A 72089-nucleotide genomic window follows, 5' to 3' on the forward strand; every position below is an offset into this window, starting at 1 on the left:
CCGCCCGCCGCAAAATGTAAATAGAGAGAGAGAGAGAGAGAGAGAGAGAGAGAGAGAGAGAGAAAGGAGCGAAGAGCATCGGGCTTGTTAAAAACAGCAAACTGGGATATGTTAATACGAAATTCATAAGGGGAAAACTACGCACTATGAAAACACTGATATGCAGATACGAACAAAACCACACACAAACGTGGAGTGTTCTCACAATTAGGCAACTGTCTCGCTGTCGTCACCATACAGCTCAGTCAGAAATACTGTAACAATGCTCAGTTGTGGTCTGTAGTATCGAAATACTCATCTAGCCGTATTTTGAATGTGTCTATAGTTTTTGCACTAACCACTGTTGCTGATAGCTTATTTTATTGTTACAATACTCGAATACAAAAGTATTTTTACCTGTACTAGTGTTGTACCACTTGCCTTTGCGATATGAAAAGAAAGAACGATGAAAAGACTGGAAGAGAGAAGATGAGAGCTAGGAAAAAAAAAATGTAAAAAAAAGAAAGTGAACGAAAATATAAGGCGTATTACAGGAAGAATGTCTCCTCAGGTAGAGCTGGGTCTCCGAGCCCCCCCCCCCCCAGTTTGTTAGGTAAACTACCTTCTAAACACCCGGGAACCCTGTACCCCCCAATAGCTGCCTGACTTTTTGTACCCATGTAAGGGGTGAAAGGGCAATTTCGAACTCTTCTCCGTTTCCGGTGTAGGGGGGGGGGGTCTCAGAGACCCGGCTCTACCTGAGCAGGGTGCTTTATTTTGTTCCCTGATTGCAAATAAGGTCGCAGCTTCAGGCACCCCAACATCACACCATGAAGCTCCATGATGCTACTGCCAGTTGCACCACACAAAGTTACAATCAGATGTTGTTTTCATTTTTTCCCTGAATATTTAAAAAAGGACCTTTTTTAATTTTTTTTTTAATTGGTAAAAATATATATAATGAATTAAAAAATTTAGTTTCTTTACATGGCTGTATTGCATATACATTGAAGAATGTCATACCATGTTTGGATCTGTCATAAATAAAACAAAAGTGTGTATTCTGACTTTGTTTCTGACCTGGGTCTGGTAGATCCAGGTCTACCTGAGGCGAAAGGGTGGACAAAGATCTACCTGAGGAGGGTTAAGGAGAAGAGTAGAGAGAAAGTGGGAAGTAGGAAGGAAGGAAGCATGAATGCAGCAGGAGAACTTGAGGAGGATGGAAGGAAAGAAGGATACTTAATACCAAGAAATAGTTTGACAACGACGATGAAGAAATTGATAATAATCATAATTATTACGAAAGTGTAAAGGAATCATTGACCTCAGCTATGTATATAATTTGGTACTGGGATGCAGAAAAGTGATAGTGAAAAATGGAGCAGGGTTGATGTTGATGATGATGACGACGATGATGATGGTGGTGATGATAATGGTTAACAAAATGCGGGTGGGAGGAAAGCCGGTGGCCGAAAGCGTATTTTATTTTTGTTCCCTTGTGATTAACCAAAACGAAGTTGGAGGTGCTAATGTGGGCTATGCATGGTTCATGATAAGCTGAACCGCTTGTGTATGTCTGCAGTTAGGACACAGTTAGCACAGACAAAAGGAGTGGAGAGAGAGAGAGAGAGAGAGAGAGCGGATATGAGACGATACTGTGCGAGTGCCAATATTTTCTTGCTTTCTCTCCCACTTGTCGCCTATTATCTCTCTCTCTCTCTCTCTCTCTCTCTCTCTGTATAATCTGTGCACATCACGTTATGGATAACATCTACAGTACATAATTATTGCTTCTATGTACCGTTAAGCTAGTGCATCAGTATTTGTGTGTGTACGTATGAGAATGCAAATGTTTATGCGCAAGCCTGTGTACGGATTTGGTGTGTATGAAATTATATGTATAAAGTTTGTTTGGATGTGTATGTCAATGCATATTTATTTTTGAATTTGTGTATGTGCTTGTTCTTTGAATGTAAATCCTCCAACCGTTGTCAGGTTGTATAATTCCCAATCAGGTATTACGTGCTGGTTGAACTTTTCTGATTTTATTCGTTCGAGTAAACCACACAAAACTAAAGGATTACCCAGGGATGGCCCTACCGGGGGGTCGGGGGGTCACCCCCAATGTGTGTTCTGAGTTGGTCAAAAAATTACTGAGTTGGTTAAAAACGAAGAGTGGAGACTTTTTTGTACATAAAAGGAGAGGTCTCCAAGAGGACAAAATATTATTTTTACATACGTTTTTCTTTACACACACATTATATATATATATATATATATATATATATATATATATATATATATATATATATATATATATATTTAAGGGACAAATACAAAATACTCTAGTTTCCTTCCTGTCTGGGGAATAATCTAAGCCAAAATCAAGTACAGTACAGTAATTAATCAAGGTGACTGCACCTGGACTCCCTTCACCCATGGAGCAGTGGCAAGGAGGGGGAGGGGGAATCATAAATTTGATTTGTTTATTTAGCTGGTCAAACCGTAACGCCAAACAGATCAAGTTGGTCAAAATTGTCCTTACCCCCTCCCCTCCCAATCACATACTCCTCAGGCCATCCCTGGGATTACCTCTGGAATAAAAACATTATCATGTTTTCTTTAAACTAGCATGAAAAGATTTTATAATGCTTAGGGGAAACTTAAGATAAAACAATTTTTAAACTTATTACAATGAACATTTTGAGGAGAAGAATGAACTTCAAATTTCATTTCAGCATTTATCGGACTCTGTTAATGAACTCAGAAAAATTAACGAAAGTGAGAGGATTAAACCCGTGTCAGTTATTGTAAATACTCATTACTTAACCCGCCCCGTCCCGTCGACGTATGGGTACGTTCAACGATTTGCATTTGCCAGTCCCGGCGACGTATCAGTACGTCGTGCAATTGCAAGGTCCCTAATTTGCAAAATTTTCAATTTTCGCGCGTGATTTTTCATATGTATACACGGGACACCTTCCTCTATTCCTCTACAAGATGCCAAGCAGGGACAATGCCTTACACCGCATAACCTCCCCCCTCCCCCCCTCACGCCATTGTCTTGGCAAAGGACCTGTTACCAGTGACCTGGCTAGTAAAGATATTCAGGGCCAGAGTGATTCCCCAATCGATGACAATGTGGAGGACAATGTTTACATAGCATTAGAAGAAGAAACAGCCAGAAATAATGATCAGGTAATGTGGCAAAAAAAAAAGGTCAGGTATGGTGATTAGTTAGTGAGTGAAACAATGCTTATAATGCCTTTATTACTGCTTGAAAACCAATATACTTTCATACTACATATACATTCGTACCAAGTAAATAAATAAATACCGTTTATGAGTGGATAAAATAGTTACCCTCCCATAGAACTCGTTTTCTTTGGTGCCAGCATGTTAGAAAACCCAGTCAGGTAAGGAGGAACTCCTACCTGGATTGGGTATTTTAAACCTCAGGTGAGTGATTTCTCTATGAATTTCCGATGTTTTTCACCAAAAGCGAAGGTTTTAGCCAAAAAAAAAATTTTCGAAAATACCTCGGGACTGGGGGATGTCGGAGGTGCGGAAAACCTCGGGACGTGACGGGTTAAATCCTTCATTCCCAGAGGTAAAGCCTTGGGATCCCCTCCCCAAGTGACGTCTCCGGCACTTCATTGAAGGGGTGACCTCGTTTTTATCTCAAGCAGAAAGTTTGGATACAATATTCATTCATATTTTAGATTCTTTTTCACTTTGACTGATTTCATTCGATCGCCAGACAAAATTATTCACATTGTGGGTAACAATACTGTTTCTCTCTAGTCTGGCCAAGATTTGCGTCATTTTGCAGTCAATTTCTTGTAGCTTAGCGGCAAAATAAAAAAATGCTATGAATCTACACGTTGTAGCACTTCCCCATCACTTGTATTATCTTCTAATGTTAATCTACTGTCAGAACTCAGTAACCAAGATGGGGAGATGGCAGTTATAGGTCAAGTTAAAGTAAAAGCAATACAGCAATGCAGAGGTTAGGGCAGATCAACAGGAAGTCTGAACTATCTAAGATTCTGCCTGGAATACAGCCAGATTTACGCCTACCAGATGATACAGTCATATGCTTACATGAAGGAGACTTTTCCTATCCAACACCTTGCTCCAACATTATCGCTATTTTTATCTGTCGATATTATTATCATTATTATTATTATTATTATTACTACTACTACTACTGTTGCTACTACTACTACTACTACTACTACTGTTGCTGCTACTACTGCTACCACTACTACTACTACTACTTCTACTACTATTACTACTGTTGTTGTTGTTGTTGCTGCTGCTGCTGCTGCTGCTGCTGCTGTTGCTGTTATTATTACCTCAGCTATGGAGGCTATGTTTTACAAAGTTGGTTTGTTAGTAGGACTGTTAGCATTAATACTCAAACAGTAAGGAACGGATATTGATGAAATTTTGTCGAAGAGTGGACCATAGACCAAGGAAGGAATTATTAAATTTTGAGGTGTATCCGAGTCCTGATCCGGAGTATCCCGCACAATATCTCCAAAAGTTCTCAGTGAATTTCAATGAAATTTGTGGAAAGGTGGGCCATGGACTAAGAAAGAACTGATACCGGATCTGGTTCCGCATCTGGATCGATGTATCCACTGATCCAGGATTACTGAAAAAGTTATGAACGGATTTTGTTGTAATTTTATGGAAGGGTGGGCCTTGGGCCAAGAAAGAAACAATTAAATTTGGGGGAGGGCCCGGAGTATCCTGCACAATATTTACAAAAGTTCTTAAAGAAATTCAATGCAAGAATGAAGTGATTAAATATTGGGGCGAATCCGGATCCGGATCTGGATCATTTTTTAATGGCAATGCTTTGGCGGTGGTATGCTCTCTCTAAGTTTTCTAGTTATTATTATTATTATTATTATTATTAATTGTTATTATTGTTATTATTATTATTATTTTATGGTAGGTGGGGGCGCTCACCATCCACTCACTCGATGTAGTGCTGCTGTCGGGTGTCTGCCATTTCCTCTCCTCCATCCTTCTTTCCTCTCATCCTCGTCTGTCTTCTTTTCCTTCATTCTTTCATTGCCCTTCTGCCTATGGGTAACTTTGCACTCCCTCTTCTGTCTTTCTTTACTTCATTCTTTCCTCTTCCTTCTACCTGTGGGTGACTTTACACTGAGTGACAAGCCAAATGGTTTCCTGTACACCAGGAAACCATTTACTACGCTGGGTGGTAACCATATAACCAAATTTTGGCGCCTGGTGGTTTAGTGGGTAACTATTGCGCTCCAATTGGATTGAGCCAGTGAAGGTTTATATCCAAGGGATGGTTGGGATTGATTGCTCATTTAATGCCACTCAGCGATGAGTGAGGCTGGTCACTCTCATCTTAAATGTCGGGACCAACTTCCTAGCCCCGGGCTCCCACGCATCTCATGGGGAAATGTAGGATTGGATGATGGATGGATGGATGGATGGATTATTATTATTATTATTATTTTTTTTTTTTATTATTATTGTTGTTGTAATAATGATGATGATTATTATTATTACCTCCGCCAAGAAGGTTATGTTTTTACCGGCGTTGGTTTGTTTGTTCTTCTGCTTGTCAGTTAGCAGGATTACTCAAAAAGCTATGAACGGATTTTGCTAAAGTTTGTTGAACGGGTACGGTATGACCCAAGAAACAATCCGTTAGATTTTGGTTGTGATCCAGATCATTGTCTGGATCCAGGAACTTTTAAAAGGATTCTCTACCATTGCGGAATAGTAGCAATTTCAACTTTTTTGGTTCTAACCCAATATATAATGCCTATAATGCTTGTATAAAATTTACAAGATAGCATCTCCATAAGATCTACGACACAGCTGTATTAAGACATCAAAACACACATGGGAATATCCAGTGTAATGCTAGACACTAAGAAAGCAATGCCTAAACAACAAAAGTCCACAAAAAATCAAAGAAGTCGACGGTTGCAGTATTTTTAACCCTCTCAGGAGTTCAAAAAGAGTTTGAGACAGTAAGAGGAATGGGTGACTCAGTTCACAAAGAAAAAAGTTTCTTTCAATTTCAATATTACCCCAGATAATGGTTATATTGGTATAAGTTGTATACCACCATCTTCTCTGGTGTTTATACTGTAAGATAAGCTGATAAGACCACACAAAACTGATGAGTAAAAGCACAAAAAGGCAGTGAGACCAAACTGGTTGAAGAGCAAAAAATACCTTCAGATAACTTCCTAACACCCTAGCGCAAAATTTGGCCCCCACCATGCAAAACCTTAGCATATGTCTAGATGCAGAATTTCATGAGCTTTCTCGTGGTCATTTTCGAATTTCAGTACGACCAATAGTATTCAAATAAAGAGCAAAAAGCTAAAAAAAAACACACACACACGCAGGGATGGTAGGCGACACGAGGGTGGGGGAGGACCGTGGGAGAGGGAGGGACTTAAGCTGGCCAGCTGTGACCATGGGGAGGGATGGAGGAGGGACTGGGGAAGGAGAAGCGAGGGATGCCATGGGACTTTCACCTTTCTGTGTGGAGGCGAACTGGTGCTTTTGCCCTGCTGGTGGTTTAGGCTCTTGTGTTACTACACCAAGGGTGGTACTTCCCATTGATGCATCTGGCTGGGGAACTTCCACCATTCTGTAAGGACCCATACAGCCATTCTCACTCACCTTGTGATTTATGTCTGCATTCCTTGCATGAGGCCAGTATGTTTTCATTGATCGGGGTGGCCGGATGCTGGGATCTGTACACCCATTCTTGCTCACATTGTGGGTTTGGGACTATTAACTGCTTGTTGACACAGAAGCCTGTGAGCCATGGAACAAATTTTTTATACTTTGTCGGTGACTGTCCGGCCACTGAAGCCAGAGCCTTTATGATCGATTAAGGACAAATAAATCCGGTTACGGTTATACTATAGCCAAGCCTAATGAATAGATACAGAGAATGAATGGATACAGGCTGTATAGATAATTGAGGGATACCTGTATTATTATTATTGTTATCATTATTATTATTATTATTATTATTATTATTATTATTCATCTTTGATTTTCATCATACTATTTAAGGATGTACAGTACAGCATCATGACCTTAATATACTGACCCATTTACACTGACCTTAACCTGCTTATGAAGGTCACCGGTCCAAAAATGCCAAAAAATCATGAATTTTCAACCTCATTTTACTCCAACGCTATTATAGATACTTGAACATGGAAGGTAATCCCATCATAAAATGATTTTCGAAACGCTTGTATGGAAAAAGTCTTAAGGTCATTCACGTATGACATTACGATATTTCAGAAACCCCACATTTCAGCAATTTTCAATTGCTCTTCCATACAGGGAAAAAAAAAAAAAAAAAAAAAAAAAAAGAGGCAATTCCTGACAATATACGTTTGGCCTGGCCCTGGACCAGGTCTGTATATTTTAGGCGGCAGTTTGACCAACGATTGTTGGGTTATTACAAAAACCATCCTAATCTGAGGCTTCTTGTTTGTATTTTTAGTTAGGTGTTTTCCGGGACGGGACACTAACCCTCCACCAACACACTTGTTGACACGTAGGGAGCATGTGTTGGTTGGTTATAGGTTACCACCCAGAGTATTTAAAAATTTCATGGTTTACAGGAAATAGTTTGGCTTGGCACTCAGTGTAGAGTTACCCGAAACAGAGTATCACTACACTGTTCAGTCTATATGAATGAGGTTATAAATGAGATGCAAGGTAGAGCAGTGGATGTTGAAGTGGCCCTAATGAGAGAAGGGAGCGTTTGGAAACTACCTGTATTGTTGTTTGCGGATGATACTGTATTGTTAAGTGAAGACGAAGGGGAACTGCTAGGCTAGGTGAATGAGTTTGGCAGAGTGTGTCAGAAACGCAATCTAAACGTGAATGTTGGGAAGAGTAAAGTTATGGTCGTCGACATAAATGGAGTCATTGAATGTATAATGAGGTTTGATGATGAGAAAATGGAAAACGTGAGTGCATTTAGGTACTTGGATAGTGTGATGAGGAGGGATGGAAGTTTGGAGGATGAAGAGCTTGAAAGGGTACAACAAGGATGGAAGGTTGCTGGTTCTTTGAAAGCATGGATAAGAAATAGGGATGTGAACATGGAAGTAAGAAAGTCGCTACATGATAGTAGTGTGACATGAAATGGAGCGTGTGGACCAAAGCTCGGACCTTGCTGGGACGGCACAAGCCAAGAGTCAAAGCAGTGGAAATGAGCTATTTGAGAGGAGCATGTGGAGTTACATGAAGAGACAGACTGACAAATGAGGAAGTGAAGGAACATTGTGGTGTGGATATGGATGTGAGAAAAAGCATTAGGAGAAATACCCTGAGGTACTTTGGTCATGTGGAGAGGATGAAGAGCGAGAGACTAACAACGACTATGTATGCGAGTGAGGTTGAGAAGAGAAAGAGGGAGGAGGAGGCCGAGGGTAAGGTGGAGGGATGGAGTGAAGAGGTATATGAAAGAGGAGGGTATGAGCTGGGATGAGAGTAGTGAAATGGCTGGGGACTGGGAAACATAGAGGGGATTTGTTTGTGGCCACCCCTTCGGGATTAAGGCTTCCGGCAATAGACAAATAGATAGACAAAAACAGTAAGTTCAGCAATATTCTCATAAGTGGAGATCAGTAACAATCTCTGATAGTCACAGTCGTCAAATTATTGACGTCCACCTATTATGATAGGCGAAGATCTTTGTATCCTCCAGTATTTTCTGTTATCACAATTCCGTCAGTTTTCGTCTCCAATTTCCATAATACTTAATGGGGATGTACATCACCATGACCCTGTTACACCAACCCAGTTCCAGTGACCATTACCTACTTTTCAAGGTCACTAGGTCGAAAATGTAAAAAATCATGAAATTTCACCCTCAGTTTACTCGAAGCCTATTATCGATAGATGAGCATGGAGGGAATTCCCATGATATAATTATTTTCCAAACATTTGTATGGAAAAAATTTTAAGGTTATCCATGTGTGACATTACGACATTTCGGAAACCCCAATTTTGATTTACTCATAAATACTATAAATAAATAAATAAATGAGGACCTTTTTTGCCCTATAAAAATTGTCTAGTCCTGGAACAGGTCTATGTATGTTTTGGTAAGAGTTTGACCAACGGCTTTTGAGTTATTACAAAAAACAAGTTTCAGTGACCTTCATATACTTTTCAAGGTCACAGGTCCAAAAATGTCCAGAAATCATGACCTTCAATCTCAGTTTACTTCAGAACTATTATATGTAAATATGGAAGAAAATCCCGTGATGAAATTATATTCCAAACATTTGTATGGAAAAAAAAATCGACGGTCATTCTTGCGTGACATTACGATGTTTCAGAAACACCAGTTTTCAATTGCTCTTCCGCACACGACACAGCAAAACAAGACTGAGGCATTTCTTGGCCCTAGACGATTTGTCCAACTCTGAGCCCGATCTGTATACATTTTGGTGGCAGTTTGACCAACGATTTTTGAGTTGTTACAAAAAAACATTATTGTCATAGGTGGAGGTCAGTAGCTGTCACTGTCAGGCTTCTGGTTATTATTATTATTATTATTGATGTTCTTATTCTTATTATTTTGTTTATTCTCCTTCCTCCTCCTCCTCCTCCTCTTCTTCTTCTTCTTCTTCTTCTCCTTCTTCTTTATTATTATTATTATTATCATTGCCATTTAGTAGCAGGATTTGTATTAACAGTATAATTGTTGCTTTATTTTTTTGCACCCTCAAACGATAGTGCGCCTGCTTTAAAATTTTGCCTGGCGAGCACACAAGTACGGTATATGTGTGTGTGTGAACACAGCTCAATTTTTATTCAGTCAATGTCAAACTTGATGAAAAAGTTGAGGATCAGCCTTGGAAGATTCGTACTATTTTTGAGAAAGATAATTCATAGGCAAAGGTTATACATAAAGGTCAAATCAGTTTCGATCCGATTAAGCCAAACTTGGTAAAAAGACTGAGAGTAAGGCAAAGATGAACATACTCGTATTCAATTTTGACATCAATCATTAAAAGGTCAAGGTCATAGGACAAAGCTACATGCTGAACCGTATATATCGAACAGCGTCGATTCGACCTGGACCAAACTATGTTGAAGAGGAAAGTTAGAATAAAAAATTCAATTCAGTGAACAGTAAGTTAAGTGTCCCGGTCACAAGGCAAGGTCAGCTCAGATACTGTTCATCGGATCCGGACTAAACCATGTGGCATGGTTAAGGGAAACGCCTGGATCAAGAAAGTCGACTTTGATAGCAATCTGATTAAAGTCAAGGTTACAGTGGAAACCAAATGTTTTATTAAACTTGTTTTGGGCGCGAGTGTTGCAACCTCTGAGTGCTCCTTCATGTATTTATTATTATTACACCCACGATTGAAAAGCAGGAGAGGGTGTTATGTTTTAATCAACGCGCACGTGTGTGTGTGTGTGTGTGTGTGTGTGTGTGTGTGTGTGTGTGTGTGTGTGTGTGTGTGTGTGTGTGTGCTTTTTAAGGAAAAATATTATACAGTGTCAGTCTTGATCCGATTTTAGCTAAATATGATGGAAAGGTTGTGGGTCAGCCACGGATAAGAATTATTATTTTTATAACAAGGTCACGGACCATAGCCAATGAAATCCTTTTCCATCCTTCTTAAATTAAATTTATGAAATGACTGAGGATAAGGCAAGAATAAAAGGCCTCAGTTATCAAAACAATGAAAGGCCAAGGTCACAGGAAATTCAAAGGTTAACGTCAAAGGACAAGGCAAAGTTAAACGCGCTTTTCTCTGAGTGAACCAAACTTAGAGAAAGGGTTAAAGGTCAGCCATCGACGAAGGGTCAATTTTAGAAAAAAAAAATCAAAGGTCATGGATACAGGGCAAGGTCAAATTTCGATTGATGTGTCTGTGTGTGAACAAAATAACTAAAATAGTGATGATCTGAATGAACATGGTGAGTGAAATGAGGATACCCAAAGAGACTTACCTATTGTTTTCTAGAACAGTAGACCAAATGTCTAGGTCACATGGCAAAGTCAACGTGAAAATTTTTTATTTCATGTAGGCTGACCCTTTGTGGAAGGGATCTTGTTCAGCCAAAGGAAAAGAGATTCACTTCTGAGAACAATTAATCAGTGATCAAGGTCACAGGGAATGATCAAATATCAATATTTTGCTGACAAAAAAAAAAAAGTTTTGCAGAAGATCGAGGACTGGGTAAGAATAGAGTGATTCAACTCAGAGTAATCTACAGAAGGACAAGATAACAGGGGGTTCTAAGACCAGTTGACAGGAGAAGGAATTGCACTCTCAGAGTTCTATTGCATTTTTAGTTTTTGTACTTCATCTTTTTATAATACTGAAATATTATCTTAATCTTTAGTCATTAACATAACTTTGATCTTACTAATGTCTGCATGATGCACATTTTCTTTCGACTACTTCCTCTTTTTGTTAGCAATTCCTCAGGAAACAACAAAGTAAGTATCTGATTTTTTTTCCCGATAAGTAGAAGTAAGACCACAGAGAAACAGAGACATAACAAGGGAAGTCGATTTCTATTATTCTTGTTTGAACTTTTCTTTTTCATTATGTTTTCCATCCCATTTTTTAAGACTGTGAATTATTGATGCTACAGGGGGTGGTGTGCCGCAGGTTGATGTGGTGCCCATGCCTTTGTTGGTGCAACGCGTCTACCGAGTTGGAACAGCTGAATCACAGTGGTCACCACATCGCTTCATCATCTGTCTAGTAATAGTGCTACTACTCATTTAACTGGTGGCTGAATAAATTATGTATAATGTCAGTGCAAGAAACACCTCTTTACTACAATGGTTTTGGGAAGGATATGTGTTGGGTGGCAGGGACATGCAACTCGAAGTCCGAATCGAAATTAAATTTAATGAACTTTTTGGCTTCCCACATCAACTTTCATTTTCTCCTCTCCCACCTTTTTTCTCATCTTCCCTTTTTTTCTCCCACTTCTCTCCTCGTTTCTTTTCTTCACTTCTGGCACTTCTTTCCTCTACTCTACTTTCTTCTCTGTTCAAGCCCCTCCCACTGCCCCTGTATATAGGGCTGACCACCTCCACCCGCTCTTCCATCACCAGGAGTAGTGTGATGATCGTGGTGAGCTTTGGCAGTTGGTGGTGGCTGAGTCAGGAGGTATGGGTGTGGAGTTAATGGTTATGGGCAGAGAGAGAGAGAGAGAGAGAGAGAGAGAGAGAGAGAGAGAGAGAGAGAGAGAGAGAGAGAGAGAGAGAGAGAGAGAGAGAGGAAATGAAGGGAGGAGGAAGTTGTGTAACGGAAAGCCAATACAGAAAGAATGCAAGAGACTGAGCATACTAAACACACCGTAAAAGATAGAGGAGGGAATGACTGGGAAAGAAGAGGAACCGGATGAAGCACTCTGAAAGGAAAAGTGAGAACGAAGGCCATAGGGGTAGAGACAGAAAAAGATAGTATAGCGGAGAAGTCTGGATAATTGTTTACCCTCTTGAATAACGTGATGTATTCATCTCTGTTAATGTTTGTTACCTCCCGACGATTTAATCCAAGCTAGACAAGACACTTTGAAGTGAAGCGGTTAGTGATGTCTGTATGTGACTCCTCTTGTTCGAAAACCTCTCCTATAATAAAAAAAATATATATATACATGGAGATAGCATAAATGACAAAAAACGCCATCGTACTTAAGAGATTAAAGCTTCATAGGAGAAAATGGGAGCGTAGCCTGCCATCTGAGAGAAGTTTGTCTTCTATTCCTCTGCTGGTATTGCACACTTAGGGTATGTCTGTCACTTTCTTCCTTGACACTTATTATCAAGAGAATCATCTGCGGGTTGAGAAGCAGAGCAAGACTCTCAGATTCATAATATGAGTCAGCAGTAGAGAATGAGAAAAATACAGGGTGTCCCGGGAGTTAAGTCAAAAACTTTGAGAAATGACAGATGAGAGAATTCTAAGCAAAAAATGTTATATGAACATATGTCCAAATCTCAACCGTTACGGAGCTACAATTACTGATGACCTTATGGGAGAAAATGGTCTCCTTCATAATTCGCCCATAAGGTCATCAGTAACTGTAGCTCCGTAACTTGGACACATGTTCATATAACATTTTTTCCTTAGAATTCCCTCCTCTATCATTTCCCAAAGTTTTTTACTTAACTCCCGGGACACCCTGTATGTGAAAAATTAGGTGAAATAAAGTTTTTTACTGTACGTGGAGGTAGAGAGGTGGTTGTGTGTTGAGTTTAAGGTGGTGTATGGTTGGAAGGAAAAAGAGGATGATATTGGAAAAATAAAGAAAAAAAAATAAAAACAGAAGAAAATATGGGTGGTGACAAGGATGGAGAAGAGGGAGTGGAGGGTAATGGTATGATAGGAAGAAGAGTGAAATTAAGAAAAGAAGGAGTGTCTGATGACGGTTGGGGTGGGAAGCACGGAAAGGAGAGAGACTGTTGCAGAGACAACAGAGGATGATGATGAAGAGGAAAGGTCAGAGAATGATTAAGGGAATGGAGGGTGACGGTAGGATAAAAAAAAGAAAAATGAAAATGAAAAGGTAATGGCGTGAAAGGAAAAGTGGTTGTCGGAAAGGAAAAGAACAAAATGGGAGTGGTACTAGGAAATAAAAAAAAAAATGGGAAAAAAAGAAGATGTGACGGTAAGAAACAACAAGAGGAAAGGGAAGGTAATGGTACGAAAAGAATAAAGGAAAAATAGGAAATGATTAGAGTGAAGAGAGGGTGACGGGAGATGAGGAATATACGAAGTGATGTGTTATGCTGCAAAAAAAATAAAAAATAAAAAAAGAGGGAAGTAGATGTGTTCTGGGTAGGGACATAAAATCCTAATGGCACCATAGAATAGGGTACTTTAGGAAGACCTTGGAAGTTAGAGATGGGGAAACGTGGTAAGCTGGAAATTTAGACTGAAGGTTGAATGGGGAGTGAGAGAGAGAGAGAGAGAGAGAGAGAGAGAGAGAGAGAGAATGAATTTTCAATGAATTTGAACCTATAGAACGAAGGCTCAAAAATGAGAGGTGAGGTCTCATATCTGGTAGAAAAGGAACTTGACAGTAGTTGAAAAAAATATGAGAGATGGAAGTGGTTGACGGCTCCTGTTATATGTTAAGATTATCACATGGACTGTTAAACTCTGAATTACTCAACCTAGGTCCTTTAAGTGAAGATTTAACAGGAAAGTGTGGTTATTTCCTATTTGGTAGAAACGGAGTGTGATAATGGATGGAAGGTTGTAAGAACTGCTGAAACCAGTGCTTGTAAGTGGGGATATGAAATGAGATGATGAGCTTGTGATGACTGAAGCTGAATTTCTAAACTAAAAGTTGAACAAAAAGGTGTGTGTGTGTGTGTGTGTGTGTGTGTGTGTGTGTTTACGACATTAGCCGCACGATATACTCAGTTTAGAAGAGTTATCGAACTGTGTGGTTTAGAGGTATCATTCATTAATCACTTCTCTACTAGAGCTCCTCAATTTGAATAAAACCACCTAAAGAGAGCAAGAATCAAGTAAAAATACATAATATAAATGAAGAGGTTAATGGATTGAATAACTATATGAAATGGGATAAAATGCTTGAAGAAAAATGACATATCCTGATGACTCCTGGCGCTTGTTACTGGGAAGATAGGATTGGATGTTGAGCTTTAGACGGATGATACTTAAACCATTATTTCCTAGGGTAGTTACATTGAGACAGATGATGAATGAAGTAGGAGGAGAATTGAAGTGGTAATGCTCTGTGGAAGTAAAACAGTGCCTGTGTGTGTGTGTGTGTGTGTGTGTGTGTGTGTGTGAAGGAAGGAGGGATGCTGAAAAGTAAGAGATGATCATTTTTTTTTATTTTTTACGGGTCGTGCTTCTGATCCAATAGGGTAATTGCTTTATCGCTAAATCTGTGGTGATATGAGTGAAAGAGAGGAGGGCTGTGATGGGAGCGCGTGATGAAGAGAATGCATATAGTGGCTGCGTTGGAGGATAGAGATTATTGTCACAGAAAAATAGGGATAAGCAAAATTGAATAACGAGGAAAAATTAATGCAATGATGTTTTGTAGGCATAAGGTAGTGAAGGACTGCCCGCAAAAGAAATGATGGGTGAGCAGAGCCAGCGTGATATAAATTGGTAAGTGAATGGATACTTGAGAAAAAATAAATAAAAGAAGTAAAATTGTAGATTATAGGTGGTAATAAGCATTGATAAAGATGTGGTCAAAGAGATGGTAAGGGTAAGGTAAATCGAAGGATGAGAGAGAGAGAGAGAGAGAGAGAGAGAGAGAGAGAGAGAGGGGGGGGGGAATAGGCAGAGGCGGCAATGTGGAGGGGGTTTTCAGTTGGCAGTGAGGGAAGGGGACTGTGTGGTTGAAGTTAAGGGTAATGTTAGTATGTCAGGAGGTAATGTTGGTGGTTATGGTGGGAGTGACAGTGTTTATGTTGGTGGTATTGGTGGGTGAAATGTGGTAATGGTAACAGTATTGTTCCAGGTGCAAGGGAGTAATACGATAACTGTGGCGGCAGCGTTGTTATTTTACTGGTAACACTAGTGGTGGTTGCTGTATTGTTGCGTTCGTAGTGTAGGGAATCAACTGTAGTAGCCTACTGTCGATGACTTTGTATGTATGTATCAAACCTCTGGCCCCTTATGATCGTTTTTACTTCAGTCATTCACGAATAACTGTTGCAGAATCCAGCAGCTGACACTACATGTTTGGTCCAGCTTGGTGTCTTCTGTGGGATGTTTTGGTTATATTAGTGCAGTAGTTTAAAAGTCGATCGATTCTGTGGCCTAATCTGCCAGATTTCAGAGTCATATCCTAAGTAGCGTCGAAATTTTCGGAACTCTTCTTCTTTAGGAATTTCTTCTGCACAATGCACCACTATATATTGTTTTATGTGTTTGGTCACTTTTGTGACTTCACTGCCATGTTCACTGACGCCATTCCCTTTGCAATGTAGTACTGCCATCAGGTGGTCCTACCCTATGAGTAACAAGCCGAATTATTTCCTGAAACCCAAGAAACATTTACAACGTTGGGTGGCAATCATATAACACGATGACACATGACTGTCTAGAGGTTCAAGGCGCTCCAACCGGACTGGGCCCTTAAAGGTTTACATCCGAGTGCTCATATAATGCTACTCAGAAGCAAGTGAGGCTTATCACCCTCACCTTTAGTGTTGGGACTGACTAGCCTAGTCCTGGACTAGATGGACAATAATAGTTTTGTTTTTTTATTTTTATGGTGATGAAGGAGTTAGTGGTACTGATGGCAAGAAAATGTATTGATGTTAATATTTTATTAGTATTACCGTACTGGTACTGGATATGGCAACTAAATGGCTGGAGTTGTGTATTGGGGAGTTAATATTGGTATTATTGTATATTGGTGTTAATGGCAGTATTAACATAGTTGTGGTGTTGATATCAATTTTTGTAGTAGTCTGTTAAGCTGTGTGCTAGGTGATAATATACAGTAAATAATAATAATGAGTGTTGCCTCAATGTTGGTTGCAATTTTTAGTGGGTAATGTTGGTATCTGCGGTTCTGTTTTCTGGTGGCAATGCTGGTAACAAAGTGGTTGTGATCTTAAGCTGGTAGTAATGAATTATTCTGCGTTATGTTAGTTGTAGTGGTTGTGGTGTTGGTATTAATGGACATATTAGTGGCAATGATAGCAGTTGTTGTGGTGTTGTACTAATTGTTATATTGGTGACAGTACTGAGAGCAGTTGTTGTAGTATTACTGTCGCCGCTGCTTCAATCAGATTGCAAGTACACATACCGTTGGCTACTACACACACTTATGGAATGAGGAGTCCCCGCCCAGGATCTTCCTCATCTATACACGACGTTCACTCTTCTCAAGATGATCTACGCCTCACGATGTCTTGCCATCATCCCTCAACATAACACAACGACACAAATTCGAAAAAAAATTCAGGAAAGAATTATCCTCGGCTCGTACTTCACCAGCTACACTGAAGCTCCCACCAAACTGAACCTTCTGTCCATGGCATATCTTAATGGTAACCAACTCCAACTGTTCAGTAGGAAATTAGTTTGTGACCCACGCCATAAACACCTGCTTCCTTCTGGGACCCCTCATCCATGTCAAACTGTTCGTCACCAGAACCTTTCTGGTCCCCGTCAGAGCCAGAACGAACCGTTACAAACTGAGAACCATCTGAGCAATAGTTAATTTTCTTTATACCTTAATTTTTATCCATCCATCTATCCATCTTCCAATCCTACATTGCCCCATGAGGAACGTAGGAGCCCGGGGCTAGATAGTTGGTTGCATAGGAAACCATTTGGCTTGTCACTCAGTGTAGAGTCACCCACAGGCTGAAGGAAGTGGAAAGAATGAAGGAAAGAAAGACAGAAGAGGGAGTGTAAAGTCACCCGAAGGCAGAAGGATAAGGAAAGAATGAAGGAAAGAAAGACAGAAGAGAATGGAAGGAAAGAAGGATGGAGAGGAAATGTCTTTGTATTTTTTTTTTAACAGGAGATCATGTTCTAACTTTGTTTCCTATAATTTAGCCTAATAATTTTTCACACACACCAAATATAATTTAATAATTTTTCACACACACCAAATATAATTTAATAATTTTTCACACACACCAACTTTTACCTCTGGTCACATATGTTCGGTTGTCATATTGAGTTATATTAATAGTGTTTCAATGTATATTTTCAAGCTCGGGCTTTCTTATGCAAAGTACAAGAGCCCAAAGATTCCACACATAGGCAACGCTACGCTGTTGAAACCTTCCGTCTGACCAAGCACATATCCCCCCACCTCCTTCCACATCTAACAAGCATATAATGCCCCCCGCCCCACAATCTTTTCTTTTAATGGTCGGTGTAAGGAGAGCGCCTTGAGGACACATAACCTGGGCCCTTCAGATTCTTTGATCAGGCAGCACTGAAATCTATGAATTTTTTTTTTTTTTTTGTTCTTTTTCACGCTCCTAAAAAAATTATTCATGACAAAGCATTGTACCTACACAAGGTACCAGTTCATTATAAGTCACATAACTGTGTAGATGACTCTATAGTGAATACTTTCTGGATTCTGGCTAGGAAAAGAAATCTCTAGGCCTGGCCAACTGCCCGGCTACCCTGCCGCCCAACTCTACGAATGGACACCTATTGGTCCCAATGATAAAACACCCTCCTCTAACTTTGTCAGGTGGAGGGTAAAAAATAAAGGAGAGAGCCACATTCTAGATCCGTTTATTTCTAGATGTCTCGGCACATTCCATTTAAAAGACTAGAAGCCAAATGCAGAAGGAAATACAGACAGAGGAAGACATTTCCATAGATGATACTTTGCATATATGAAAGACTAGAAGTATCGGTTACCTTTTGCATCATAGCAGGGTTTCTGAAACTTTATTTATTTATTTATTTTTTTGGTTCATGACCCCCTTCATAGCCGCTGGTAGTTGGGTTGGTGTTGATGAAACGTGATTCTGACATTCAAATTAATACCATGTGTCGGGGAAAACAGTAATCAAATGCTCAAGGAGTGTTCCAGGCTGGAGGCAGGTTAGTGTGAATATGTTGGGTTTGCCATTTAATACAAGCTGCCTTCTTCACTGAAATTTGTAATGTAAATTATAGTAATTTTTATTACTTATGCTGCTGATATTTGGACAGAGAAAGAACTGTGTGGATTAAAATATATATCAATATAAACATCTGGCAGTTAAGTTTGGGTGGCCCCCTTTCAAAATTTCTGTGCCGCTTACTGTTCCATTTTTCTCAAGTGGCTCCAAAAAACAAGTCATTGCTCCCCGGAGGGGATGGGGGGACATGGCACATGGCCGACATTGAGAACCACTGCATTTGAAAACTGGGCAGAAAAGGGGAGAGAGTTGCTGCCAGATGGGTGGTACACACCTTCCATAATTAAGAAAGAATGCAAGCTTCTTAGAAGAACAGTTACCTTTGGTGCAGCAATAGAAAAGAGATCAAGATGCACCAGTTCGGGAAACCAAGATACGTTAAAGGGGATCTGTAAGAGGAGGAAAGCTGATGACACAAAATGCCTTTGACTCTGCTCTGTTGAGAGAAGCTGGGTGTGGGGAGCCCCCATATACATGAGTTGTGCTCTACACAGGGGTCAAAAAAAAAAAAAAAAAAACTTGTTTAAAATCAACAGTTGTGCAGGGGTTTACCCCTGCACAACTGTTGATTTTAATACACCTAATCTCTTGGAGGCAGATTCTACAAGAGCAGTAATAATTATGATCTTTCCAAGATAAATCTAGAAAGAATGAAACCCCAAGAATGTTAAAAAATGATGCAGGATTGAGTTAGATATTGTTAAAAAAATAGAGGATATAGGGGGGACGATAAACAGAAGAAATGTGCATCTTGTGTCTAAACCATGAAACTTTCAGGATTGCCAGCAGATACCATAAGGTTTATTTTCAGATATGGAAATAACTTTGATTTGATCTCCGATGACTTTGAAAGATCAATGACCCCTGTGTCATTTTTATGTACATTTTTCATTATATTACTCGTTATGATCCTGGCTATTTTGACTATAAAATGCATCTAGTTTTTAATTAATACATTTAAAAACCTGTTAAAATTGTTTTTCATTGCTATTATGACTAATATGACCTTTTTGTGACCTTTAGTTGTTATTTCTGATTCACTTGAGGTGTTCACAAATATGAAAAGTACTTGCTAATAGAGTGCTCTAGTACACCGACATTCATTTATAATTTTGTGGATGTTGCAGGTTAGATCACTGCATGTGAAGGAATGGTGATGGTAAACTGTGTAACTGTTGTACTGCATGAAGTGGCGGTGTTGCTGCATGAAGCTGTAGAACTCTGTAGCTATATAAAAGTTAGCTTAGCCTGCATTCTTGCTTATTGCATACAATGCTCCGTGCCATGGAAAAGCGAGACATTCTCATTGATACTATTCTGCCTCACAAACCCAAGCAGTCGAGATTACCTTTCACTACCATTTGGAATCGGTGTGTTCTCTGCCAAACAGAAACCGATGAAGCTCTGCAGTGCCCAGTTCGATCAACCAAAAAAACTATTGATGCTGGGTACGTCTCATTGGCAAATGATCTCCAGTTTCAACCGCTTTGAAATATGCCAGTAGAGTTTGATATTGACAAAATAGATTATAGAACAGGTATTTGAACCCACTCCGATTGCCAACAGTGCCAAATAGCACAAGTCCTGCAGAATGAACTTGAACCAAAACATGCTAAAACGACAACAAAATTGAAAATCAGCTGAAGAGCAGCCGGCTTCTTCCATCTTCCTCACATGTTCTGCTAACAGCGCAATTAAACAAATAGTACCTTGGTGCATCTTCTGTAATAAACAAGCTGGTTCAGAAATTTTACATGAAGCTGCAGAGATGAAAATGTTAGGAAATGTGCCATATAGCCTAGTTAGAGGACACGGAGCTGCTGGCAAAACTTGCCTCAGGCAATATGATTGCCCTTGAGGCTAAGTACCACTGCCCTGCTTGCGTAAACTCTACAACAGGGCAAGGCATGCCATTCCCACGGATGAAAATGAAGATGAAAGTCACTTGAATGGAATTGATTTTGCTGAGTTAGTGACATTCATGGAAGAAATGCATGCTGAAGATTCTGCCCTAGTACACAAGCTGGCAGATCGTAAAGAAATATACAGGATACATCTGCAACAGCTGAGTGTCCGTGCAGAACAGTGTACACACTACAAAACTAAAGAACAGGCTACTTCAAGTGCTTCTGACCTTAGATCACATTCCCAGGGAAGAGGCACACTTCTATCATTTGAAAAAGACATCAGAGATGCTCTCAGGAATACTTTTGACCACGACAGTGATGTTATTCATTTAGTTAGAGCAACACAAGTAGTGTAAAAGGAAATGTTCAGTATGAATTTCATTTTTTATGGTTCATTTTTCCCTGACTGCCAAAAAGATGTTGTTCCAACAACACTGCTGGCACTGGTAAACATGATCTTGGATGAAGCCAACGTAGAAGACCAAGCTCTGCTAGGAAACACGTCTACCACAACTGCTGCCATAACAGTGTCATAGATTCTGGCCTTCAATAGTGTTAAATATGCACGAGCTGAGAAGTCACCAGGAATGGTACGTTACTGTAGGGACCGTGAAACTCCACTTCCTCTGTATATGTCATTCAATATTCATTCTGTTACAAGCAACAGGGGGCTCATTGACATGCTTTTTAGTCTTAGGATGTGTGCCTCATATGACAGGCTTCTGCCGTTGTCATGTGATATTGCCAATGGAATTTGTGAAAGTTTCAACATCGAAAATGTTGTATGCCCCACGAATATGGGCCATGGTCTAACCACAACATGGTCTATTCACAACAGCAGCAGCTGACAACATTTATCACAATTCTAGTTTTGCCACAGCCAAAGATTCGTTCCATGGTACTGTATTCTACCTCATTCAACATCCATCACATGAATGCGCAGGCACTGAGCATAGTGTTTCTATTATTAACCAGTGAATTCCATCAAGCAGGTCAACTGCCCGTCTTCCACAGTCCTATACAAGTGGTCCACCAGCTACTCTGAAGACAAATCAGTTTACAGTACTGGCAGTCCAAGGACCTGTGCCGGCCTCTGACCTTCAAACTCTGAAATCCACCAGAAAAGAAGATGAATGGCTTGATCCTGGAATGGCCACTCTGAAAAAGCCATAGTTAGACAGAGATGACTGGGTATCGTGGTCTGCATACAATGCTGACAAACAGCAAGCAGCATTGCCTCCATCAGCGATCAATGCTCTTTTGACCCTATTTCATGAAAGTACACATTCTGTAGCCATGATACGCCAGTCCATGGATGTGGTCAGGGCAGCAGTTCACCTTTTAAACCCAGGCCAAGTTCCTGTTCTTGCATTTGATCAACTACTCTTTGCTATTGCCAAAGAAACTCGGTGGGCATGGTTAACAAGTCATGGGGAGGATCACTTTGTAATAATGTTTGGGGTACTCCACACTGAAATGGCTGTTTTGAAGGTACTGCAAGAATAGTTTGAAAAGTGAATGGAACAAAGCTCTAGCGCTAGCTGGTATTGCAAGTGCTGGGACTGCAGATCCCACCAACACAGGAGGCTTTGAAACAGCACCTCAAACGTGCTACATACTAGGTCAACATCTAGAACAAGGCCTTGGTTCCTGACCCTCAATTGCCAAGCCTCTTGAACTGGGGTTGAATAAACGAAACAAGTGGATAAGGACCACTTTGGTGCACACTGCCAGAGACATCAGTAATGTTTTGAACTTATTCACTGTGGCTGCAAAAAGGGTTTTACTGGTTGCTGCAGATTTTGAAATACGGCCCTAATGTGCACTGCTTTATGTACATGTTGAAGATACTTATAATTAGAAAGGCTGAAACATATATGTTTATTCGCTGATACTATGTATTCAGATTGTTTGTTAATTACATTCACATGAAAAAAAAAAAAAAGGAATAAAATATGTTACATAGTAATAATAAATATGAACTATTTTTGTAAAGATATATTCTTTGCAGAGGCAGTAAAGTAGAAATTCAATTATGTCAAAAGCCAGCGACCTCTAAATGACCTCAAATGTAAATTTAAAAGTGTTGCCATATCTGACAACTTAACTTGAGAGGCATTGTCAAAGTTCTGCAACAGAAAATAGGTTTCCCTACAAGTAATAAACTTGAAATATTGAAAGTATTCTTCACAAAGGCACTAAAAGAGAAATTTCATAATGCGAAAGGTCAGTGACCCTTAGACAACCTTAAAAGTCAAATTAAGACTACTGTCATATCTGATAACATAACCTGAGAGGTTTAGTCAAAGTTCTGCAATATAAAATAGGCGTAACTATAAGTAACTGTCTTAAAATATGTCAAATATTCTTCATAATGGTGCTAAAAAAAATATTTCATGACATCAAAGATCAGTGACCTCTAGTGACCTCAATGGTCAATCTGAATGTGCTTGCACATCTGAAAATAGTCTTCAAAATATACAGAAACGATCCTGAAAGTTTCATGCTTTAGTCACAAAGTGTGCAATTCTTTCATATATTTAGAATATCTGCCCCATTTCCTGCGGTAGATTTTGTTAGGTTGATAGATGTAAGAACTGAGTTTTTGATGCATTAAAACAACACGATTACTTTTACCTCATTTAGAGATATGAGCCAAGTCAGAATTTAGGTGTTTCATAGTCTCGTCCTTTGTTTCTTGAAGTAAATGCTGAAACGGACGCTGCGGGAAGCGAATGGAAAGGTGAAAGGTAGAGTTATCAGCTTATGAGTGGATAGGGTTAGATGCACAGCTTACAAGCTCACTGATGAATAAAAGGAAGAGAATTGGTGATAGGACAGAGCCCTGAGGAACACCACCATTAATAGCTGTAGAAGAATGGTGGACGTCTACAACAGGAGCTATAGAACGACCAGAGCGGAAGGTAGAGAGGAAAACACGGACAAAAGGGCGGAAACTGAAAGAGAAGATAACAGTAAGGAAACAAATAAATGGAAGAGGAAAACTATCGAACATGATTAATACATGAAAAGTAATAAGAAGAAACGGAAGGGGTGAAAATAACAAAAACAACCAATCATTCTCCTTTCATCCTCCTTTCTTTCATTCCCTTTTTACATCCCTCACTTTCCTTTCGAACCAAAGCATTAATCATTCATTCCGACACTCCTTCTTACACATTTTTCTTCCTTCCTTCCTTTAATTCTTTTCTTCCTCCTTCCTACCTTACTACCTCCCATCCTTCCTTCCTTTCACGGCAATTGCTTCTTACACTTCATCGCTCCCATTCTCTCTCTCTCTCTCTCTCTCTCTCTCTCTCTCTCTTTCCATCCATCCATAGAACGGCAAATGGAGCGCACGAGAGAGAGAGAGAGAGAGAGAGAGAGAGAGAGAGAGAGAGGGAGGGAGAGAGAGAGAGAAAGAGAGAATGTTATTTGGGCAAAAGCCTGTGGTTATTAGTTTGGCGGGAAGTAGTGAGGTAAGTAGGACCAGGGATAGAAAGAATCGAAGATAGAGAAGATAACAGGAGGGGAAAGTAGATTGGTTGGTAGATAGATAGGTGAGTTGATAGGTAGGTGGAAAGGCAGGAAGGCAACAGAAAGTGGGGGGAATGAAGTTAGATATGCAAGTAGCTTAGGCAGATACAAGGGCAGGTAGAAATGCAGGGACGGAAATATGAGGTACAGTAGGTAAGCGGGTAGGTAGGCAGACTGGGAAGGACATAAAAGGTAGCTAAGTAGACAGACAATAAAGTAGATAGGTACTTTGGTATAGTGAGAGGAATGGGAGGGGGAAGGTTGGTAAGTTGTTATGAGTAAATAGAAAAGAAAGCAGATACTGTGCGGTTGGTGCGCAGAGAAACTGAAAGCGAGGACAAAGAGAGGGAAACAGAAGGGAAGCAAGAAAGTGTTGGGCAGGTAAGTAAGTGGGAAGAGAGGAAAAAGATGATGAATAAATAAAGAAACAGAGGATGGAAAAAAAACGGGGAGGCAGATAGATGAAAAGACTGGCAGATAGATCGGTTAGCACGGAAGCCAAAGGAAAGAGGAGGATGGGTAGGCGGGAAGGTAAGGAACAGGAAGGGAAAACGAAGGTAGATGAAAAAGAAATAATACTTAGTGGTAAAGCATTCTTAAGGTGGGTAAAACTGTAGTGAAAAAGGGATGAGGAAGGAAGGTACAGCCATGAGCAAACGCGCACCGACATTCACCCTGCCAGTATTCGTGTCCTGCCTTCTGTATTTCTTGTTCCTCGCGAAGCGACAAAAAATATCCTTACATCACATAATCTGCTGTTGTGTACATCATATTTCTGTCACACAAAATGGCTCATGTGACAACATTCAAAATACAACTGGCCAAGAAGTGGCAGTGAACGTTGTTCGTGGCTGTGCGTCTGTTAGAGGTACGGAATGAGTAAAGAAGTATGTGTGTGTGTGTGTGTGTGTGTGTGTGTGTGTGTGTGTGTGTGTGTGTGTGTGTGTGTGTGTGTGAATGTGTTTGCGTGTGTGTGTGCTTGTTCGGCTCAGCCATAAGTGAAAAAATAAAATTAATGAAACTTACCAGGATTGTTGGAACTGGGTCCCAGCTGGACCAGTTTCGATGTGATGTCGACTGAAATCTTTTAAAAGGGTGTTTTTACCCTAATAGTTGCCTCCATTTGTTCAACAATACGTGAACGTGGCAGAGGTGGCCGGGCATTTCTGTGGAATTTCATGTGTCTTTGGAGAGAGCGAGAGAGAGAGAGAGAGAGAATGTACATTTATAGTCCAATGTCTGTTACTTCAATATTACTACTAACAGGCAATCTTATTCAGTAAAAAATTGTGGTGATGGTAGTAGTGGCAATGGTGGTTGTAGTTGTGATGATGGTAGCTGTTATGGTGAGGTTGGTAAGTGTGATGATGATGGTGGTGATGATGATAGGAGTAGGCAACACTAGATAACTAAATTTAACTGCATAAGAAAACTGAGAAAAAACAAAGTGAAAAGGGAAATGATCAAATAATTAATTAATGAAAAACAATAAAAAACAATAACTCCAATCTTGCAACACAGGTCCGAAAGTAAATAAAATTAGCTAACGTTAGCAAGGGAAAAATAAACACAATGAAAAATACCTAATGCAAGCTAATAATATTTAAAAAAAATTACAATAATAAAACACAAAAGAATGCAAAAAACAAGCCACCTGATAATACCCTGAATAATTACACTAAAGTCTGGGAACAAACTTGCCAGACAAAAGAAATAAAATCATACAAACGAAGGTAACTAAACTGCAATCCATAATTGCCACAAATAATAATAATACTATAGCAATAATACTTGTGACTGGATACTGATACGAAGTGAAAAGATGTCCAGAACTATATACAACAAAAATACTGCTTCTCCTCGTTTTCTTACCTCCAAGCCAAAGACGCCCTCTCTCGATGCCAATCCCGCAAGAACTCTCTCTCCATCCAAAATTCCCCCATTATACCGTTCGGCCCTGTGCCCACATCAGCCCGCAGCTGCAGCCCAGACGGGAAATATACAAATCTTCATGTCGCCAGTTTATGCTCCACTGGATGTCTCTGATATTACTAACATTTTAGTCACACCCGCGTCGAGACAGCAAACAGAATTAACTAAGGTTTTATAAATGTGTGCATACCGACACGCAATAACATGATAGCCAGTGCATGTGCGTGGATGCTAGTATATATAGCATCGACACACACACCTCGCCTGGCCACACACACCACAAAGCCAGTCAGGAGACAGGACGTGTGTGCTGGGCAATCCCCAGGTCCTGTCCTCCCCACTTACTGTTTTTTAATCAGCCCATACACCACTGACCGGGCTAAAGTATGGCCCGGCCTGCACTATATGTGCAGGGAATCTTTTAACGAACGAACGAACGAACGAACCTCGCCTGGCGACACACACGCATTATACACACACGTATAATATACACAGTAATATAGACATTCTTACAGATGTAACACGCCCACACCTAAGAAAGAATTTTCCCTTAGGAAAATTCATTCTTAAGAATGTGAGAAACAATCAACGACGATATTGTAAACACACTTAATATGTCTAACATCTAAATGAAACTGTTGAAGGAACAAACTCCAACATGTCAATTGCTGATTCTTGATCTTCAGATTATTCAGAAATTTGAGTGGGTGATGATCAGTTATACAGTAACAGTAGGTCCAAACGCAGGGACATACACAGAAAATTGCTGCAGGGCAAGGATCAGGGCTAATAGTTCGTTCTCGATAACAGAATAATAACGTTGAGAAACAGAAACCTTCTTACTGAAATAACAAACAGGACGCTCTATGCCATGATCATCATCCTGCATTAACACAACTCCTGCACCCACATTAGTAGCATCTACAGCAAGTTTAAATGTCTTATTAAAGTCTGGTGCAGCCATAACTGGATAGTTACATAAGATCTCCTTGGCTGCATCAAAACTATTCTGACATACATCAGTCCAGATGTATTTTCTATCTTTCTTAAGCAATTCAGTGAGAGGGGCCACTAATATTGCAAAGTTCTTCAAAAAACAATTGTAGTAACCAATACTGCCGAGGAATCTCCAAAGCTCGCACCTGTTTTGTGGTGCCTTAAAATTCTTCATTGTCTCCACCTTAGAATCAGGGGTGCATACACAACCATGACTAACCACATAACCAAGGTACTGAACTTCTGCACAAACAAACTCACACTTCTTTAAGTTTACTACAAGGCGAGCCTCAGAAAGCCTGGACAGCAAAACACTTAGTGGCTTTCCCAGTCATCGGTAAAGACTAGGCCTACTACATCATCCAAGTATACCATACAATGTTTCATACCACTAACAACCATGTTCATTAATCGTTGGAACGTTGCCGGGGTGTATTTCATACCATACGGCATCACATTACACTGATATGTTTGTCCATCTGCCACAAAACACGAGACTTCCTTAGTCTGCTCGGTCAAAGGTACTTGCCAGAAGCCTTTCTTGAGAGCTAACCTGATGATATAACTAGACCAACCGATGTGATCAATGAAGTCCTCAAGCCAGGGCAATAGGTATGTATCAGTCTTGGTTAGCTCGTTCACCCATCTGTGGTCTATGCAAAATCTTGCGGTGCCATCTGGTTTAGGCTGCAACATTCACATTGGAACTGTAGGGACTAACACAGGGGAAGATAAGCCCGTGCTCCAACATATAATTGAACTCCCAATGCAGCACGCCAAGACGCTAAGGACTAACTCGATAAGGGGGCAACTCACATGAACGGCATCACCCACATCCACGTTGTGCTGAATCCAATTGATGTTCCCAGGGGCACTATTGCATACTTCCTTTTAAGTTGACAAGAGGGCATCCAACTGCGATGCTTGGTCCCGAGGCAGATGTGCTAACTTGGAGTTAAGAGTGGACTCTTCCTCATCATTCTTCACCCAGCTACAATCTTGAAACTCGCAGCCCACCTCAAACAAGCCTCTCTCAACATCCTCCTCAGCAGCAGCAGCAGTGGTGGAGACAAGGTGTATGGGAGCCAGAGAATCTGTTGCAGGATGGTACAGCTTCAGCATGTTCACTTGGCATAGTTGGTGCTTCTTTCTTCTATCAGGGTTCTCCACCATGTAGTCAGTGTCTCCAATACGCCACACTACAGGGTGAGGACCACTAAACTTAGCAGCCAGCGGCTGACCCTGCAGTGACAGCAATACCAAAACCTCATTATCGACCTCAAACTCCCTCTGCCTGGCCTTTCGATCAAACCATGCCTTCATGTTGTCCTGAGCCTGCCTGAGATTATCTCGGGCAAGCTCCAGAGTCTCAATTATATGGGTCTTGAAGTCACGCACATAACGGAGTAAGCTCTGGCTCTCGGTGAGGTTACTGCTCCAAGTCTCCTTAACCAAGCTTAGGGGACCCCGAACTCTATGGGCAAACACTAGCTCATTAGGAGAGAAACCCTAACTCTCCTGGGGGACTTCCCTCGTAGCAAACGGGAGGAATGGCACACCACAGTCCAAGTCCTTAGAGTGCTCCAGACAGTAATTGCGGAGCATATTCTTAAGCATCTGGTGGAAATGCTCCAAGGCACCTTGCATCTCTGGATGGTAGGCACTGCTTTTGATGTGTGTGATGCCAAGTTGAGCTAATGAATACTGGAAGATGTCAGAAAGGAAATTAGACCCTCTATCTGACTGAACTCCCAGGGGAAACCAAACTTTGTAAAGATATCTAGGAAAACTCAAACCACGACCTTAGCTTTGACAGAACGTAGAGGTATCGCCTCGGGGTACCTCGTGGAGGGGTCAATGATAGTGACCAGATATGAGTTACCGTTAGAAGCTGGGGGCAAGGGTCCCACCATATCAATAATTAACCTGGAAAATGGGGGATCAATGGCAGGAATGGGGACAAGAAGGGCCTTAGGGACAGACTGATTTGGCCTACCCACTACTTGACAGGTATGACAATGTTTGACAAACTTAGCCACATCTGCTGGCATGGGGCTGGTAGAACTCTGCACGCAGCCTCTCCATGGTCTTCCTTACACCCATGTGACCTGCAAACTGAGTAGAATGGGCCAGTTGAATTAACTCCTTCCTGTACACATTAGGTACTACGATCTGATGGTAGTCGCACATCCCATCAACTACGTTCACATGTGGAGGTCTCCACCGTCTCCACAAAATATCATCTTTCACATAAAAACATCCACCTTTCTCCTCAAAATCATCCAATGCACACGACTTCAATCTCTGAATCTCCTGGTCTCCAGACTGCAACTCCTTTATCTTCTCAATGTTCACCTCCTCCAACGGAACAGGTGGAATATTTTCCAAAGAACCCATAAACGTATCTGCCAAGATATATCATTGTCCGATTGTTTTGTGTCCTCGGACATAGGACTAACTGTTGCCTCTGGTACGATAACGCAGGACACACTACAAGCATGCTTCTCCTGTTGACTCCTCTCTGCAAGTGACATGGACCTAGTTACTGCACAAATTGGGAATACCTCTGCAACATTGGGCTCAACCTGCGGGGGAACTGTGGGCACTGGGACCTCTGACAAAACTGCAATGGTAATCTTCTCACCCCTCATTAGGTGGTAGCCAAGTATTAAATCAACACAACTCTCTGATAATTAATCTACAACACCCACTCATGCTGATCCATCAAACAGCTGACATTAATATCTCACAAGAAACTTGCGGCATAGTCTTTGCACCCATTACTCCTCTATTCAGAACAAACTCTCCTTCTGCAACATCAAAAATTTCATTATCTGTCCTTACCCACAAAGAAATTGAAGAACCAGTGTCATGAAAAATGCAAAAGGATGCTGCATGCCATTCATCTTTACCGAACCAGACTACAGGTAGGGTGCATATGAAGAAGCAAGGGCAATACTTCTCTTCACCAACTGTACCACACCTGAAACAGTGGGCTCCGACACAACTGTGGCTTCCTTCTTCCCACCTTCCGGAACAATATCAACCTTAAAAAGGGGTAAAACATCAGAATTTCCCTGATTAACAACTGGGGAACCAACTGAAGGGGTAACCACTGGAGCTCCAAAAGAAACAAAGCTCACTGGCTTCACAACACCTAACTTTCGCCAACATCTATCCACAGTGTGACCTGGCCTCTTACAATATGAGCAAGTAAATGGATGGCGTGTAGGTTTTGGGGAAATGTGAGGTGTATCAGGTTTGGATGTGGAGTAATTCGTGGAAATGGGCCTCTGAGATGGTTGTTTGGGGAGTTGAAAGGGGTAACACTTTTGAGGAACACTCCTATGAACTTCCTTACCTTTATTCAAATTCTTAAACATTAAATAGGAGTAGACTGTAGTACCAGTCGAGCAGGGCAGTACTCCCGAGGTGGATGAAAAGCTGATGACAGGGAGAGATGGAGCTCCCGTTTCATCAGCCCTCAGGACTAGTTCCTGACCATCCCCCTTTGCTGAACTTTTTCAGTGTCTTAGTAACATGGAGAGTAGGCCAGGATGCTCTCCAATACAAGTTTCTCTAACTATCTACACCAAACTACATGCATAGTACACACTACACTTCCTTTATCAAAATTCAAAAGAAAATTATAGCTACCCAACATAGGGCCTCGGAGTCCCCAGGGGGTGGGATCATAAATGCCCTCACCTTCCGCCCTCTCCCGGTGACGACTTCAGCTGGCTGGAACAACTGTCTCACTCACTTCTTCTTCATTACTGCAACATTCGTGGCCTTTCCACTAACTTTCGCTCTGTTGAACACCACCTTTCTTCCTCTAAACCTTACCTTCTATTTCTAACTGAGACTCAGCTGTCTGAGGCAACTGACAGCAAACCCTTTCCTGTACCCTCCTACTTTCTCTATACTCATTTCAAAGCCAAAGGTGGCTGTTGTGTATATATATGCAACAACTTATCTTGCTCTCGTGTTCCTGAAATCGATTCTTGTGAATTCTCTACACTCTGGCTTTGGCTTTCCTGTCTTTCTCTGACTATATAAATATATATGCACTGTTTACTTATCCCTTAATTCTACTGACTATCAAAAATTCTTCTACTATCTTACTTCTACGATGGAACACATTCTATCCATTTCTCCTTTCTCTGAAATCTCCATTTTAGTTTTCAATATTCACCACCACCTTTGGCTCTCCTCTCCTTTCACAGATCCACCTGGTGAACAAGCCTACATCTTTTCTATCGTTAATGACCTAGAGCAGCTTGTACAGCACCCTACCCGTATCCCTGACCACCTTGGAGAGAGCTCCAACATACTTGACCCCTTCCTTACAGCTAATCCTTGTGCTTACATTGTTAATCTTTTCTTTCTGTTGGGCTCCTCTGATCACAACCTTATCACCTTAACCTGTCCTATCGCTCTGGAACGGCCTGTGGACCATCCAAAGAAACGTTGTCTGTGGCACTTTGGAGCTGCGTGCTGGGAGGCCCTCAGGCAGTACTTCTTTGATTTTCCCTGGAATGATTATCGCTTCCATGGCTGGGAGCCATTTCAATGTGTCTTGCGCATTACGGAGGTTATTCTCTTGGGCATGGAAGCATACATTCCTTTCTCATATCCTTTGACTAATGCAAGCCGTGGTTTAATCATGCTTGTTCTAATGCTGTCTGCAACAAGGAGAGGGCCTATAAATGGTACCAGAGCTAACCCAACCCTGAATCACATTTTGCTTATGTTTCTGCCTGAAATCGTGCTAAGTCTGTTCTTCGCTCTGCTAAAAATAATTTCATCCGTACTAAATGCTCCCAACTCTCCAACTCGAATTCTTCCTGCTCCTTCTGGTACCTTGCCAAAAACCTTTCTAACAACTTTACCTCATCATCCTTCCCTCCTGTTTTCTACTCTGATGGTTCTGTAGCTATTTCTTCTACTTATAAAGCAGATCTCTTCACTCAGACTTTCTCCTCCAATTCCACCTTAGACGATTCCGGTGCTGTTCCTCCTTCACCTCCCCCCTCTGACTTCCTCATGACTGACATTAAAATTGCTTCATCTGATATATTTTCTGCCATCACAGGCCTCAATACTAAGGCATATGAGCCTGATGGAGTCCCACCTGTTGTTCTCAAGAACTGTGCTTCTGTGCTTATGCCCTGCCTAGGCAAACTTTTTCATCTTTGTCTATCAACTTGTACCTTTCCTTCTTGCTGGAAGTTTGCTCTCATTCAGCCAGTCCCAAAGAAGAGTGACCATTCCCAACCCTCTAACTATCGTCCAATTGCTGTAACATCCTGTTTTTCAAAAGTTTTCGAGTCAATTCTTAATAGAAAAATTTTAAAGCATCTTTCCTACCACAACCTTCTTTCTGATTGTCAGTATGGGTTCCGTCAGGGGCGCTCCACTGGCGATCTTCTCACCTACCTTTCAGACTTCTGACAGCAAACCCTTTTGGGACTTTGGAGAAAGCTTTGCCATTGCACTTGACATCTCAAAGGCTTTTGATCGAGTTTGGCATAAATCTTTAATTTCTAAACTGCTCTCTTACGGTTTCTATCCTTCTATGAGTGCCTTCATCAATAGCTTCCTTTCTGGTCATTCTATAGCCGCTGTTGTAGACGGCCATCATTCTTGTCCTAGATCTATCAACAGTGGTGTTCAACAGGGCTCTGTCCTATCACCAACTCTCTTCCTTGTATTCATCAATGACCTTCTAAACTGTACATCTAACCCTATCCACTCGTACACTGATGACCCCACCCTTCACTTTTCCATTCGGTTCCCACAACGTCCGTCTCAGCAGTTACTTCAACAAACAAGGGATGAGGCTATGGCACACCTAATGTCTGACTTACTGATATCTCTGACTGAGGTAAAAATAATCTTGTTTTTAATGCATCAATGACTCACTTCTTACGCCTATCAACCCGACAAAATATTCCACAGGTGTACCAACTAATGTTTAATAATACTCAGGTTAATCCTGCATCATTCTTAAACATGCTTAGGGTTTTATTCACTTGGGACTGATCTTGAAAAGATCATATTATATCTCTTGTCAAATCTGCTTCCAAGAGATTAGGTGTGCTAAGCCGACTCCGTTCCTTTTTTACCCCTGCACAATTGTTGACTCTATACACGGGTTTTATCCGTCCCTGTGTGGAGTACAACTTGCATGTGTGGGGAGGTTCTCCACATACAGCTCTTCTCAATAGGCTGGAGTCAAAAGCTTTTTGTCTCATTAGCTCGCCTCCTCTTACTGGGTCCCTTCAACCTCTTTCTCTTCACTGCACTGTTGCATCTTTATCTCTTTTCTATCGCTACTTTGGTGGTCGCTGCTCCTCTGAACTGTCTGCATGCATTCCTCCACCTCTACGACGGGTGCGTAGCACCCGTCTAGCAGCAAACTCTCATCCTTTTTCTGTCCAACTCTCTAATGCAAGAGTTAACCGTTACTCCCAGTCCTTCATTTATGCAACAAGTCAGCTCTGGAACTGTCTCTCTCTGTATTTCCTGCTTCCTATGATATCCAGTCTTTCAAACGCAGTGTGTCCAGGCATCTCAAAATGATCGGATCTTGAATTTGGCAGTTGTTTGTATTTTGTTTTTCTCTTGGAAGGAACAGTTCCTGTGTACTCGTGGCGTTTGGTTCCTTGTTCCTAGCATAAAAAAAAAATAATCATCTGCATAAACTGCAGCTTCATCGGCATTCTTAACTTTCTTAGTAGGAAAGGAAGTTCTTAAATCTGCATCAGTTTTATCAAGGAAGTTCTCGAGGATAACAAGTTCCTCAACCCCGTAATGCCTAATCACATCAATTGATGCCATGGGAGTTTTATGCCAAAACTCCTACTTCCATCAATTGAGGAGGGCCTGTAAAAACCTGGAGTTCTTCCTCCGCCCTGATTATGACGTACATGGCTTCAGGCCAATGAGAACTCACTTCTGACGTGGTGGAAGGGAGGGTCGGACCAACCTGGGCAGTGGGGGGGCACCCCGTCTCTGGGCTGAGTCGGTGCCACCCCCTACTCCACTCACTCATTCTCTCCTTGTCCCCCATCACCTTCCCACCCCTCCACGCACCTGCATCTCTCCTCCCACCACAATTTGTGTCCCGTCTCACACACTCTCACCCCTCCTCCCACCCTGCTAGCCTTGTGTCCCCTCCGAACCCCACCCCATCCCTCCCTCCTTGTCCCTCACTGCCCTCCCACTCCCAACAGACTCCCTCACTTCATATTCTGGCCTGATGTACTATTACGGCCAGGAGTTCTTAGCCACACTCGTCCAGCCAACCCGTGTATGTGGCAGTGTCGCATTCACGAGCACAGAAGTTGCCTTAGATGCATTTCTGTCGAAAAATATCCCTTCAGCTTTGGGCTTGTGCTAATGGCTAAAGCAATAGTAATATTTACTTTGAAGGTTTGACTCTGATAACACGAATATACCATATATATTTAATAACTTGTTTCTCGTATGGAGCCAAGCAAGTGACAAATATGTATATTCTGTTCCACTCCACGACTTCCTGTAGGTTTGAACCAGCGAACACAGAGTGAAGAAGTTCGAAACATTAATTTGTTAACTGGAGAGAGAGAGAGAGAGAGAGAGAGAGAGAGAGAGAGAGAGAGTAGCGGGTGCCTGTGAATTTTAGAGGAATGAGGTGGAGAAATGAAGTGCTCAACACAGTTAAACAGGGATTTTTCCTTTCGTTTCGGTTGGCTTTCTCTGCCTGAATGACTAAATGAAGGTAAATTATGAAATATATTAACTGGATGACGAAGTGGTAATAGGGTCTGGCTAATAGCTGTTTGGTCCAAGGTGTGCAGTGGTAAGCCTAATTCCAAGCAACGGTCACTGTTAAAAGGTGGATATTTTAGGTCCCATTTATTTTAAATATTTCCATGTATGTTTACGTGTATGCCACTATGGACCGTCGTGTTTGAATGTGCACCAAATTGACTTTGTATTCCAACCAAAGCCCTCATTGTTTGTATGATACCGAATTATACAGATACATATTAAAGCAATGATATCTTTAATGATAAACATGTGCCTTTTAAACGATTAGAGATAAAAATGAAAGACATTGGTAACAAAGCTAAGTAAAGTCGTAATTGGACGCATACGGACAACAGTCAGCGACTGATTTATTTGTTTAAATTAATATAAACACGTTTGACTTCGTTCACACTGCATGCGGTTTTATTATAGCGACAGAGTTCAACTATTATTTTCTTATGGGCATTGCTTTTATCTTACTTTCCTTACGTCCACCATTAACAAAAATTCGGTTCATTCAACACTGATGTAATTCATTATTTCCCAGTTCCTCTCAGTCGAGGGGACAGAGATATATTGTGCTTGAGGAGACGGTGCATGGTGGCCAGGGATAGGGATGTATATCTGCCTGTCTGCATGTGTCTCTTATGGTACTTATGAAAATGTTCAGGAAAATCAAACACCAAACTTACTAATGTAAGAAATAATTTTACTGAATCTGACTATGAATAAAAACAAATGCAGATTTTTCAAGCTGTTACCTATGAAGGTAATGAAAATGTGTATGTACACTATATACAGTATATACTGAGAATAGCAGGTATTGGCCAAGTGAGGTAGGTGTGTGTGTGTGTGCGTGTGTGTGCTTACACAAATCATAATTATTAGAAGATAAGCTAAGTGTATCTAGGGTAAGGTTGTATATTAGTAGATGAGGTAATGAAGGGCATGGTGTAAACTGTGGACTGTGACACCGTGTAGAAGTGGTGGGAAAAACATTCGAGCCTTCACAGGACCTCGGGACCGCATTGTTATGAACATCTGAACTCCCACCACAGTCGCTGAGTCCGTATGCGTCCAGTTGCGACTTTACTTAGTTTTGTTTCCAATGTCATTCATGTTTATCACTAATATTTTAAAAGGCACGTATTTATCATTCAAGGTATCATTGCTTTAATCTGTATCTGTATAATCTGATATCTTACAAATAAATGAGGGCCTTGGCTGGAATACAAAATCAGTTTAGAGCACATTCAAACACAACAGAAATTGACCAATCACTGCCCGAAAGCATCGTGTAGTGTTACCAGATCCATCTGTCCTCAGCTGACAGAATCAGTGCGTCAGACTCCCTGGACCTGACTATAATTCTACCCGCCATGATGACACACAACCACAATGACACAATACTAAACAAAATATCATGGTATTATCGTGGTGCGGTAACATTAATTTATATGTTATGAGATGGGAGTAGGCAACAGTAGATAACTAGATTTGACTGTAAGAAAACTGAGAAAAAAATAATCAGTGAAAACGGAAATGATCAAATAATTAATGAAATTAATTAATGAAAATAAAAACATTAACTCCAGTCTCGCAATGCAGGTCCAAAAGTAAATAAAATTAGTTAACATTAGCAAGGGCAAAATAAACACGATGAAAAATACTTAATATAATACAAGCTAGTAGTACTTATTAGATTTACAATAATATAACATAAAGAATGAGAAAAAAAGCCACCTGATAATACCCTGAATAATCACACCAAACTCTGGGAACAAACTTATCAGACAAAGGAAATAAAATCATACAAGAGAAGTTAACTAAACTGCACACAATAATTGCCACAAATAATGATACTAATAATACAGTGACAATAACCTGTCATTGGATGCTGAAACACAGGGAAAAGATGTTCAGAAATATATTCAGCCAAAATATTTCTTCTCTTCGCTTTCTTATCTCCAGGCCAAACACTTCCTCTTTTGACGCCAATCCCACAAAAACTCTCTCTACATCCAGAATTTCCCCCTTATATACCCTCCGGAAGTGTGCTCACATCAGCCCCCAGTTGCAGGCCAGACGAGAAATATACAGACTAGAGTTAAGCGAATTAATCTCTCCGCCATACTCCAAACGTTATAAATATCGTTGGTGAAAACAAATCTTTATGTCGCCAGTTCATGCTCCACCGGAAGTCTCTGATATTACAAACAATTTTAGTCACACCTACGCCGAGAGAGCAAACACAATTAACTAAGATTTTATAAATGTGTGTGTACTGACATGCAGTAATATGATAGCCTGTGCACGTGAGTGGATGCTGGTATACTCACACAGAGCATCGAGGCACACACCTCTTCTGGCGACACGCACTGATTATACACACACATATAATATACACGATATATACAAAAAAATATGTAGACATTCTTACACACATAACAATATATATATATATATATATATATATATATATATATATATTGTTACATAGCCTATGATTTCATCATCCTTTGTGTAATTTTAACGCACAGTATGCTGCATGTTTGATCACGAGCGTGTTCTGCCTCAGTCCCCCCTTTCTACCGTTATAGTAGAGTAAGTCGTTCTCTCTATTGTCCAGAGCGGGATTGTCAACTCTATGTCCCCATGGCTTCATTTGCGCGTCCTTATTACAAGTTGTATCAAGCTCTCCTGGCTCCTATATAATGAGCTCAGTCTCTGCATCATTGCCACTTAGATCTGCTCCTCATTTTGTTCACATCTCTGTCCTCCCCTGTACAGATATTATTATTGTGAGTGCTCAAGAAGTCTCCAACCATCTAGAAGCTGTGTGTAATTTGAGTATAACTGTTGTTGCATTTTTTTCTTGTACTGTATAGCATAAGTTTACTTTGTAGGCCTAGTGAGGTTTTTGTAATTCATGTAGGGTTCTTTATGTCAAGTCATTTTTGATAATAGTTTGTATCTGTAATTATTTATCTGGCATTCACTGAGTATTATCTGGTATCTCATTTTATCAGGGCTGACTTAGATAAATTTACTCTTGCTAATTTCGTGTTAATAGAGGCTATTGCAGTTAACCATATATTTAACCTGTTTTTGCCATTACATTATCCTTATGAGTCCTGAATGTTTTGTTGTTAGTTTGTGCATTAAACTTTAACTTGTAATTTTACCTAACTCTTTTGTTTTGAACCTGGAACTTTACGGGACAGTAGTGACTCTTAGTATTCTCACTTAAAGTGTACGTTATCTTTCTCTGTTCCGTAACATAAATTTGGCGACCTCATATCAGGATATTCAGGATATTATCATAAGGATATTGTTTGATATTTTGTGACTGATATATTCATGATGGCTACTATTTCTACACTTGATGAAGCCAAAGATTTTTTGTCAAATGTGCAAACACTGTGTGATATAGAAAACAGAACAAAGAATGAACTTAAGCTTGTTGCTCAACAATTGGGAATTGCAGTTCACTCTCATCATTCTAAAGATCAAATTGTTGGCATGATTAATAAAAGCTTGTTTAATGTAACTCCTCCAAATGAGCAAACGCAGATTGAATTAGCTAAGTTACAGCTAGCCCTGCAGGAGGCTAAGGCTAAGGAGGCGGAGTCTCGTGTGAAGGAAGCTGAATTTCAAGCACAGGCTAAGGAGGCTGAGTTTCACGCACAAGTTGAAATTGCTAGGATTCAGGCAGACCATGAGTATCGCATGAAACAAGGTGGAACTGGATCATCTAGCTCTGATGATTTTGATGTGGCTAAAAATGTTAAACTTGTCCCTCCTTTTAATGAATCTGATTTGACAAAGTATTTTCAGTTGTTTGAGAGGGTAGCTACAGGTTTTAATTGGCCTAAGGAGTATTGGCCAGTACTCCTTCAAACTGTTCTCACCGGTAAAGCTCAAGTAACTTATGCATCTTTGCCTCAGGATCAATGTGATAATTATGATGTAGTTAAGAGCTTGATTCTCAAGGCCTATGAGCTTGTTCCTGAAGCCTATAGAGTAAAATTTAGGACAACTTACAAGCAAGATAAGCAATCCCATGTTGAGTATGCAAAAATCAAAGAAGATTTGTTGGAGCAGTGGTTAAATTCTAAGAATGTGGATTCTGATTTTGGTAAATTTAAGCAGATGATTTTGCTGGAGGATTTCAAAAGGTGTATTAGTAAATATGTAAGCCTATATCTTGATGAGAAAAGAATAGATAATTTGTCTGATGCTGCAGTTTTAGCTGATGAGTATGTTCTCACTCACAAGAGATATTCTAAAGAAAAAGGGAAAGCTGAGAGTACGTTGCCTCTACTCAGAGTACAGGTAACAGGAAAGAGAATAAAGATGATGTTTCTCAGGAAGTAAATACCAGCTTCACCTCTAGATTTCAGAAAAGTAAATGTACTTATTGTAGTAAGCTTGGTCATACTACGGAGAGATGTTTCAGGAGACAGCGTGATGTGAACAAAAAGGAGTCTTTAAATATTCAGTCAATTGGTCTAGTGTCCACTCTTGAGAGTTCCCAGAATTCTTTAACTGAGTTAACTGAACCTGCTTTGAGGGGTAACTTAAATTCTCATGATGGAGCTCCTCTTTTGAGCAGTAACGTGGGTGACACTCTCAAGAGTTCATGTGCTAATTTCCTGTCTGATGGTTTTGTCAGTCCCTCTGGACAGTAATGACAGGAAATCAGTTCAAATATATCGTGATACAGGTGCTTGCCAATCCCTTATGCTGACCAGTGTTCTAGGCTCTAATGTTAATTCCTCTGATGAAACTGTAATCTTACAAGGTGTAGGGAATAATTACTTCTCTGTTCCTCTGTGCAGAGTGAATTTAGAGTCTGGTTTTGTTAATGGTTCTGTTATGGTTGGGTTGGTTGAGACACTCCCAATGTCAGGTGTAACTTTCTTACTTGGAAATGATATTGGTGGAAGTCAAGTGTGTCCAGCTCCTCAGTTGTCTAGTGAGCCAGTGGCTGCGTCCCAGGATTGTGATGTCCCTGATGTGTTCCCTGCATGTGCTGTCACTAGGGCTAAGTCTAAAGTTACTGGTGATTTAGAGGATAATGATGATGATGATGTTATCCTAGCTGACACTTTTCTTGCTAATTTGGACCACTCACCAGATGAGGCAGTACCCCGTAGTGTTGATAATTTGTCTCGTCAAGAGTTGGTTGAGTTGCAGTTTGCTGACCCTGAGTTGAAAGGTCTAGCTAACTCTGCTTACAGTGAAGAAGAGTCAGCCGGTGCTTCTACTTGTTATTATGTAAAGTCAGGAGTACTTATGAGGAAGTGGAGACCCCCAACAGCAACAGCCGACTGTGAATGGGAGGTTGTACATCAAGTTGTCATCCCTCGTGTTTGTAGGCAGGATATCATTAGAGTGGCTCATGATTCCAGTTTGGCAGGACACCTTGGAGTGAGGAAGACTGTGGCACGCATTTTTGAAACACTTCTACTGGCCAGGTATCTTCAGGGATGTTTCCTGGTATTGTAAGTCTTGTCACACCTGTCAAGTTGTGGGAAGTGTAATCAGACCGAAAAGGTTGCACCTCTAGTTCCCATTCCTCCTTTTTGCAGGCGCCTTTCACCCGTGTGTTGGTGGATATTGTGGGCCCTCTTCCTAAGACTTCTTCAGGATTTTCTTATGTGTTGACCATGATTGATATGGCTACTCGTTATCCTGAAGCCATTCCACTTAGAAACATCTCAGCAAAGAACGTGGTTAAGGAAATGCTAGGGTTCTTCACAAAGTTTGGTCTGCCCAAGGAGGTACAGTCAGACCGAGGAAGTAATTTCATGTCAAATGTTTTCAAGCAGTCTCTGAAAGAGTTGGGCATCACCCAGATCACGTCTTCAGCTTACCATCCCCAGACCCAAGGAGCGTTGGAGAGATATCATCAAACACTCAAATCGATGCTCAAGAAATACTGTTTGGAACATCAGAAAGACTGGGATAAAGGTCTTCCATTCGTTGTGTTTGCTGCAAGAGAATCTCCAAATGAATCAGTGGGCTTCTCACCTTTTTGAACTACTGTTTGGCCATGAAGTAAGAGGACCCCTTAAGTTACTCAAGGAATGCTGGCTGTCGGAGGAAGATGACGTCAACCTGCTGGAGTATGTGATGAAGTTCAAAGAACGGCTGTCCACTGCTTTACAGCTGGCGAGAGAGAATTTAGGAGCTGCTCAGGAGAAGATGAAGACTTGGTATGACAAGAAGTCCAGGTTACGCCACTTTCAGCCAGGAGATCAGGTTTTGATTCTGCTACCAGTTCATGGGCAACCTCTTCAAGCCAAGTTTAGTGGCCCTTATTTCGTGGAGAAGAAACTCAGTGACGTCAACTATGTCATCGCCACGCCAGATCGTAGAAAGAGCAAGCAACTATGTCACATCAACATGCTAAAGTTATATCACAGGCGGGACGAAAATAATCCAGTCTGCACTGTAGCTGTTCCACCCGAGTCTGCAAGTGAAGCTCTCCGATGCAGTATGAGCCTGAGTGATAGTTTGGGGAAGAATCCTGATATCATGAATGATCTCCAGACTAAGCTTTCTCATCTACCTCCCAAGGAAAGGCAGGAGTTTTCGGCATTACTGCAGGAGTACCCGCAAGTGTTCCGTGCTACTCCAGGAAGAACCACTGTGTTGATGCATGATGTCGATGTTGGAGACGCAAAGCCAATTAAATTGCCTCCTTACCGTGTGAACCCAGTGAAAGTTCCTCTCATCCAGAAGGAGCTTGGCTACCTGTTGGACCACAAGATGATTGAGCCCTGTCAGAGCGAGTGGAGTTCTCCTGTCACTCTGGTCCCTAAGCCAGGTGGGTCACAGAGGCTTTGCATCGACTACAGACGTGTTAATCAGATAACTAAAACAGACACTTACCCTCTCCCTCGTGTGGAAGATTGCATAGACAAGATCGGAAAGGCTAGGTACATAAGTAAGTTTGATTTGTTAAAGGGATACTGGCAAGTACCTATGACTGAACGTGCTAGGGAGATCTCATGTTTTGTAACACTAGGAAAGGCTTTTTGCATGTTCTGTAATGCCGTATGGTATGAAGAATGCACCAGCCACATTTCAGAAGCTCATGAATGTTGTAACAGAGGGTTTGGCAGGGTGTGTTGTTTATATTGATGATGTATTAATCTTCAGTGACAACTGGAAAGATCACCTATGCCATGTCAGTAAATTTCTTGACCGTTTAGTTCATGCTAATCTTGTAGCTAATTTATCAAAGTGTGAGTTTGGTCAAGCTAAAGTTCAGTACCTTGGGTATGTAATTGGTGATGGACATGTTGCACCACCAGGAGCTAAGGTTCAGGTTATAAGTGATCTTCCCAGACCTAAAAGTAGGAAAGAGCTACAAAGATTTTTGGGAATGGTAGGTTACTACAGGAGATTTGTTCTTAACTTTTCTATTCTTGTATCACCACTTACAGACCTACTGAAAAAGGGAGTTAAATTTGTCTGGACCGATAACTGTGAATCCTCTTTCAACAAACTTAAAGCTATTCTATTAAGTCAGCCAGTGCTCGCTACTCCAAATTTTGCTAAGCCTTTTAAGATGGCTGTTGATGCAAGTGATACAGGAGCTGGGGCTGTTTTGCTACAAGAGGATGATCAGGGTATTGAACAACCTGTATCTTATTACAGTAAGAAGTTCACTCCACCTCAAAAGAACTACTCAACTATTGAGAAAGAGCTTTTGGCGTTGATTTTGGGTTTACAGCATTTTTCATTTTATTTGTGTTCTGGTTTTGACCCCATAGTCATTTATACCGATCATAACCCACTGAAATTCCTTAGTAAGTTTAAAGATAAAAATCAGAGATTGACAAGATGGAGTCTACTTCTTCAGGAGTATTCATTAGACATACAACATGTCAAGGGGAAAGAAAATGTTATTGCAGATTGCTTATCTAGACTTTAGACAGATTGTTTTAGAGTAATAAGAAATTTCCTTTGTAAATTTCTTTTTCTTTGTGGGGAGGTGTTACATAGCCTATGATTTCATCATCCTTTGTGTAATTTTAACGCACAGTATGCTGCATGTTTGATCACGAGCGTGTTCTGCCTCAGTCCCCCCTTTCTACCATTATAGTAGAGTAAGTCGTTCTCTCTGTTGTCCAGAGCGGGATTGTCAACTCTATGTCCCCATGGCTTCATTTGCGCGTCCTTATTACAAGTTGTATCAAGCTCTCCTGGCTCCTATATAATGAGCTCAGTCTCTGCATCATTGCCACTTAGATCTGCTCCTCATTTTGTTCACATCTCTGTCCTCCCCTGTACAGATATTATTATTGTGAGTGCTCAAGAAGTCTCCAACCATCTAGCAGCTGTGTGTAATTTGAGTATAACTGTTGTTGCATTTTTTCTTGTACTGTATAGCATAAGTTTAATTTGTAGGCCTAGTGAGGTTTTTGTAATTCATGTAGGGTTCTTTATGTCAAGTCATTTTTGATAATAGTTTGTATCTGTAATTATTTATCTGGCATTCACTGAGTATTATCTGGTATCTCATTTTATCAGGGCTGACTTAGATAAATTTACTCTTGCTAATTTCGTGTTAATAGAGGCTATTGCAGTTAACCATATATTTAACCTGTTTTTGCCATTACATTATCCTTATGAGTCCTGAATGTTTTGTTGTTAGTTTGTGCATTAAACTTTAACTTGTAATTTTACCTAACTCTTTGTTTTGAACCTGGAACTTTACGGGACAGTAGTGACTCTTAGTATTCTCACTTAAAGTGTACGTTATCTTTCTCTGTTCCGTAACAATATATATATATATATATATATATATATATATATATATATATATATATATATATATATATATATATATTGGTACAGTGATAAAGTGTGCGTTTTCGTACACTGAAGAACGAGGGTTCGCGCCCCACCAGGCAATAGACTATGGAAGCATTCTTCAGGCCATGTATTGTATTGGCGGACACAAGGGTTGCTGTGGCTGAACCAGTGTCGCATACTATAAAGGATGCCTGCACCCAGTCGGCTTGCGCGGGCCGATTACACGTGGTTCACAGACTACACACACATGTAAAGCCACTCCAACACTACAGCTACACTTACAAGCACTTCTCACCCTACAGTCTCTACTAGACAGCCTAAACTACTTGGTAGAGATACATTGGCTGTATCGTCCCCACTTCGGTGGGGATAGGCCGGTCCTGAAGTGGACACTCAAACGGCTGATGAGATTTTATATATATATATATATATATATATATATATATATATATCATCCAATCCTACACTGCCCCATGAGGAGCGTAAAAGCCCGGGGCTAGGCAGTTGGTCCCGACATTTAAGATGAGAGTGACCAGCCTCACTCATCCCTGAATGGCATTACATGAGCAATCAACCCCAATCACCCCTCATATATAAACCTTCACCGGCTCAATCCGATTGGAGCGCAATATTTACCCACTAAACTACCAGGCGCCAAAATTTGGTTATATGGTTATATAGGACTACATAATAGATAGATAGATAAATAGATAGATAGAGAGACAGATAGAAGCAGGAAGTCAAATGATGAGAAGGTGTTGTGTTTGCGAGAAGCGAGCAGCGCTAAACGCTTACACGGAGGAAAGCTGACGACAGCGGCCAGTAAGGAGATGATTCAGTTAGCTGTCAGCAGTCCTCTCGTGAGAAAGTTCTGTTGCCATGAGGAAGATACGTGACACACACACCCTACTACACGAGATGTTAGGAAAGAGAGTTTAGAAGGAGACAAGCGACCCTAGAGAGAGGTCGAGACGGAGATTAGCTTTAGAACAGAGAGAGAGAGAGAGATAGCGAGACAGGGAGGTAGCTACCCAGGACTTATACTATTATACCTGTTTAATATTTCCAAGACAAATAAAAATAGTCCCATACTATTCTTTACCTCTCCCGTCACTACATGACATCTGGTGGGGAAACTACTACAAGATATAAAAGCCGCTCGACCACAAGCCTAAAATATACTTCTCTACAATTAACTACAAAGTCTTTATGACATTTGGTAGCAGCGAACGTATACGAACCTCGTCTACGAATCAACATTAAATTCCTACAAAATATCAAGATTGACAACAACCAACAATATCAGCTCCTGCCCCCTCCGTCTCCCAGATCATTACGCTGATGCAGAGGTCAAGAGATCACTCGACGCCTTGCAAGTAGCTTAACGACAAACCAGCAAATCTGCGGACATCGTCTCAGAATTAAAAGCAAATTTCTACAAAAGCAACCGAGACTACATTTTTAGATTCAGTTCTAAAAAGTCTACAGCCATCTACAATCAACTACAGCCATCTACAATCAACTACAATTAACAACTCTACGTCGTCTGTATAATCTTCTACACGCACCTACAAGTAGCGGCAGTCTTCATCCCACAACGAATAAATCACTAGAGAAAAGGACAGAGAAAACTTCCACATAGAATAAAGGGAACAAACAAACGAAGAGTGAGACACGATTTACAACTCATCTTACTCACTCGTCTTCACTCAAGTTACTCATCGCTACTCATTCACTCACCACAGCTACCAGTGTGGGAAGCCGACGTCACCATGTGCTGAGATGACATCACAACGCGAGTCTGCCATGCCAAGCAACGTGTGACTGACACCAGGCACTTCTCACCCACTACTCATTACTCATTATTCACATAGCTCCTACTCATATTCACTTATTTTCACAGTTAAGTTGGAAATTCGACGTTCTATGTTGAGGTTTGCCTGGGACAGCCGTTAACCACTACAAATACCAGGCCATGGAGTTTCCTGAGTAATATCGTCCATCAACACACCACTAGAATTATCAAGAGATCTTCAATCAAACCTGTATTTTCTTCCGAGATCGACTTTTGTATCGACACACCTCTACGATCTGTATCAAGTGGGTAAAATTATACTTGCTCATTTCTTCTCAGTGCTAAAATTAGCTATATTCAACTTATTTAATCATCTAGTTTGCTAGGACATAAATAAACAAGAGGCGTATTTCATAACATCATATCTTAATGACAGGAATATTTTCGCAACCACCCACGTTAATACCAGATGACACACAAATTGCCACAACATCAGACTCACAATTAAGAGACAGCCCACCCATTGTACAACCCACACCACACGTTATAGATAAGGAAACAAATACGGGAGTTTCGGATGATGAGTGGGAAACCCCTTCAGACGTTGAGAGTATCGACTTCGCAGCTGCCTTAAATACGTATGCCAATATACTTAACAGGGTTCACCGGTCCGGTCATACATATTCTACCATTCCCTCACATAACGATAAACTCGTACAAGTTGAATTAACAGGGCAATCATTAAATATGAATCAAGAAACAAATACTGCTGATCTAAAAACCACACCTCACGTTTTTGTGTATCACGAGGATAAGACTGCCCCAAAATTCTCTGGCACAGACAAGAATCGCATTGATGTCATTTCATTAATCAGTCAGTGCGAACAAATGTTCATCAAGCGCCACATACTAGATGAACAAGAGAAAATTGCTATTTTTTCATCTTGCATAAGCCAGGAAAGATGTCCAGCAAGCAATTTATTGCGCTCCGATAAGCTACATCGTGCTAGGGACATATGATGAATTTAAAACTGAATTTCTGAAGAAATTTTCTGGAGGTATGAACTTCTTGCCAGGTATAATTCCAGAATTACATAAAATTGTAGATCTTGTAAGGGAGCACACTACAAACCATGTGCTCAGTGAAATAACTGCTGATGTCTCCACAATCAAGAGAACCCTATTAGCTACTCTGGAGAATTCTAAGTGGATAACAGATGATGGAAAGATGTCCCCAGACCTCGTCGTGGACATCATTGGTTATGTAGCTGCCTTGTGTAAATTACCTGATAGAACCCTTAAGATCGCCAAAACAATCGCGTACATCCCTGGGAATGTGCTTACTAGACTTAATGAACGAGGTAGAGATGCAGTGCAGTAAAGCAGGTGTGGTCGACACACATGCACATTCTGGTAGAATCAGGGTACCTGAGACAGTATCAGCTGTGAAAACATCAACACCGACCCCAAACAGAGAACAAAATCGATCGCGACCTGAAATGAGGCAGTCCAAACAGACAAAGACGCCTAGACCTCGTTCCCACACGCCTTCCTACAGGCAGTTTCATAAGTTTTCGCGCAGCCCGAGCAGGTCTCGCGCCATAAACAACACTTTTTATGGGAAATCACCTCGTAGGTCACAGTCAAGGGATAGGTCCATTCTGTGTCATTACTGTGCAAAACCAGGACACACAAGGTATGAATGCTTTATCAAGGCAAAAGAGGATAATCAAAAGACACAAGGGTTTGGTCCTTACTGTAGGCATCATAGATACCAAGGGCACTGGACTAGTGATTGCAAAACAGTAGAAAAAATTGTGTCTATGTTCAAATCGGGGGAAGACCAAGTCATGACAAAAAACGAACAAACGTAAAGAAAAACAAGGTTAAACTTCACATAGGAGGCATGTTGGGAAATGAGTGTATCTTGATACCAGCTGTATGTGAGGATCAAAACGTTTCCTTATTTTTAGATACAGGCTCTCCAGTGAACTTAATAACACATGAAGAACTAAATAGAATTCTTAAAAATAAAAAAGAAAGTAACTTTTCTGGATGAAGCTGATTTAGAATTAAACACAGTAGATGGTCAAGAGATTACAGTAAAAGGTATGATAAGATTAAATCTCAGTTTCACAGAAACTACAAGACCATTCTCTGCATTGTTCTATATCGTTGAAAACTTAGCAATTAAAGCTCATATGTTACTGGGCTTAAGATCCATGAGAACTGAGAACATAACTATACTCCCACAAATGAATGGAATAGACTTTGATAATGAATTTATAGAGGAAATACTTTCAGAGCCCTCACCGATTGGTAGAAGAGAGCCAAAAAGAATTGGTAATATTAAAGGCTTTAACAAACATACACAAACAGATGAGGGTATAGATCCACTTACACCAGCAACCCCATCCTCCAGAATTAGTGACTCAGATAACAGTACTGATTTATCAATTTTTCCAGCCCATCTCACTAATGATTTGGTTATACCACCTACTTCATACATGAAGGTTACCATAAAGAGCAAATTACGGAATAGTACTGTTCTTGTCTTAGAAGAATTATGTAAAGTAAAAGGATTGTCAGTAGAAAACGCATTATGTCATACGAACGACGAAGGGCAAACTCAGATATTCATTATTAATCACATGAATGGGGAAGTTCAGTTGAAGAAGGGAACTTGCATAGTTAATATTGAAAAATGTTTAGCCCCTGTGAAGGAAATAAATATTGGTGGAGTAACAAGTGAGATAAAATCTACGGATAGAGAAAGAATAAAGAGAATTTAATTCACTCAGGTGAATTTGACGAAGAAAATTATTTGTTAACCCTGCTGGAAACACACAGGGACACCGTAGCCTTGCCCGGAGAACGATTAGGGTGTACTAACTTGATTAATCACATGATTAATGTGCACCCAGAAACACCACCAATTTTCGTACCAGCTTATCGCATACCACACTCCCAACGTACACTTGCAAATCAGTATGTCGATGAAATGTTAAAGCTTGGAATTATTGAGCCTTCAGTTTCTCCGTGGAACGCTCCCCTTTTCTTTGTGCCCAAGAGAAATGGAGAAATGCGTGCGGTAGTAGATTACCGTAAACTAAATAATCACACAATCCCTGACAGATTTCCCATGCCATTGCTAAGTGATGTTCTACAGAATATTGGTCCTGAGAATAATATATTCTCGACCATCGATCTCCTAAACGGATACTATCAGATTCCGGTATCTCAGGAGTCACGTAAATACACTGCCTTTTTCAACAAACAGAGGCCATTATCAATATACAAGAATGCCCATGGGACTGAGGACAGCCCCCGGTACGTTCCAGCGTCTTATGAATTACGTATTGTCCGGAATTTTAGGACAAGGAATATTTGTTTATCTTGACGATATTATTATCGCAACGAAGAATATTAAGGATCATCTCAGGAAATTAGACTTACTCTTACAAAAGCTTAGTGATGCTGGATTAAAAATTAAACTTTCTAAATGCAAATTTTGCTTTAAGGAAATAATTTTCTTAGGCCACAAATTAAGCTCTGATGGTATTCACACCACTGATGACAAAATACAGGCAGTGAGAGATTTTCCTGAACCCACTACGACTGACGAAGTTAGACAATTTTTAGGTCTGGCTGGGTACTATAGGTCCTTCGTACCACAGTTCTCTCATATAGCCTTCCCTCTATTCCAACTACTCAAAAAAGATGCTGTATTCCAATGGGAAGAAGAACAAAAAAGGGCATTTAACAATCTAAAAATTAAACTAACAAATGCACCTTGTTTAGCATATCCGAATTACACGAAATCATTTCTTATTTGTACAGACGCATCAGTTAAAGGATTAGGGGCTGTACTGATGCAGGAAGATAAAAAGAGGAAAGAATCAACCAATTGCATTTTGCCAGCAGACAAACAAGAGGTGCAGAAAAAAATTATAGCACTACAGACTTAGAGGCACTTGCAGTGATTTTTGCATTACAAAAGTTTCGAGATTTGGTATATGGTTACGAAATCCACTTATTCACCGACCATAAACCACTGGTGGGTATGTTTAAAGAAAAACTCCTTTCTGGGAGGAGAGCAAGATGGAAATGTACAGTTGAAAACTACAGTGTACAAATACATTATATACAAGGTAAAATGAATATAGTAGCTGACGCATTATCTAGGAACCCGAACACAATTCAGGTTGCGGCGTTAGATCTCAAAGGAAATATCCCAAACCACGAGGATATCGCAAAGGCACAAAGACTTGACCCAGTATGGTCAAAAGTAATATACAAGTTAGAAAGTGGAGATGACATACAATTACCCAAACTGCATGTCCCACTTGAACAATTCACAATGGTCAATAATACATTATACAAAATTAACTCTAAACAACCAAAACGCCAAAGAAATACTTCAACCAGTTGGTAGTACCTAATGACATGATACCCCAAGTATTACGAATGATACACGACAGCCCACATGCAGGACACCCTGGAAAGGATAAGACATTCAACCAAGCCCAGCTATTATATTACTGGCCTTCATTACGAAGAGATATACACAATCATATAGACAGATGCGAATCATGTGCGAAACACAAAGGATACCCAATCACACCTGCACCGATGGGTAATTACCCAGTACCACATCAACCATGGGACGTTGTCGCTGTTGATTTACTCAAGATGCCATTATCATACAATAATAACCTATACTTATTCGTACCAACGGATCATTTTTCCCGTTATGTCATTTTAGCTCCAATTAAAGATAAGACAGCAGAGACAGTAGCAAAGGCAATAACAGATAATGTAATATGTCGCTTTACTACCCCAAAGGTATTAATAAGTGATAATGGAGGAGAATTTAATTCTGAGATCTTACAAGAAATATGTAAACAATACAACATTAAAAAGGTTAACGTTTTGGCCTATCACCCAGCATCGAATGGGTTGGTAGAGAGACAAAATAAAAAGGTATTAGATGTGCTACGACACATTCTCAAGTGAAAATTATGCAAGCTGGGATGATTGGATTCCCCAGAGTAGAGGCCTCCATTAATGGGTCTATAAATAAATCCATTGGTGACACACCACATTTCATTATATATGGCACAGATAAAAAATTACCATATGAGCTCCTAGAAGGTGACAGCATGCCTATATACAATTACGATGATTACTCTAAACTCCGTTTACGTGAATTCCAGGACATTCACAAAAGAGTGCAAAAACAATTAACGATGTCCAAGGAAGAAATGACGGAGGCATTTAACAAAAAGGCAAAAGATTCACCTATCAGCTTAGGAGACATTGTTTACGGTGTCATTCATACGAGAGACAATAAATTATCCCCTAAATTTGAGGGCCCATACAGAGTAATTAACATAAAGGCAAACAAAGTTTTAATTAAGTCACTTTCAAGTGGCGAGGAAAAACAAGTTCATATTGACCATTTAAAACGAGTTTCAAGGGAATTATCACATAATTATTCAGCCTCGGATACAACCGAACAGGTGAACGTACCTCAAGAAACCAAGCAAGAACACAACAATGATTACAAAAAGAAATTAAGGTCATATACCAAACAATCGAACATAGGTGCAACTATTCCAATGAAATCTACAGTACATCATTTACGAGAATTAAATATCGATTTAAACTCCTTCTATAAATGAAATAACAGCCAACCGTAACGCACATCATCACTATCATCAACCACAGCTTTATAGGAAATTAATAGATTTTTTTCGGTAGGTTACGATGAAGGGACTTCTGCTATGGATTCTCCTATACATAGTAAGGGTATATGCGCACCTAGACCCCAAGCATATAGTACGACAAGGATGCCTCATAGCTCCAACGGCCACGACTACAATCGTCAAGGACGTCATGAGTACTGAAATAAGTCTAGATTACTTGTATGACTTACCTACTTATATAGAAAGACTTGCGACGCCGATGCGAACTCTGGACTTCAAGATAGGGAATTATGTTTCACAATCACATATCACCAAGGAAGTGGATGAAATGGTGAAGTTAGCGAAATGGAAACTAGAACAGGCGAAGTCAACTATGCTCGTCATGATCCAAGATCTCCCATCTTATGGAACAGAGGTGCTGAGCGACAGGAACAACATCACACGTACTCGCCAAAAGCGCGGTTTGTTCGATCTGGGCGGCGCAATTCTTGGGAACATCTTTGGATTGGCTACAGAGGATGACCTTAAAGAAATAAACAAAAAATTTAATAAGATAGCTCAGGTACTAACATACCAAGATAAATTCATCACAGGACAGAACTTGGCAATGAAAACAATTGTGAAAAATCTGAAACAAGCAGAAAACGTAGCTCTCGAGAGTATAGATAAAATAAATAACTTGGAGGGTAACGTTACCCTTTTCCAGCACTTCTCCATCATCACAGAACATATTGACACGATTCTACTACAATTAGAGAACACTAGAGATCATTTCCGGGCACTTATGCAAGGAATTTCGAATGCTGGTGATGGCAAGATCACAAATGACTTACTCCCAGTTCATGAGCTACGTCAGATAGTTAGTCAAGGCATACATAAACATAAATTGAAGCCATTGTTCCGCAGTAGGGAATTTATGCAATATTACCCGTACTTGGAAGCAACACTAACACCAACATCAGTGATAGTTCATGTACCATTCATCACGGAAGACCTGTTCACAGTATACCAAATACACCCCTTCCCCTATAGAAACAACAACACTTTAGTCATCATCAACATCAACACAGACACCGAACTCATCATGGTCTCCAAGAGACGAGACACTGTCACTTTCGCAAGTGAGTCAACGATTGAGCGAAAGTGCCGCACATACTTACATGCTGTTCATCTTTGTCCTGCGTACATTTTCACGTTTCAGCCTACTGATACGGTCCCTTGTGAAATGGCTATCATCAGCAATAACAATATTCATCATCATTGCAACTTCACTTTTGCTCCAGATAAACTTGTACACCATCAACGCATTGGACACTTTCGCAGTTTTTTATTTCCCTCATAACACATCAGTTTACATAGTCTGTCCAGATATACCACCATCTCATACATCAGCCTCAGGATTATACATAGCACCAGACTACTGTGCGGTATTTACACCATCCATGTCTACTTTTTCCACCATCAATCACTACGCCATTATCAACCATACACACAAACATTTCCACCCACTGCCTGATATGGACTTAAACATGAGCACAAGTATTAAGTTGACTTCACCTAAGTTTGAAACTATGCAGCTGATCAATGAAACAATGAAGCCCTGGGAAGATTTGAGTTTGAGTATGTTCAACCCATATTATGTGTATAGCCAAGCACCTTCTGTCTTCATAATTATCTGCATTGTGGTTGCAGTATTGCTGTTGGCCATGCACAGAATGCATGCAAGAATTGCTAATTTGGAGTCATTGTTTAGTGGGGGGAGAGTTAACATCACAGTTAACCACCCTGAATGAAGTGTATATATTTTGTATATAGTATTAATTATATATAAACAAAAAAAAAAATATATAATAATAATAATAATAATAATAATAATAATAACACAAAGAAGAATGACCCATATATGACAAACCAGTACCATTATCTTTGAATGAAATATTAATAACTCTTACAATAATCTTAATTTTAAACTATTTTTATTCTTGCATGTATGCATTTCACTATAATAACCCAAGTACATACTGTATTACAGTTAAATAATTTACTTTAATGCATTTATTCCAATATGTATTCAACTTATTTAAAATGTAATATTACTGAATAATCACTATTTACTATGAATAATATATGTATACAATATTCATACAATTATGTTACTTTACAATATTATGTATTTCACTTAATTAGCTTATAAGTTCATTATAATGTGTATGTAGTATGTATTAATATATTATAACTATTAAATGTCGATGGTACGTCATTTTCTTCATGTGCCGAGCAAATATAGGACTACATAATAGATAGATAGATAAATAGATAGATAGAGAGACAGATAGAAGCAGGAAGTCAAATGATGAGAAGGTGTTGTGTTTGCGAGAAGCGAGCAGCGCTAAACGCTTACACGGAGGAAAGCTGACGACAGCGGCCAGTAAGGAGATGATTCAGTTAGCTGTCAGCAGTCCTCTCGTGAGAAAGTTCTGTTGCCATGAGGAAGATACGTGACACACACACCCTACTACACGAGATGTTAGGAAAGAGAGTTTAGAAGGAGACAAGCGACCCTAGAGAGAGGTCGAGACGGAGATTAGCTTTAGAACAGAGAGAGAGAGAGAGAGAGATAGCGAGACAGGGAGGTAGCTACCCAGGACTTATACTATTATACCTGTTTAATATTTCCAAGACAAATAAAAATAGTCCCATACTATTCTTTACCTCTCCCGTCACTACATGACATCTGGTGGGGAAACTACTACAAGATATAAAAGCCGCTCGACCACAAGTCTAAAATATACTTCTCTACAATTAACTACAAAGTCTTTATGACAGTTACCATCCAGCGAAGTAAATGGTTTCCTGGTGTTAAGGAAACCATTTGGCTTGTCATTCAGTGTAGAGTCACCCACAAGCAGAAGGAGGAGAAAAGAATGAAGGAAAGAAATACAGAAGAGGGAGTGTAAAGTTCCCCACAGGCAGGACAAGGAAAGAATGAACGAAAGGAAGACAGAAGAGGATGGAAGGAAAGAGGGATGGAGGAGAAGAAAGGGCAGACACCCGAGAGCAGCACTACATCGAGTAAGTGGATGGTGAGCGTCCCCACCTACCACAATATATATATATATATATATATATATATATATATATATATATATATATATATATATATATATATATATATATATATAGCGTGTAACACGATGTATGATAAAATCTTACACCAATTATCTGTCATGCAATTTTGAGTATATTTTGTTCTATAAACATATACTCTCTGTGGCCCCAGTTCAGTACCCAGCATTCGGCTGTTTAGGTGTAAAAGTGTCGTGGCTTGCATATGCCATTGGGTGGGAGCTTTGCACGGTGACGGGAGACAAGTATTAATAGCTTATACTCTACTGTACATGAAAATCCCATATCCTATCAGTACAAACGGGTTTTAAGATGGAACTTTACGTAGTCTATTGATTCTTTAACAACGTCATGCGTTCCTGCAATTCTTTTGGACAAAGCAACTGTAATTAAGGATAAAATTCAAATTTTATGGCTTGCAAGGGAGTAGGAAGGGAGTAGAGGCTGGTGTGTTGTTGCCAGTTATGGAATGTATGGTTTGTAGGATATAACTACCAGCATTATCATAACCCCCCAGGTCATTCAATGAAAAAGTGTTATTGTACAGGGAAGTTAGCGTCACTTTATATCAGGAAGAATATTATTTATCACAATTTTTCAGCTGTAAGCAAATGTGGCACCATTGGGTATCTCCACCTGTATTCTGTGGCTGCAGCACTGGCATTTGCATCGCAGAACCCATAAAAATAGACGATATCTGCATATTCGTCATTGCTGTATGTACGTGGCATGCTGTTTCATGAACAAATGAAGGTGAACCCAGTGTACAACTGAACGCGGAGAACACTATTTGAAGTGTTTGCCTCGCTCGCAAATTTTCCCATTCAAATGACACCATGGAGGCAGGGTTGCCAAGTTCTTATCATCAGTCTCACTAGTTTAGTCCTGAACACTTGCTAGAACTTCGTTAGATAATAAACTGTGCAAAACATCACTAGAAAATATAATTAGAATATCACCTAAATATGACAAAAATATCCAGAATGTAGCTAGATATCATGATGCCAGATGTAAAATAGTGCTACTAGGTAGAAGCAAAAAATAGTTCTAGCTGCAAAGTCGTTAAATTGGCAATCCTGCGTCACTACTCTCACGTCAACATCATATGAAAGAAATGGTCCCATGTTTACTTGCAGCAGAAAAATTTTTATGAATAGTATTATTACTCCTGACTTAAAGTGACGCTAGTCACTCATTACAGTAAAGTTTTGTCATTGAATAAACTGTGGGTGTTTTGGTAAATGCTGGTAGTAATATCCCACAAATCATACATTACATAACTGGCAACAACACACCAGCCTCTCACTCCCTCCTTAGTTCCTTGCAAGCCATAAAATTGAATTTAATCCTTAATTACAATCAATTTGTGCAAAAGAATTGCAGGAATGCATGACTTGATGTAAAAGAATCAATAGACTATGTAAAGTTTCTTCTTAAAACTCGTTTGTACTGATAGGATATGGGATTTTCATGTACAATACAGAATAAGCTAATAATACTCGTCTACCGTCGCCCTGCTAACCTTCCACGCGATGGCACATGCAAGCCACGAAACTTTTACGCATAAATAGCCGAATGCTGGGTACTGAACTGGGGTCGCAGAGAGTATACTGGAATGTTTATAGAACAAACTATACTCAAAATTGTATGATAGATCATTGATGTAAGATTTTATCATACGCCGCATTGCACCCTGGAGAGAGAGAGAGAGAGAGAGAGAGAGAGAGGTAATTTGATAACTTCCTAAAAATCTGACACTTGGTTTCGTACACGTAGAGGTGTCTTCCTTTACTTTTTCCTCCACTCCATATGGCTTCCTTTAATCCTTTCCATCTTCAGTTTAATTTTATTATTCCTATTTCCATTTCTGTCTCTACCTCCCTTCCATTCTCCACACATCTTCCTCTTGCACCTTCCTCTTCCTTTTCTCTTTTTCTCCCTGTCTCCCCTTTTCCTCTCCCCTCTATCAATTTTCTTCTTTTTCCTTTCCTTGCCTTCCCTTCCCATTGTGTCTTTCACACCTCTCCCCCCTTACCCTTCAAATACCTTCCTCCTCCTCCTCGTTCTCCACTTTTTCCTGTTCCTCCTTCTGTTCATCTTATTTTTCCTCTTCTTCATACTTCATGCCTTTTGCTTTCAAGTCTTATTCAGCATTTTTTTCTTTGTCTTTATTGCTTCATCCTCATAATGTGACATGCCATAACTTATCACATATCCTTTTTTCCTTCATCGAAAACTTTTATTTAGCTATATTCAGCGAACTTGAAATGCACAGAATAAAATAATTCTGTTTTTAATCCATCCACTTAAACGGAATAGTAATCTCTGTGTCTAGAAAACTGTCTTAAGTTGAGAGTATTTATATGAAGATTATAGTCGAGGACTTAGGTGATTAAAATTGCCCGCCAGTTTATACTTATCATCTTCGGCATTAATATTACTTTTCGTTATCATCATTATATTCTCCCCCTCCCACACACACACATTCAGCTTATATATATATATATATATATATATATATATATATATATATATATAGATATATATATATATATATATATATATATATGGTAGAGTGTGCGTTTCGTACACGGGTGAACCAGGGTTCGCGGCCCGCCAGGGTCATAAACTTTGGGAGTGTTCACCTGCCCACGTACTACATTGTCGGACACCTGGGGTGCTGTGGTTGAACCAGTGTCGCTTACTGTAAACTATGCTTGCACCCAGTCGGCTTGCGCGGGCCGATTACACTTGGTTCACAGACTACACACACATCCAAAGCCACTCCAACACTACAATTACACTAACAAGCACTTCTCACCCTACATACAATCTCTACTAGACAGCCTAAGCCACTTGGTAGAGATACATTGGCTGTATCGTCCCGACTTCGGTCGGGATAGGCCGGTCCTGCAGTGGATACTCAAAACGATGATGATGATGATGATGATGATGATATATATATATATATATATATATATATATATATATATATATATATATATATATATATATATATATATATATAAAGAGAGAGAGAGAGAGATTTTTGGTTTATTTGAAATCGTATAATAATTTTTCTACCCTTAATCGGCACAAAACTTGCAAAAGTGGCGATATTGGCATGGAAAAAGAGAGAGAGAGAGAGAGAGAGCGAGAGAGAGAGAGAGGTGAAGTGTGTTGAATAGAGGAATGTTAACAGCAGTCCCTCACCGGCACAGTCGCACCCACACATCTCTCTCTCTCTCTCTCTCTCTCTCTCTCTCTCTCTCTCTCTCTCTCTCTCTCATTTCGTTATTTTCCTTCTTCTCTCCCACTACTACTCCTGTTACTTGGCCTCTCTTTCTTCCAAATTCCTTTCCCCCTCTTATTCTTCCACTTGCCCATTCTTTCTTCTCGTTTCTTTCTTCACACATTCCCAGTGTCCCAGTCCCTCTCTCTTTCCTTCCTTCTTTCTTCCCTGCCTCCTCCCCCTCTCTTCTAAACTTCTGTTCCTCATACTCCTTCCCTCCTTGTTTTTTTTTTTCTAATAATCTCTCTCTCTCTCTCTCTCTCTCTCTCTCTCTCTCTCTCTCTCTCTCTCTCTCTCTCTCTCTCTCTTCTACACTCTTATCCTCTTTCGCCTTGTTCTCATGTTCTCTCGTTCCCTTCTCGTTCTTCCTCTCTCTTGCCCTCCCACTCCCTTGGTCTCTCCTTGACATTTTCTCTCTCCCACTCCTCTCTTCCCACTCTTTCCCCCATTCCCTCAACCCCCTTTCCTTTTTTTTTTTATCTCTCCTATCTTCCCCACCTCCCTCGCTCCCTCCTCTTATCCCTCCTCGCCTCCCCTCTGTCCCTCCGTGCGTCCTCCTTTCATTGTCTCCCTATTTTCCATCCTTTCTTCCTTCCCTGGCTGCCCTCTTTCCCCCCCTCCTCCCTTCCTTCCTTTCCTCCCTTCCTGTCTCCATTTCTTTCTTCTTCCCTCCTTCCCTCCATCTCTCCCTTCCTTGTTCCCTCCTTTCCTCCATCCCTCCCTCCCATCCTTCCTTTCCTCCATCTCTCCCTCCCTTCCTTCCTTTGCTCTGTCCCCACCTTTGTTTTGTTGTCGTTCCCTCTCCTTTTATTTTTCTTTTTTTCCCTGCCTCCTTTCCTCTACCTGGCAAAAGAGTCTACCGAGGATAAACTTACCACTCGTTGTTATTGTTCATTTTGCAATCTTAGGCCGCAATTTGATACCAGCTGACTGGTGAGAAAAGGAATGGAGTTAGGGACTGGTGAGGTTAAAGTAGGAACAGGTGGAGCAAAATAAGAAATTTTAAAAAATCGTGGTAGGGAAAATATCGGTTGATATTACGGACGGGGCGAAGTGAACTTAGGAAAACAGACGTAGAGGGGTGACATTAGGAACTCTTTGTGGTGAACAAAGGGATGTGAGGGGCAGAATATGATGCTATAATTAGGGATTAAACGGTAGAATATTTGCAAAACAAGGGACTGGTGTGGGACACAACGACAGAGATTAAGGTGAAACGTGTGGGGTATACTATGGGGTTAGTCTATGATATGAGAAGGGTGAAAACACTTGAAGGGTTACAGCAGGTGAGATGAAGTACAGACTACATGGTACCACTGACAGATTAGGAAATTATTCAGAAAAGGAGTAGGATTATGGACTGGGGTCAGAAAGGAAGTGAAAGTAGGGTCAGGACCTGAATAAGGATGACATAAGGGACTTGAGGAAGCAGGATAGGATTGATGTTAAGAATTAGTAGGGAGAATAAGGAAGTGAGTTGAGGGACTGGTGGAAAAGAGTGGAGGTGAAATAAGGGGTTAGAAGAACCGAGTTAAGGAGAGAGAGAGAGAGAGAGAGAGAGAGAGGGACCGAAATAAGCACAAGCAAGGAAACACACACACACACACACACACACACACACACACACACACACACACACACACACACACACACACACTCACACGCACACACACATGAATAAACATGAACACGCAAACACTGAAAGTATGCACAAACACACACAAACACACACACACACACACACACACACACACACACACACACACACACACACACAACTCACTTCGTCTCTCTTTCTCTCTCTCTCTCTCTCTCTCTCTCTCTCTCTCTCAAATGTTTGGGGGAAGAATTACAGATTTCAATGGAAGGTAAACAGTTATGATTATTATTTTGATTAATTTGGTCTTAATATATTTTTCATTTAAAGATTTTTAAGCTGCTTGTTTAGTGGTAGATGAAGAATAAAATAACTATTCACTAAAATAAATGATAAAGAGAGTGTAGCGGGAGAGAGAGATACATAAACACGCACAATGGTTCCAAAAGAGAAGATTAGAACCAGTAAAGGAGTGTGTTGTAAGGAACTAATAAAAGAACACTGCTCTGTCACACAACAATTATTTAAAAAGGGGGGGAAGAGGAAAAGTTGTGTTTGACAAAGCCTAACGAAATGGCGAAAGGAAGGCGAAGAAAGCAAGAACGGTGACAGCAAAAGAGAAACACTGAAAAGAAAATAGTTGTGCGCAAGACGGTTGCTTGGATACAAAGGCACAAAATAAAAAGAAATGGATGAAAGATGCGTTGGAACACAGGGCAGGAATGGATAGAGAGGCAAGTCAAAGTCTCAGGAAAAATGGGGTTGCAACAGGAGAAAAAAGGAGGAATAGGTGCAACAAGCGAAAAGTTGTTTGATAAATTTTGACGTGGGGCGAACCTAGGAACAATAAATGCGACAGATGAAAGAGAACTGCCTGAGAATTTAGAGGAGATGGAAAGTGCTGGAGAAGGACTAAATTGAGCAGATTTTTTTTTTTTTTTTTCTGTAGTATGTTTGATTCGGGAAAATATGAATATTTGGTTGCACCCATGTCCTCTACATGCATGGGAACGAGAATCGGATAGTAATTTAATTTTAATGTGTTTAACCCGCCCTGTCCCGTCGACATATGGGTACATTGCAACATTTTGCATTTGCCAGTCCCGGCGATGTACTGGTACGTCATGCAATTGCAAGGTCCCTAATTTGCACAATTTTCAATTTTCGTGCATGATTTTTCGTACATATACACAGGACACCTTCCTCTATTCCTCTTCAAGATGCCAAGCAGGGACAATGCCTTACACCGCATAACCTCCCCCTCCCCCCCTCATGCCATTGTCTCAGCAATTCACCTGTAATCAGTGACCTGGCCAGTAAAGACATTCAGGGCCAGGGTGATTCCCCAATCGATGACAATGTGGAGGACAAAGTTTACATAGCATTAGAGGAAGAAACAGTCAGAAATAATGATCAGGTAATGTGGCAAAAGAAGGTCAGGTATGGTGATGAGTTAGTGAGTGAAACAATGCTTATAATGCCTATATTACTGTTTGAAAACCAATATACTCTCGTACTACATATAAATTCGTACCAAGTAAATAAATAAATACCGTTTATGAGTGGTGTGAAATAGTTACCCTCCCATAGAACTCGTTTTCTTTGGTGCCAGCCTGTTAGAAAACCTAGTCAGGTAAGGAGGTCCTGGTACCTGGATCGAGTATTTTAAATCTCAGGTGAGCGATTTCTCTGTGAATTTTCAATGTTTCTCAACAAAAGCGGAGGTTTTAGCCAAAAAAAAAAATTTCGAAAATACATCGGCATTGGGGGGTGTCGGAGGTGCAAAATAGCTCGGGACGCGACGGGTTAACGGCATATTAGCTCAGATACTGGAAAATTTTATTGACAAGTATGTATAATATTGGTAATGCTGATCGTTAGGAATAGCAGAGGTGACAAGGATAGTCAGAGTCTGTGCTCTCTGTCCGAACAGTAGTGCGACTTGCCCAGCCTTGATGATGATGCGGTGAGATCCACAGTGTTATAGCACTGTATGATGCAGTTAAGTATTCTTAGACTAAGGTACCTACAGTTATGCGTGTCATTCATTCCCTGTGTCAGCCACCGCATCTTTCACAATAGGGTTTTGTAACTTGCTGTTCGGCACACGGCTGTTAGCTGTTTGAGTTGATAGAGGGAAGGAAGGAAGGAGAGGAGCCAGTGTTCTGACATCTGATAATTGTTTTTATCCCTGGTCATGTCTAAGCTTACCAGCAGAGTTAAAGGCACTGTTTTCTATTAATGGTACGAATTATGACATGTTACTGAGAGGTTTTTGCTTCGGTCCTCCACTTCTCTCTTATACTCTGCCATTTTCTCATCCTCTTGTAACCTTTCCACTCTCCTTGCAACTACTCCTTCCTCTCGTCTTTCCCTTCTTCTATTCCTATATCTTGAATTCTAATTCTGGCCACCACCAAGTAGTGGTCAGAAAGTCCACTCCCCCAACCTCTATAAACTCTTGCATCCATTACACATCTTCGCATCCTTTCATCCACACACACATAATCAATCATTGCCTTCCTTTCATTCAGTTCACCACCCACCCTTCTCATCACTCGCCATGTATACCTGTGGATCATTTTATGCCTGAAGAGGGTAAGAGTTCCCAAACACCTCGTGTACAGTCACTTATTAATTCATTATTTCCTCCAGACCACTTTCTCCAGCGTAAAGGACACAGGTATACTTAAAAAAAATAAAGCGTATGAAGATGTAGAGATGGCCAGGTTCCCAAAAATATTGGAACAATGTAGAGGCAGTAAACTGACATGTAATCCCAGCCCTATTTTTTTTTTTTTTGTAGCAGAATTTTGTGTACTGCATGGCTGGTTAGTAACTACTATTATGATGACATTTTTCAGACGTACTTGTGATACACTATAATGACACTTACCGGAGGAAAGAAAAGCAGAGCTGAGATTATATGTTGCTTTACTGCCATTACCTAGTTCCGATAGTCTTTCATTGTAATATATCTATATCTATATCTATCTATCTACCTATCTATAGATAGATAGAGAGAGAGATTTAGATATAGATAGACAGTTAGATGAATATAAAGAGAGAGAGAGAGAGCCTCTGTGGTACAGTGGTAGAGTGTGCTTTTTCGTAAACGGGTGAGCCAGGGTTCACGCCCCGCCAGGGTAATAAACTTTGGGAGTGTTCACCCGGCCACGTACTGCATTGGCGGTCACAAGGGGTGCTGTGGTTGAACCGGTGTCGCTGACTATAAAGTGTGCTTGCACCCAGTAGCCTTGCGCGGGCCTATTACACTTGGTTCACAGACTACACACACATCCAAAGCCACTCCAACACTACAGTTACACTTACAAGCACTTCTCACGCTACATACAATCTCTGCCAGACAGCCTAAGCCACTTGCTAGAGATACATTGGCTGCATCGTCCCGACTTCGGTCGGGATAGGCCGGTCCTGCAGTGGATACTCAAACGGCTGATGATGATGATGATTATATATATATATATATATATATATATATATATATATATATATATATATATATATATATATGTACTTGTTTTATTGATCTTTTAAAGTCCCTGTGTAAGAAAATTCATCTCTCTAAAGCTTTTCGACTTAAACACATCCTAGTAGTGAAGAGATTAATGAAGATTCTGACTAGCCTCGTCTAGTTCAAGAAGTCTCTCTAGAGTTGAATAAAACTGTTGAAGAAAATGACAAGAAAGAGCACTCAGTGAGCACAACACCGATGCTTTGCAATCGGTTTATGACAACATTTGCCATACCCCTGTGACCTTGGCCTTTGACCATTGTTCTCAAACTAAATACTTCACATTTGCGTGATCATGAGCCCCTCCATTAAGTTTGGTTCAAATTGGATTATAAGTGTTTAAGCTGACCTTTCCCTGTGACCTTGACCTTTGTTCTATTGTTCTCAAAACTGGACATTGCAGTCAATGCCTGATCCTAAATCGGTCCACCAAGTTTACCCCTAACTGTATGACAGCTCCTTGAGTTAAAGAGCCGAAAGCCTGACACTGTCCTGTTATCTTAAATTTTCAAAGATTGTTCTCAGAAATAAAACACTTATGCCCACTTCTACCAAGTTTCGTTAGAAAAAGACTTTTTCTCAGGCAATATGTACCGTATCTGAGACCCAGTGGAGAATGCAATCCGTCTCTGAAAATAATAGATAAACAGGGGGATTGGTTTTCCCAGTTTAGAGCCAGAGGAGTCTAAAAAAGAAGAATGAAGGAGAACATGGAGAGATCAAGATTTCCTTCGATTATGCTGTATCAAGTTAGCATACTATTAAAGCTACCCTAGGTGGTGTTTCAGATATAGAAAACCTTGAGGATTATGGCTAGGTAATTAAACAATATAATATCATCGTGTCTGGGAGTTGTGAGGGATCATATATATATATATATATATATATATATATATATATATATAGTGCAGTACAGTATCACCGAGGGCAACCAAACAACCCCAGAAGGAGCCCACAGAGGAGCAAATACAGCGCGACTGGACTCCGGGCAACAGGAACACATGTCCGCCCGGGCCGCGTGCCCCTGTGACCCGGAGCTCACCCGCTGCCACCATAGCAGGAAAGCGAGACTAAATGCTCTCAACTCTCCAACTCGAATTCTTCCCGCTCCTTCTGGCACCTTGCCAAAAATCTTTCTAACAACTTTACCTCATCATCCTTCCCTCCTCTTTTCTACTCTGATGGTTCTGTAGCTATTTCTTCTACTGATAAAGCAGATCTCTTTGCACAGACTTTCTCCTCCAATTCCACCTTAGACGATTCCAGTGCTGTTCCTCCATCACTTCCCCCCTCTGACTTCCTCATGGCTGACATTAAAATTTCTTCAGTTGATGTATTTTCTGCCATCACTGGCCTCATTACTAACAAGGCATATGAGCTTGATGGGGTCCCTCCTATTGTTCTCAAGAACTGTGCTTCTGTGCTTACACCCTGCCTAGTCAAACTCTTTCGCCTTTGTCTGTCAACTTGTACCTTTCCTTCTTGCTGGAAGTTTGCTCTCATTCAGCCAGTCCCAAAGAAGGGTGACCACTCCCAACCCTCCAACTATCGTCCAATTGCTTTAACGTCCTGTATTTCAAAAGTTTTCGAGTCAATTCTCAATAGAAAAATTTTAAGGCATCTTTCGTATCACAACCTTCTTTCCGATCGTCAGTATGGGTTCCGTCAGGGACGCTCCACTGGCGATCTTCTCACCTACCTTTCAGACTCCTGGTCATCCTCCTTTCGGAATTTTGGCGAAAGCTTTGCCATTGCACTTGACATCTCAAAGGCTCTTGATCGAGTCTGGCATAAATCTTTCATTTCCAAACTGCCCTCCTACGGTTTCTATCCTTCTATCTGTGCCTTCATTGCTAGCTTCCTTTCTGGTCGTTCTATAGCTGCTGTTGTAGACGGCCATCGTTCTTGTCCTAGATCTATCAACAGTGGTGTTCCTCAGGGCTCTGTCCTATCACCAACTCTCTTCCTTTTATTCATGAATGATCTTCTAAGCTGTAGATCTAACCCTATCCACTCATACGCTGATGACTCCACCCTTCACCTTTCCATTCGGTTCCCGCAACGCCCATCTCAACAGTTGCTTCAACAAACAAGGGATGAGGCTATGGTACACCTAATGTCTGACTTGGCTCGTATCTCTGACTGGGGTAAAATTAATATGGTTGTTTTTAATGCATCTAAGACTCAGTTCTTACACCTATCAACCCGACAAAATCTTCCACAGGCATACCCATTAATGTTTAATAATATTCAGCTTAATCCTGCATCATCCTTGAACATGCTTGGGGTTTCATTTACTCGGGACTTATCTTGGAAAGATCATATTACATCTCTTGTAAAATCTGCTTCCAAGAGATTGGGTGTGCTAAGCTGACTCCGCTCTTTCTTTACCCCTGCACAATTGTTGACTCTATACAGGGGTTTTATCCGCCCCTGTGTGGAGTGCAACTCTCGTGTGTGGGGAGGCTCCCCACATACAGCTCTTCTCAATAGGGTGGAGTCAAAGGCTTTTCGTCTCATTAACTCTCCTCCTCTTACTGACTCCCTTCAACCTCTGTCTCTTCACCGCACTGTTGCATCTTTATCTCTTTTCTATCGCTACTTTAATGGTCACTGCTCCTCTGAACTGACTGCTTACATTCCTCCACCTCTACGACGGGCGCGTAGCACCCGTCTGGCAGCAAACTCTCATCCCTTTTCTGTCCAGCTCTCTAATGCAAGAGTTTACCGTTACTCCCAGTCTTTCATTTATGCAACAGGTCAGCTCTTGAACTGTCTCCCTCTGTCTGTATTTCCTGCTGCCTATGATCTCCAGTCTTTCAAACGCAGTGTGTCCAAGCATCTCAAAATGATCGGATCTTGAATTTGGCTCTCTATTGTATTTTGTTTTTCTCTTGGAGAGAACTGTTACTGCGGGCTCATGGCTTTTGGTTCCTTCTTCCTTGCATAAAAAAAAAAAAAATTTCCAGGCGAATCGACCACTGACAACCATGGGGTGGAGCTATTGCTCTAGCTCCAGTCAGCACCCCTGAGACAGCTGGTAGCTATTCAACCCTCCTACAGAGATGGCCTGCAGCTGCTCTGGAGGTAACAAGGAGACGGCTGGTAGCCACTCCCGCCTTCAATAGGAGACGGCCAGAAGCTGCTCTGAACGTGCTCTAAACGAGACGGCCAGTAGCCGCTCGATCCTCCTACAGGAGACGGCCTGCAGCTGCTCCGGAGGTAACAAGGAGACGGCCGGTAGCCGCTCCAAAGGTGCCCTTGAGTTGGCCTATAGCTGCTTCCTTCCCCAGGCCACGGCCAGTAGCTGGGCCTTAGCAACGGCTGGTAACCGTACCCTTAGAAAGTCACGGCCAGTAGCCGGTCCCTACAGCAGGAGACAGCCGGTAGCCACTCCTCCGTCAGGTGCTGACTCATGTCCATGTAACTATAACTCGGAGGGAGACCCCAGCCTGGAGGAATATTGGAGAGGCCCTGTAACTAGCACCGGGTTCTTCTCACAGCAGCCAGTTCCTGAGAGGACCCACCTGATGGACCCTGGTGGAGGCGACGCCACAGCCCACTCCTGACGGCGCCTCCAGACCTCCCCCAGGACCCCCGAGGGGGGACACCCCTTCGCCCCGACGCCAGAGATCTTCGTCCTCCGTCAGGCACCTGAGCAAAAGGTTCAGGCAGCTTTTCGGCCCCAGCTCTGAGGGCCAGACTCCCGCCCCAAGCCCTGAAAGTGCGGGACCCTTCGCCACCAGCAGCCCCAGACGAGAGAGGACGTCCCTACGTGTGATCCCATGGCCCCTGAATACAGAGGCCCCTGGCAGAACTTAGCCCCGTCAGTAGTGAGGCTGAGTCGTCTCCACCGCCCTTATACCTGACCGCCAGTACGCCCAGTCCCTACAGTGAGTGACAGTGAAAGCACAATGCCCGTGACATAGTGAAGTAAGGGTAAAACATGAGTGTCAGAATATGGAAAGTCAGTTCGTGAAACATCAGTAATAATATAAAAGAGAGGTGGAATAAGTAAGGTAACAGTGAAACAGTGAACATGGCAAGGCGGTGAAATAAGGGTCTATCTCAGTGAACATGCTACCAAATAGTGACACCGACTCACATTAAGATCATACGGAGAACCCAGTGCAAGAGTACTAATTAACGACCCGACCTACAAACCAGTTAGCCTGCCAGCAGAGAAAATAGTGCCACAAACTCAACCGGTATACAGAACCTAGACTTTCCCAAAATAATAATGTTTAGCTTCTCTGCCCTAAGTGCTATTCACCTTACCCGATCGTGTCCTAAGTAGTATCCTGTGCGATACTAACACCCGATATCTAAGCCTTAGAATTATAATTGTCCAGCATAACTGTATTTGTGACATCTGCCCGTTCCACTATAGAATTAAGCAATACACATGTAAGGGTGTTGCCTTGAGTTTTTGTGTCCTGCCTCTCTCTTATTTGTCTAAGCTCCGGTCTAGAAAGAGAACCCAGCTGCACACTAGGAGTTAGAGGGACGGGAAGCCGACCCTAAAACACCTATCTATCTATCTTGGCAATCCCGCAAAGGGTGGCCATTGGACACTGACTTAGTTGTTTTACAGGGAGGGGCACCAACCCTCCACCAACCCACTTGTTGACACGTAGGGAGCAAGTATGGTTTGGTTATATGGTTACCACCCACATATATATCTTACGTAGTGTACTATTAAGTATGCTTGCACCCAGTCGGCTTGCATGGGTCGATTACACTTGATTCACAGACTACACACTAATCCAAAGCCACTCCAACACTACAATCACACTTACAAACACTTCTCAACATACATACAGTCTCTACCAGACAGCCTATGCCACTTGGCAGAGATACATAGGCTGTATCATCCTCACTTCGGTCGGGATAGGCCTGTGCTGCAGTGGACACTCAAATGGCTGATGATTTTATATATATATATAGTATATATATATATATATATATATATATATATATATATATATATATATATATATATATATATATATATATATATATATATATATATATATATATATATATATATATATATATATATATATACATGTAAGGGTGTCCACTGTAGCACCGGCCTATCCCGACCGAAGTGAGGATGATACAGCCTATGTATCTCTACCAAGTGGCATAGGCTGTCTGGTAGAGACTGTATGTATGTTGAGAAGTGCTTGTAAGTGTGATATATATATATATATATATATATATATATATATATATATCTCCATATCTCTATCTCAATATCTATATCTATATCTATCTCTCTCTCTCTCTCTCTCTCTCTCTCTCTCTCTATATATATATATATATATATATATATATATATATATATATATATATATCTATCTATCTCTATCTCTGTCTCTATCTCTATCTCTATCTGTGTCTCTATCTCTGTATATCTATCTCTATCTCTATATATCTATCTATCTATATATATCTATATCTATCTATCTATCTATCTATTTATCTATCTATCTATCTATATATATATATATATATATATATATATATATATATATATATATGTGTGTGTGTGTGTGTGTATACTCTGTCGTGTTCTATAAAGTATGCTTGCACCCAGTCGGCTTGCATGGGCCGATTACGCTTGGTTCACAGACTACACACACATCCAAAGCCACTCCAACACTACAATCACACTAACAGTAACTTCTCACCCTACATACAATCTTTACCAGACAGCCATTGCCACTTGGCAGAGATACACAGGCTGTATCGTTCCCACTTCAGTCGGGATAGGCTAGTCCTGCAGTGGACATTCAAACGGCTGATGGTAATTATATATATATATATATATATATATATATATATATATATATATATATATATATATATATATATAACCGGCCTATCCCGACCAAAGTGGGGTTGATACAGCCTATGTATCTCTACCAAGTGGCATAGGCTGTCTGGTAGAGATTGTATGTAGGGTGAGAAGTGCTTGTAAGTGTGATTGTAGTGTTGGAGTGGCTTTGTATGTGTATATAGTCTGTGAACCAAGTGCAATCGGCCCGTGCAAGCTGACTGGGTGCAAGCATACCTTATAGTACACGACACTGGTTCAACCACAGCACCCCTTACGTCCACCAAAGCAGTACGTGGTCAGAAGAATGCTCCCAAAGTTTACTTCCTGAGTGGGGCGCAAATCCTCGTCCTCCAGTATACGAAAAAGCACACCTTACCCGTACCACTGTACCACGGAGGTTATTCACTATATATAGATAGACAGATAGATAGATAGATAGATAAAGTGTGTGTGTGTGTGTGTGTGTGTGTGTGTTGTCTGATTAGCAGACTGACAGATAAATAGACAGAAATATATATCGAGATGTAGATATATAGATACAGTTGAAAACCATTGCAATACACGTTTGATAATTTGTCAGCCAGGAATTTTAGGAAATTTGAGCTTTCTTTGTTTTACCCAGAAAGCCCGAGGACGTCCTTCTCTTGTTATTATTGCTTTCCCTTGACGATCGTATTTAGTTCATTGGAAAACATTTCGTACAGTGTGTGTGTGTGTGTGTGTGTGTGTGTGTAATTCACCGGGTCGGTCAGGATCACTTGATGGTCGTGATCGTCAGCTTTTTTTTTTTTTACCCTCCCGGAAGGGAGCTGAGAGCTCATATAGTCCGATCTAAGGGCAAGGCTGTGACCTTCACACACGCACACACCCGTCTCCTTGCTCAGGGGGGACAGTAACCACCCGCTTCATCAGTGAAACTTTTCGCAACTTGAGCGAGGCGCGAACTCGACCGTCCACCAGTTGGCAAGCGAGAACGTTACCACTACACCAGCGAACGGTGTGTGTGTGTGTGTGTGTGTGTGTGTGCAGTCCTTCCTGCACGCTTCCTTCTCTCACCCATACCATCTTAGTCTCCCTCCTTCCTGCCCCTTTGCCAGCACAGCCTGTCCACCAGGGTAGCTAATTATGAAAACGTTGAGGCAAGCGTCCCTGTCGTCATCATGGCAGCATTATTAGTGCTGGTGATTGAGGTTCACAAGGTTCCCTACAAGGTACAGTTACTTACCTCCGCCAACGAAGTTGAAGGAGGTTATATATTCGCCTATCAGGTATGTATGTCTGTTTGTTTGTCCACACGAAAGCTCTAAAATTTCTCAGTGAATTTCAATTAAATTTTGTGGAAGGGAGGGCCATGGACCACAATAGAATTGATTAAATTTTAGGTAGATCCGGATCCGGATCCTGAGTACCCCGCACAGTATCTTTAATATTTCTCAATGAATTTCGATGAAGTTTTGTGGAAGGGTGGGCCATGGGCCAAGAAAGTATTAATTAAATATAGGGGAGGGTCCGGATCCGGATGCTATGTATCCGGCACAATATCTCCAAAAGTTCTCAATGAATTTCAATTAAATTTTTTGGAAGAATAGTCATGGGTCAAGGAACAATTGTTTAAATTTTAGGGCGGATCTAGATCCTATGTCTTCCACACAATACCTCCACGGATCCGGATCCAGTTTTTTTTTTTAATGGGAACGGCATTTGCGGAGGTATGCGCTTTCTGAGTGCTTTCTAGTTACCTTATGTTTCTTTGAACCTTATATGTCGCTCAGTACTCCAAAATATTACACCATATTCGATACAGCTGTCTCTATAGACTTGGGGAACTGGGAGATAAGAAGCTGATCGCTATGGCGTCCCCTAAGTAGGTCACAAGGAGGGAGAAGAGTTATTAGTGCTTAGGAAAGAGTAGGAGGAAAGGTAAGAATCCGTTCATATACAGATATGCGTATAAGAAGATATACTGATGGTGAGTGTCTCTGTGGATGCAAGGCATAGATGCTAATTATTTATAGGTACTGAAAATGGTGGAAATTCTGGATAAAGAATGCCTAATACCTATAAGTGAGGTGAAATGGTTTAACAGCCTGAGACATGAGACTAAAAGATACAGTGTAATGTGAAGGGATGGTCATGATGTGCTAAGCAATGTGGTCACTGTGCGGATGTTAGGGGAAGAAAAATCAGAAATGATGACAAACAGATTGGAAATGAAAGATGTGATTGGAATGGGAGGAGGGGCAAAAAGTAGGTGGGAAGGTGGTGAGAACGAAGTCTTGAAATATAAATACTAAATGTGCAGGAGAGGGGAGTGTGTGTTGTAGAAAAAAAAAATAATAATTAAAGGTATAGATGGTGAGCTGACCTGCGGCCTATGATCTGCGACATGCAAGAGATTAAGAGATTAGAGTAAACTGCAAAGAAACCTGAGAGCTTGATTTTGGATATTTCAAACTTGTGATCGCTTAGCTCAATCGAAATAAAAGCAGAGGATGTAATGTGTGTGAAGGAGGTTGTTATTTCATTATTTCAAGTGTTAATTTGCTGCAGCGGACAACAGCATGCTCGTACATTTCACTTATTTCACTGCGTCTAATTTACCACGTAAGGTATGTCCGTAGCTTTCCTATTTAACGCAGTCTAAAAGCCTATTTAAAAATATTATCGCGCATATATGAAGCAAACACTCTCGGTACCGCAACACCAACAGTTCAGTGCTAGTATTTTATCTTGTTCACGCTACTCCAACATTCCACGCCTGTCAATTGTACCGGTTTGTTTGTCTTTACTGTTCACTGGACAGGGAGGGTCTCTCTCTCTCTCTCTCTCTCTCTCTCTCTCTCTCTCTCTCTCTACGTACCGGTATCTCGTAACTCTGAAGTCAAACTTTAGTTTCCATAATACTTTTTTCTTTCATTTATTTTCCTCACTCACTCTTCTCACATCTCCCATTCTTTCGTCTTCCAATTGCGTATCTTTATTTATTTTTGTTTATCAGTACATGTAAGTACAAGAGTAATCAAAATGAGGATAGAATGGACAAGGGGAAATTGAAGAGGAAAGTGAATGCAAGTGAGGTGGGTGGGAAGAGAGGAAAGGGGAGGCAGAGGATGAGATAGAACGGTGGGATGGAGAGGTAACTGAAAAGAGTGTGAGTTGGGGAGAGAGCAGCCTCATACTGGAGGGCGCAGTGACATGTAGGCAATTCGTATTCCACCGCCCCTTCAAGGTTTGGGCTATACATAGATAAATAAAAATATATAAGTAACAATAATAAAACTTCCAACCACAGACATATTAATCCTTTCATTCGGATGACAGTTTTATTGTTTTGTTTTTGTTGCTACCAGATGATTCAAATGAGCTTAGTAAAGGCACCACCCACTACAGGGAGTCACCGGTATTTCCATTTCCTCTTGCACTATAAAAGATCGCTTTTAAATCTAAATAAACATGTCTGTCAGCAGCAGGAATATACAGAGATGTCGTATTAAAGAGGTTAATAAATGAAGTATCGTGA

This window comes from Coenobita brevimanus, chromosome 101 (genome assembly GCF_032717465.1).
Source record: "Coenobita brevimanus isolate Jiangsu-jjx chromosome 101, ASM3271746v2, whole genome shotgun sequence".
NCBI classification, from domain to species: Eukaryota; Metazoa; Arthropoda; class Malacostraca; order Decapoda; family Coenobitidae; genus Coenobita; species Coenobita brevimanus.